The sequence below is a fragment of the Aquarana catesbeiana genome, linkage group LG05 (assembly GCF_042186555.1).
Source record: "Aquarana catesbeiana isolate 2022-GZ linkage group LG05, ASM4218655v1, whole genome shotgun sequence".
In the NCBI taxonomy this organism is placed as follows: Eukaryota; Metazoa; Chordata; class Amphibia; order Anura; family Ranidae; genus Aquarana; species Aquarana catesbeiana.
The window spans coordinates 118853899-118925987 of NC_133328.1; the positions used below are offsets into that span (position 1 = coordinate 118853899).

The 72089-nt window shown below is 42.7% G+C and overlaps 1 protein-coding gene across 1 annotated transcript; it reads left to right on the top strand.

Annotated features, from left to right (window-relative positions):
- The first annotated feature begins 41325 nt into the window (after positions 1 to 41325).
- On the top strand, positions 41326 to 42066 carry LOC141145953 (paraneoplastic antigen Ma1 homolog). The gene has a single exon (XM_073632745.1). It carries the CDS (start codon positions 41326 to 41328, stop codon positions 42064 to 42066), a length of 741 nt encoding a protein of 246 aa, XP_073488846.1.
- The last annotated feature ends 30023 nt before the right edge of the window (positions 42067 to 72089 follow it).

Genomic DNA, 72089 nt, shown 5'->3' on the forward strand with positions numbered 1-72089 from the left:
AGATGCTGCACAGGGGATCACTTCAAGATGGAGAGGGGGGGGGCCAGTAAATTTTTCTAAATGAACATCTCTACCAAGCACTCACTGTGTTGAATCATAATTGAAGCATTGTAAACTGTGTTTACAAGGCTTCAGTTTATAAATAAACAGGAGCAGCGGCAGTGTCAGAAGTTCAGAGAGAGCATGGGAGGAAGGGGATGAGGACATGAGGATGTGATGTTCTCTTGTTGGGGCGGGGCCTGACCATGGGACCATGAGAGGGCGATCCGAGAAGACCCGCGGTGTGAAAGGCTTCGTTATCCCACCTTATGACAGCCCTGACCCCCGTTGATCCCTGCTGACCCCTCATGCTGGATACTGGTTCACAGTGAAGCCGATACGCTTCACCAGCAGGAAACTGAGTGAGCTGGGCAACCATAAAACCCCCTGCCACCCCTCCTGCCTGTGCAAGGCGGCACTGACTGGCCGGGAGTGAGGGAGCTGAGCTGGGGAATTAAGTGAAAGGGTGACCCAGCAGACGGTTCTTCAGAGCTCTCAGAAGGCACCACAGGAACGGAGAGAGTGAAGGAGAGCGGAGCAGTGCCAGGAGATGCTGAGGCTCATGTCAGCTGATGAGGTGGCGAAGGAGAAGTAGTCAGGGAGAGAGAAAGTGAGGAGCCGTGGGAACGGAGTGCAAGGTAACATCTGAGCCTGCCTGCCAGTGAACAAGAGAGAGGGAGAGAGTGGTAATTGTGGTGACAGACATGGAGCCGAAGCAGAGATGGGGGAACCCCTGAGTCCCGGATGACAAGGCAATCAAATTCACACGAGCACAAACAGACCCGCTCCCTTGGAGTTTATCTACTGGTGCCAATGCTTTTTGCTTTCTGCCTTCTTTTTCCTCCCTTTATTTGTCCCTTAACTTCTCTATCCCTCTCCCTGAATATTTTGGAGGGTGGAGAGGACAGGCAGAAGTACTCACAAGGGTGCTTAGATTTTGGCAAGCCGGAAATAAAGAAACGAGCTGAGAAGAAGGGGTGAGTGTCAACGTGCACCTAAAGCGATAAATTTAACGCTTAGTCTATAATGAACTGCCGATGAAACAATTATTGCCATGAAACTGCTTATGAACTGCCTATGAAACAGCATTAGAACTGCCTGTGAAACTGCATATGAATTGCTTATTAAACAATTTATGAATTGCCAAAGAAACTGCTAGATCTGCCTATGAAACTGTCTCTGAACTACCCATGAAACTGTTTGAGAACTGTCTATGAAACTGTTCTTGAAATGTCTATGATTGGTTGGGGGAAAGGTATTCCATGAATAGTGCTACACACTCCCTATTGAATTGTGTCATCAGCGGCTATATGTCCAATTGACGCAATATATGAACTGCTTATGACACGGCGTATGAATCGCCTAAGGAACAGTTTATAAAATACCCATAAGACTGCCTATGACTTGCCTATGAAACAGCTTATGAACTTCCTATGAAACTGCTAATGAAACCTTCTAAAAACTGAACTGCCTATGATTGGTCTGGTGAAAGGTATTTTCTGAATAGTTCTATACACTCCTTATTGAACTGTGTTATCAGCGGCTACTGGTCAGATCGGAAAAAAATTAAATTAATAAATAACTAGTAAAAAGTTAGGAGAGCCCCCTGAGAATTACCGAAGGACCTATTAAATCTCACTGAGTTGTTGCAGGATTGGGGTTTAGAATTAGAAGGGAACTGTTTGAGAAAGGGTAAAGAAACTGATATAGGAATCAGGCCTTTCTGAAAAACGGCTTTCTGGAAATGGTCTAACGAATTTTTAAAGGAACAGCGTCTGTAGGCCTTATAAAAAAAAAAAAAAAAGTATTGGCGTAAAGAAGGGCTCCATGATCGGTTATATGTATGGTTTTGAGTTGTCTAGAAATATTCAAGATCATATAATCACACAGTTCTAAGGACATTGAAGAAGGTACACCAAGTCGAATATCAACCTGGGGAAACGGAAAATCTACTATGAGAGGTAGAACTATAAAAGGCAATGAACCAAAAACCCCAAAAGAAAATGCAAATACAAGTACAATTAAGAAATATCTGACAAAGGACGGAAGTCCAAAGAGTCCAGGACCAGATAAACAGCAACAAGGGAATAAAGACAAGAAAAAAGACCCTGAAAAAAAGAAAGGCGAGACCTCAGACCAATCCAGAGAAGATATAATTACAGAAAGTGAACTGGAGATAAGCAACATGGAGGAACAAGGAACTGGTGCCCAAATACTAACAGAACTGGAAATCACAGACATGTTCACAAGACTGGATAATTCTATCAAAACAGAAATCTCAAAATTATGGGCCGACTTAGGACAGTTGCTGACTCGAGTAGAAGAGATAGAAGGAGAACCAAAATAGAAGACAGGATTTAAGGATCTGTGCTGTACCAGAAGAAAGAGGAGAAGATCTAAGAAAAATAATGAATAAAATATTTAAGCCTCTGTTGGATAAAGCGGTAGAGGACTGCCTCAAGATTGAGAGTTCACCGGATCAGAAAACCCCAAAACATAGCAGCTGATCTACCCCGAGATGTCATAGTGAGATTCCAACTATACGAAGAAAAAGCACAAATTTGGGGGAAAATGAGAGGACGACCATTTGGAGGTCCACCACCAAGGGGTGGACCTCCAAATCTTCACAGACGTGGTGCCAGAGACGTTGGCTAGGCGAAGACTCCTCAAACCTCTACTTGAGCAAATGCGAATAAAGAACATTAAGTACAGCTGGGGTTTCCTGGCATGTCTAATAGGCCAGAAGGACAGAAGATCAATGAGATTAAGGTCTCCAGAAGACCTACAAGAATTCTATAACAAATTGGATTTACAAGCTCCCATTATCCCAGGGTGGACAGAAGAAGAAATATTAACACAGAAGGAAGATGGACAATGGCAAAAGCCGCATAGAGTTGCAAGGAAGACTTAAAAATAAAAACAAAAATTAAGAATACCCCAGAGACTGAAAAGAAATAGGTTGTCCTGGAGAATGTGATAAGATAGACAGAGTTTAAGCTGAATAGAGCAGAAATGGAAGAGAATAAGTGGAAAAACTTTTAGCAGAACAGGCTTAGGGGAGTGAGAAGTGGATGGGGGTAAATTAGTGGCAGCGGGGTGAAAAGGGGATGGAGAGTTGGGACACTTGGATCATTGAAGCGCTCCTGGCACACACCCCTTTTTTTGTGCTGGGCGAGCGGAGGGGATTCATGGTCAGAGTCTCACCCCAGGATAAGAGAATCACTGGTGGAAACAGAATACGGATCCACATGTGGTTCTGGGGCCGGAAAGGGGCCAAGGAGGGTGGGGTGAGGGGGAAGGGGGGTTGGGGGGAGGGTGGGAGAGGGTCCTGGAGATCCCTATCTATGTGATCTACACCAACCGGATCATTTTGCTCCCAGACAGGTTAGAAATAGTGTGAAGTTTCAAGCAAATGGAGAGGATAGAGAGAAGGGAAAGGAGCTTGGTAATAAAAGATGACATCAATAAAATTTATATCATATAATGTTTGTGGGCTCAATACGCCAGCAAAGAGACATAAAGTTTAAAAGGAGGTTAAACAGTATAAAGCTCAGGTAGTGTTCCTTCAGGAGACGCATATTTCCCATGATACCAATGTAAAGCTGTTTTCAAATGATTATCCAATAAGGTATTATGGGGATTCTACAACACGAAGAGCAAAGGGGATGGCCAGAGGAGTGTGGTTCATATTGGAGGAAAGGATGACAGATCCAGAAGGTTGAAATCTCTTCCTAAAAGGAAAATTATGTGAAATGGAATGTACTCCAGCAAACATCTATTGCCCCAATAAGAACCCAACAAATTATTTGAAGCAGGTCATGGGGAAGTTAATGGACTTTAAAAAGGGAAGTGTGATTATGACAGGAGATTTAAACTTCTGCTTGGAACCAAGAATTGATAGTACGTCACGTGTACAGGGGACTAGGAATGCACAGCTGAAAATAATAAAAAATAAATTATACCAGTTTCAAATGCTGGACGTATGGAGAGTGCAGCATCCTAAGACACAGAACTATACATTCTACTCCCCTGTGCATGGGACATACTCAAGGATCGACTATATAATGGTTTAACATAGGTGACTGGGATGAATATTGAAATAACAACATTGTCAGATCACTCCCCGGTGAGTATGGAAGATATCAGGAGCCCAAAAAAATAAAATTCATGGAGATTAAATGAAGAACTAATACAGGGTAAAGAAGAGAAAATAAAAGTGGAACTACAACAATATTTTAAAATAAATGACACAAAGGAGATAACAGAGTCTACCCTCTGGGAGGCCCACAAGGCCCATTTTAGGGGCATCCTGATAGAGATAGGATCAAGGAAAAAAAAGGAAAGGAAAAAAATATGAAAGTATTAATAAAAGAGATCCATGAATTAGAACGAGGGAATAAAAAAAGGGACAAGAGGAGTGGTACCAGGCACTAGTGATAAAAAGGAATGAACTACAAGACCTAATGGATCAGGAGACAAGAAGGGCCTTTAATAGGATTGCTAAAGAAAGATATTTATGGGGAAATAAAACAGTAAAACACCTGGCAAGAATACTGAAGAAAAATTCAATAAATTATATCGAAAAAATACAGAATAGCATCGGGGAGATGGTATTTTCCACAACAGAAATAGCAAAAGTGTTCCTCAATTATTATGGGTCACTATATTCAATAAAACAAAAAGGGTCAACAGATAATAGAAAGACTGGAAAAGATAAAGGAGTTCCTAAAAGGCGCCAGGTTGCCCCAAGTAATAGAGAACAAGCTATCTGATTTAGAAAAACCAATAACAGAAGAAGAGATCAGGAAAAAGTCCAGGTCCTGATGGGTTCACAACTTATTATTTCAAAAAATTCAAAGAAATGTTATTACTTAAACTATGTTCATATATGAATGGACTGGGAACAAAGTACGAGATGGGAAGAGAAGCCCTGTTGGCCTCAATTACAATTACCGGTATTCCAAAGGAGGGAAAAGATAGTACTTTATGCTCAAGTTGCAGACCAATATCCCTGTTGAACGCAGACACAAAACTATTTGCAAAAGTATTAGCCTTAAGGATGAAAGATCTGATGACCAACTTGGTGCATGCAGACCAAGTGGGGTTCATCCACGGAAGAGAAGGAAGAGATAATGAGGTGAGAACATTGCTCTTGCTTCAGAAAATCAGAGAGGGAAATACTCCAGGTCTACTCCTGTCGATTGATGCAGAAAAAGCATTCGGCAGGGTGGACTGGGGATTTATGTTGAACACCCTGGAAGCCATGGGAATAGGTCCAAGGATGGTCCAATGGATCAAAGTATTATATAAACAGCATACTGCAGCTGTGAAGGTCAACAGGGCTTCATCTTCCCCCTTCGAAATGTTCAACAGAACAAGACAGGGGTGTCCCCTATCACCGTTATTATTTGTACTTTCACTAGAACCCCTTCTGGCAATGATTAGGAACAACCTAGAAATAGGAGGGATTAAGATAGGAGAGGAGGAGCATAAAATAGCAGCTTACGCTGATGATGTAGCATTCTACATTTCTAATCCAAGGATTACAATGCCCAATTTAATGAAAATATTGAAATATTATGGGGAACTTTCAAACTTAAAAAAAAATCTTTCTAATTCAGAGATCTTAAACATAAACAAGAACAGCAAGAATTTACATTTATATGGAAGACAGAATTAAAATATTTAGGAATAAGATTAACATCATCTCCAGGGAAAATATACCAGGTAAACTATATCCCACTACTAAATGAAATAAAAGCAGAAATAAGAAAAATAGCAACAAGGTCCCTCTCATTGATAGGACGAATAAATACCATAAATATGGTATTAGTACCGAAAGTTATGTACAAGTTCCAAATGTTGCCCATTTCGCTACCTCAGACATACTTTAAAACATTAAATATAATAACCAAGTTCATTTGGCAGAATAGGAAACTGAGAATTTCATTCTCGGTAATAAGGAAAGATAAAACGCAAGGCGGGTTAAAGGTAACAGACTTTAAAAAATATTATAACGCTGTGTTAATCTCACAAGTAATGGAGTGGGTAAGGGAGAACAATAAAAAAAGATGGGTACAAATTGAGAATATAATGAACGATACACGGTTGGGGAGAATTATTTGGATTCCACCTCCATATAGAGCACTGGGTGAGAACACACATGTAATGACACAAAATTTACTTAGAATACGGGACCTAAAATATAAACAAAGCAAATGGAATTATAACTCTCCATTAATATAACTAAAAGAAACAAATTACTTCACACCAGGAAAAGGGAAATTATTTGGAGCATGGATAAAAAATTAAAATGCACAATTAAAGAACATAATAGAAAAGGGAAAAATATGCACATTTCAAGAATTAAAACACAAAACAGATTTGATGGTGAGTAATGAATGGCGGTACCACCAGTTGAAGCATTTTGTTACAACTTTGCCACAACCAATAAGATCAATAGAAGACCTCTAGAGCGCCTGTGTATAGCACCAAACACAAGAAATGGTATATCCCTGATTTATAAAATCTTAATGGCAATGGAGAGGCTGGAGGTCCCGCCATACATAAAGAAATGTGAAAAAGAATTGGGAACACGAGGGAATAAACAAAAATTAGGGAAATATTGAGACTGGTACATAGCTCCGCAGTAGATACTAATACAGCAGAGATGAACTACAAATGCCTTCAAAGGTGGTATATAACCCCAGTCAAAATTTGCAAATAGGGAAATTACCATACTCTTGGCGAGGATGTAAAGTAGTGGGAACGATGGCCCACATATGGTGGGATTGCCCAAAAATAAAAAGCTACTGGAAAGAGATCTTGCAGTTGATAAAATAGATTACTAACAGAGAAATACTAGAAGAACCCAGGACATGCTTATTCCACGGGATAGAAAGTTCAATAAAACAATATAAAGATTCCGTGATACCTAACCTGATGAAGCTAAAAGTCAGATACCAAGACACTGGCAAGAAATAGAAAGTAGGTATATAAGGTACATTTTTTCACAAAATTTTTATTATTTGTTTTATTGAGCGCATTCACTTTGCTTATCTATTATTTTGTAGTATTTTTGTATTGGAATTTAGTTGCTATTAGCGGTCGGAGTCTAATGCAAACTAATACTAATACTTTTATACAGTATTATGCTATGGGAGGTTTTCTTTCTTATGTTTTTTGAGAACCATCGGCACCAGCTACAGTTCCAGGCAACCTTCAATGGTCTTGGGGAGACATTATTACTCCCTGAGTTTGGTGAGATCACTGATTAGTGATCATGGCGTTTTGGTAAGCAGATTATTTTCTCACCTGGGTGTGGAGCTAGAAGCACTCATATGAAAGATTTCCTCACTGCATATCATCATTCCTATTTGGAAGGGCGTTCATTGTTCATTATATGGACTTTAATCCCATTGGGACTTTGCTTTAGTTCAGTTTTCTTTTTTCACTCAGTTTTTTTTTTCAATGAAATTTTGGGACTTTGTCTTAGTTTTCCTTTTTCACCAATTTTTATATAACTTACTTTACTGATAACAGAGTGTATCAGCACTGCATTTACCTTGTATACCTACCTAGTTGAAGTTTTTTGTGTTTAGACTTTTAGTGCTAGCAGCTGTTTATGATTCATTTCACGAAAATAGAAAGTGCCACAATAAAGGATTGGAAGGGTAGAAGAGACATACAATTTGGAATATCTGAGATACTGTGGAGAGGAGGGAATGGAGGGAATGGAAATCAGATGGAAAGAGTGGAAGAGGTTTAAGAAGACGATGAGATTTGCAGAGGTTGTAAGAGGATAAGATAGGGTGTACTAGGGAGAACGGGGAGAAATGGAGAAAACTAGATAAGGGATTAGAACAATTGGTAAAAGACAAGCGGGACTTTAAAAAGGTACCAAAGAAAATATAAGTGAATTTATAGAAATATACATTTTATTTAAAAAATAAAATTTCTTTAAAATGACAGTAAATGTTCAAAAGCATGATATTCATACAGCATGTGCAACCACTTCTTACATGTTTCACTCATAAGAGCTTCCTCAGGAGATTTTGAAAGTGGTGCATGAAGTTAAAAACTACAAAAGAAATGAACAATAATACAAAATTAAACGTAGAAATTATTGTGACAATTGTGTCAAAAAGAATTGCATAAATATATCATGAACAATGAATACATACACGATTACAAAAAAATATATATATTGATAATGAGCCGAAAATTAATGCCTATCAGATGCTTTCATTCACGTTATTGATTTAATTGAAAAATCCTGATTCCTGGACTGAAGCCTGAGGGAGAGAATAGAGTCTGAAAAGTAAATCCACATGTAAATTGATTATCTTAGTGGCCCTAATCGGTTATACAAAGATCATAAAAAAGGTTTAATTAATAATCTAAAAACAAGACACTATTTACCTTGTTCGAAGTTTTAATAATGTGGAACCAACCAATAGGATCTTTATTTTGTCCCCAAAACCAGGGGAAAGTGTTAATCCTGGGATGTCCAGTAAAGCCGCAGCAGATGGTATTGGCTGTGTCTTAACAAAACTGGATACAGACCAGCAGCACCCCTGCTATCAAGTTTCCCTGGGGAATCAGCCAGTAGACTCCTTAGAGAGAGAGAAAAAACACACAGATTGTTTCCAATTCAGTGGAAATTTGTACATAAATGTTTAAGGTGTCCTGCAAATGCACATAGACTCTTCCTGTCCTGCATTGGGGCTGGGGCCCTACGGCCAACATGAGGGGGCATCAGCACCTAGGAGAGATAGATGGAAAAATCATCTCTTGCTGATCATGGCATGGCCTCCTTTTCTGCCAATGCAGGCATGTATTGACCTAAAGTGATCCCATTTCCTTCCCCAAATGGAAATTGAGCCAATGTGAACATTACAGCAACAGAGTACTTACATGTGCCAAGGATTAAAAGGATGCTTGCTATGAAAAGGGGAAAGAAGAGGAGAGACAAACTCCCTCTCTCTCTCTCTCTCTCTCACAGCTTCCCTGTCAGTTTGCATGGTGGCAATCCACCACATTTTAAGCTCTCCCCATCCCGCCGGCATCTGATGTCATCGGCGGGATGCGGACGTAGTTACAGCGCCATTGTGCATGTCTGGAACTCCACAGGAGGATGTGACCTCACACGCTAACGTGCGTGGTCACAATCCACCATATTGGAAAGTCCAAGTTTGCCAGACACTCAGAGGGGAACGGACGGAAAGATATCCACTCCTTCCCTCAGCATATCGGGCACAGGGCTCTCCATAGATGACGCGAAGAGCATAGAGTGGCTCCTGATCATCAGGCTGGAAATGAGGAATTGAGCATATCACTAATATTGGGCATTCACACCGCAGGTCACTAATGAAATCAAACTAAATGGAAAGTAACCTCCCATTCCAACATATCCCTTGACCAACAGGAAGCTATTCGTTCCCTGCAACAAAATTCCAACTTAGTTAATAAACCCTCAGACAAAGGGGGGTAACCTAGTTGTGATGGACTGTGCCCAGTATGAAAGTATGGTTATGGACCTCCTCAACAATCGGGACTGGTACAAAAAAGTATCTGTAGGCTTTGTTAAAAACATTGATATCCAATTCAGGAAACTAATAGGCTCTGCATACCACAATAATCTCATTATGAAAAAAATGTGGGAATTTCTGAACACTCAATCACCGAAAACCCAACACTGTTCGCATTGCCCAAAATCCACAAGAGCCTAACCCATCGCCCGGGCCAACCTATTCTCTCGGGAAATGGTTGCCTTACGGAGACAACTAGCCAGATGGTGGAAGAATGTCTCCGTCCTTATGTGGGGTTATTAATTTCCTACATTAAGGATACTATGGACCTCTTGGGGGCTCTTGATGGGATTTATATCCCTGAGGGAGCTCTATTGGTGGCCATTGATGTGGAGGCTCTCTACAACTCCATCCCCCATGAATTGGGGGTTGGAGTTGTGGGGAGCTTCATTCAGGAGCTGGATCAAATGGCAGGACCCTATAACAAGTTTATTCTTAAATTATTATGATTTGTATTGCCGAACAATGTGTTTCTATTTGGATGTTCCCACTACCTCCAGGTGCAGGGGGTAGCGATGGGGACGAGATGTGCCCCATCGTATGCCAACCTGTACCTGGGGGGGTGGGAGCGTGATCTATTTTACAGGGGGGACATGCAGGAATTTTTTGCAAAGGTGCTCATATGGCATATTTTTATCAACGACATATTTTTGATATAGTCTGATACCCAAAGTCAGTTGCTTACCTTTTTTGACACTTAGTAAATTTTAGATTGAATTTATTAATTTTCAATCAACTATCATGAACAAATGTTGAGCTGCTTGGATGTCCAGCTGTTCATCAATCCTGATGGCAGCCTGGGATCCACACTATTCTGAAAATCCTCAGCAGGGAACTTTATTCTACATGCTGATAGCTCACACCCATCAGCACTGTTTATGAGTATCCCTTATAGCCAGTACTTACGATTAAAACGTAATTGCAGCAAAAATGCTGATTTTGAAAAAGAGGCCAAGGCCTTACACTTCCGTCTCAAAGAAAGAGGCTATAGTAACAACTGCCTCAAAAAGACCTATAATCGAGCCAAGAATCAAGACAGGATGCAGCTCATTCATGGCCAAAAAGTCACCAAACCCGAATGCGGGGTGAGATTAACCCGTTATTCGGGACAACAAAAACAAGTCAGGAGCATGATGCAAAAATATTGGTACTTACTATTTGCTGATACTACTGTATCTAAATATGTAAAAACTACCCGGAAATAACCTTTAGGAGATCTAAGTCCAAGAGACTAAGAGACAGTTTGGTCCACAGTCACCACCAACTTAAAAAAACAGGCCAAAACACACGAACGTGAACTTTTCCCTGAGGTAAGTGCAACTTCTGTAGATATGTTTGTGAAGCTCAGGAGATTATATTGCCTGATGGACATATCTTTAGACCACGATTCCTCGCAAATTGTCAATCGGTGGGGGTGGTCTACGTTATGACATGTGATTTTGGTGCCTACTATGTAGGCAAAACTAAAAGACCGTTCTTTCATCGTACTTGTGACCACGTCAAGTTGGTCTACAAGTCCCAAATGACAACACCCATTAGTCGACATATGGGTCTTTTTCATGCATTTGACCTTTCCAACATGCATTTTTTTTTGCTTTGGAACACCTACCATTGAATGAGAGAGGGGGTGATAACGACAAGCTACTTTTACAGCCGGAAGCTAGGTGGATTCATAATCTGTCAGCTCTTAAACTTCCTGGATTGAATGATGCATTTATCTTTAAGACATTTTTATAAATCATGGCTACCTTCATGATTAAAAATTCCCCCCTCTCTCATTCTGTGGTTTAAACAAAATATATGGGTTTGTTGATGAAAACATCATTGTATCCCTATTTCTTTCCCCCACCTCTCACTTGGCTATACATTCTCATTTTTGTGATTTACAGGTTAAATAAATTCTCATTTACTATATTTTTTTAAAATTTATGTTACGATTTTTATCTAGGAAATGCTGTGTTGCTTGTTCACATATCTATGTAGATGATGAGCTGTTAGAATATGCAGCACCATTGGATGGAACTTAAAGTAACTTAGATTTTCAGTTAATTCAACTATATTTTCATATATGACTGGATCAACTGAGTTGGGGGGTAAGTAACCATATGGATGCCCTTGGCACTTGCTACATTGGTGTCAAACCAATCACCTAAGGTAAGCTCGGGCCCTAAAGCGTCAATATTAGTGACATGCCCAATTCCTCATTTCCAGCCTGATGACCAGAAGCCATTGTATGATCTTCGCGTCATCTATGGAGAGCCCTGTGCCCGATATGCTGAGGGAAGCAGTGGATATGTTTCCGTCCATTCCCCTCATCCTGTCTGGCAAACTTGGGCTTTCCAAAATGGCAGATTGTGTCCACGCACGTTAGCATGTGAGGTCACATCCGCCTGTGAGTTCCGGACATGCACCTGTGAGTTCCGGTCACTACATCTGCAGCCCGCCGATGATGTCAGGCACCGACGGGACGTGGAGAGCTGAAAATGTGGCGGTTCGCCACCATGCAAACTGACAGGAAAGCTGTGAGAGAGAGAGATTATTTGTCTCTCCTCTCCTTTCCCCTTTTCATAGCAAGCATCCTTCGAATCCTTGGCACATGTAAGTACTCTGTTGCTGTAATGTTCACATTGGCTCAATTGGGGAAGGGAAATGGGGTCCCTTTAGGTCAATACATGCCTGCATTGGCAGGAAAGGAGGCCATGCCATGATCAGCGAGAGATGATTTTTCCATCTATCTCTCCCACGTGCTGATGCCCCCTCATATTGGTCGTAGGGCTCCAGCCCCAATCCAGGGAGGGAAGAGTCTGTGCATTTGCAGGACACCTTAGACATTTCATGTACTAAATTGGAAACAATCTGTGTGTTTTTTTCTCTCTCTCAGGAGTCTACTGGCTGATTCCCCAGGGAAACTTTATAGCAGGGGTGCTGCTGGTCTGTATCCGATTTTGTTAAGACACAGCCAATACCATCTGCTGCGGCTTTACCGGACATCCCAGCATTAACCCTTCCCCCTGGTTTTGGAGACAAAATAAAGATCCTATTGATTCCACTTTAAAACTCTGAACAAGGTAAATAGTGCCTTGTTTTTAGATTGTTAATTAAACATTTTTTTATGATCTTGGTATAACCAATTAGGGCCACTAAGATAATCAACCTACATGTGGATTTACTTTTCAGACTCTTTATTCTCTCCCTATGGTTGCATATATGCCCTCTAAACTCAGGCTTCAGTCCAGGAATCAGATTTTTCAATTAATTCAATCAATAACGTGAATGAAAACATCTGGTGGGCATGCATTTTAAGCTCATTATCAATATATATATTTTTTGTAAACGTGTGTGTGTGTGTGTATATATATATCTATATATATAGATATATATATATCTATATATATAGATATATATATCTATATATATATATCTGTATTGTTCATGATATATTTATGCAATTCTTTTTGTCACAATTGTCACAATAATTTCTACATTTAATTTTGTATTATTGTTCATTTCTTTTGTAGTATTTAACTTCATGCAACACTTTCAAAAGCTCCTGAGGAAGCTCTTATGGGCCAAACATGTAGAGTAAGAAGTGGTTGCACATGCTGTATGAATATCATGCTTTTGAACATTTAGGCCTCATGCACACAGGATGTTAAAATAACGTTATGAAAACGCCAGTATCTTTGCAGTGATTTTTTTAAACTTTTTTCAGCTTTTTTCAAAGTTTTTGCAATAGCGTTTTTTAGCGTTTTTTAGCGTTTATTAGCATTTTTAGCGTTTTTCCACATTAGCATTTTTTAGCGTTTTTTTTTTTTTTCAAAATTTTTTTTTTCAATGGATCAAAAACGTTAAAAACCGTTGGTGAGTGACGTTTTTGAGCATTTTTGAGCGTTTATCAGCGTTAGAGCATTTTTACAGCTGAAAAACGTCTCTCAGAACCCACTGGTCCTGGGTTTTTTTTACAGCTTAAAAACGCCTATGCCATTTGCAGCTCAAAAACGCCTAGGTGGGCATGAAGCCATAGACTAACATAGACAGGCCTTTTTAAGCTGCAAAAAACGCTCAAAAAAGCAGCTGTAAAAACGTCCATGTGCATGAGGCCTTACTGTCATTTTAAAGAAACATATGTCTAAATAAAATTTATATCTTTGGTACCTTTAAAGTCCAGCTTATCTTTTACCAATTGTTCTCATCTAATGGGATGTGGTACCTAGTTCTGATCCCTCATTGCCCAGTTCCAAATTAAATAAATAAGGGATTAGGTGGGAGGGGAAGGGGATGGGAGGAGGGGGGGGATTTAAATGTACTTATTAATGGGATTCATGTCTGAATTTTGGATTTTTTTTATGTACATGGATATAATGAAAATAAATAATATTAATTAAATAAAAAATAAATAGGACTTCTTGGTATTTTACCAGACACAATTGATAAATATACAAAAACATTTCTTCATGAGAAGCTGTTTGCAGCAAGGAAAATTATAGCTAAAAAAATGGATGAGACAAACACCTCCCAAGATAGTAGAATGGAAAATAGAAGTGAATAATACCCTGCCGTATAAGAAATGCATATATATTAACAGAGGTTGACCAAACAAATATAACAAGATATGGGGCCGCTGGCTCCAGGAGTCTGATACCTGTGTAGAATAAAACCAAATCAGCTTGGAATAAATACTCAGACACATGTCTCAATATGTAGTTTTTATGTACTAAATGTATACTCATAGAATATACCCACAGGGCAAAAACAATGTACCTATTATCTTAATTACGAAATGTATAACACTCAATGTATCAGTTACCAAGTTTATATGCAAAAGCAAACATAACATGTATGCACCAGTTGATTAATGAAAACCCTTGTTCAACGTAAAAAAATAAAAATAAACTGGAGCCTCTTCACAAAGCACATTCTGTTCATCCATCTACAGTGCAACCCCTTCTTTTTCTGAATGAACACAGTGAGTGATCTGTAGCGATCACTCACTGTGTTCAATCATAACTGAAGCATTGTAAACTGTGTTTACAATGCTTTGGTTTATAAATAAACAGGAGCCTCTTCACAGAGCATATCCTGTTGATCCATCTACAGTGCAGCGGAAGCTGCAGAGAAAGGATTGAGGATCTATGTCCTCAATTCCTTTCTCTGTCTCAAAAGTGAAACATCAATATTTTACCAAAGCCTCTCCCAACAGCATTGTAAGAAAAAATTTAAAATAATAAAAACATTTGTAAAAAAAAAAAAATTCAAAATGGTAAAAAAAAAAAATTTAAATAAATTGTAAAAATATTATTACCGCCCCCTCCATCCTGGCGCCCTAAGTGGCTGCCTGTCCCACCTAATGGTGACGCTGGCCCCTGGCCCCTTCAGGACGGGTCCAGAGGCACAGATGTGGGGCTGCGGGCCACGGCTGCAGAAATAGAGGAGAGGCGCTGCAAAAATCTCCACCCCCCGCCACCTTCACCGTATACATGGGCAGGGCAAAGGGGAAGGCAAAATGAGGTTTCGCCTAGGGTGTCAAAAATCCTTGCACCAGCCCTGGCGGTGAGATCCCCCGCTGAGTAAGCGGATTCTGCCTAGCTGAGGTGCCCGTGTGAAAGGGGGCCTAACTCTTCCAAAGAAATCATTTGGAATTACCCAAAGCAACATTTATTAGCTTACAGAATATTTAAATCCAAGCACATACAGTGGGGACAGAAAGTATTCAGACCCCCTTAAATTTTTCACTTTTTGTTATATTGCAGCCATTTGCTAAAATCATTGCTGTGATTGTACACATCTTACTAAATACCTTGGAATTTCTACTTTCAAAAAAGGGTTAATTTGTGGGGTATTTGTACTTTCCTGACTTGTTCGGGCCGCAAGAGCTGCTGTTGGCGGCGGCAGTGGCATTCTGAGCTGGGAGCGGAGGTTTGACCGACGGTGGAGCAGGCGTCCACATTCTGCTCTTACCTGATCATCAGCAAGTCTCAGCAAGGGTTGGAAGATTCTGGTGACAAGATGGAAAGAGGAGAGGCCCTCAGTGGCCGCAGCATTAGAGGAGACCACAGGGGGTAAGTCGACCTAGCTGGCAGGGGTAATGATGGGGGAGGGGGACCCCGACTCTTACTCCTGCGGGACATAGCAAGGGGGGCATTACTTTCTAACTTGCATATGTGTCTCTTATAGGGGAGGACGGTACTGCCCAGGTGGTCGCCAGCTGTCCTAAAGCCCCTTCCCGCTCTAAGAGATGTGGATATTGTAATGATAAATTACCACAGGATCATTCTAAACCTTTTTGTTACAAGTGTATCCACAAGCTAGCGGGGAAGGAGACCTCTCAGGTTATGAAAGACTTTCTCTCCATTCAGTTGGAGATGCTGTCAACCTTTAAAGCCTTCAAAGCAACCCTCAAAGCTAGGGACCCTGAACCCCACACTAGCAGAGAAGGTTCTTCTTCCTAGGAGGGTCCCTCCTCTAACCGAGCAGAGGGTAGCAGATATAGACGTCTGGAAACCCTGAGACCTCTCCCCTCTCAGGATTCTGAGGAGGAGGCTAAATCCCATAAACAGAGTTGTTCTGATGAGGGCACTGAGGACAGTCAGGAGGAGGAGGAGGACTCCAGACCAGGCAGACATATCTTTGCCACCGATGATATGGAGGGCCTTCTTAGGGCAGTGTATATGTCAGAAGAAATTCAGGAACCTGCAGAACAGGTGTCCGCACAAGATAGGATGTATAGAAGCTTGGTTAAGCCCCAATCCAAGGTCCTCCCGATCCACCAGGCCCTTAAGGATATCATCCTGAGGGAGTGAAAGGAGCCTGAAAGAAAACTTTTGAAGTTTAAAACGTGGAAATGTAGCTGTCCCTTTAAGGAGGAAGAGGAAGAGATACTCTTTAAAACACCTAGATTAGTGTCAGAAACCATGAAATCAGACAGAGACAGAAGTACAGTTAAATCACACCTGTTTAATAAAAGTAAATAGAACAAACATAGTCAAAACGTAGACAAAGTTCGGTAATCCGAACGGATAGTTAGCCAAGCCAGAAAGTCAGGGATCAATGTAGTGGAACAGCAAGCAGGATCTGGAGCCAGCAGGGATGTCAGCCAAGCAAGTCTTTAAACAGGAACACAGGAGATAGTCTCTGTGATGTTGACTAAGGTGAAGGCAGAGATCCTCTGGGCTGGGCAGCTTAAGTAGGCAGGACTGACGGGCAGGATATCACCAACAGGTGAGTAACTGTGGAGAGATAGGAGCTGGCAATTAGCCGACAGCTGAGCGCCCAGCTCAGAGAAGGAAGGGCTGAGCCAATCCCTGACAATTACATGCTTCCCTGGCCCAGGTGTCCAAACAATCTGACCTCTCATTTGAGGATGCGAGCAACATTAGGGACCAGATGGATCAACGAGCTGAGACCCTCTTGCGCAGGGCCTGGGAAGCCAATGCAGCAGCTATGAGTCCTGTCTTGGCTTCGGCTTGTGTGGCGAGGAACACAGACATGTGGGTCACCAAACTAATGGATCATGTGTCGCGAACCTCTAAGTCCAAACAGGTCTTGGACTCTTTAGAGGTGATTGGTAGGGCAGTAGCCTACCCGGCAGATGCAGCAGTCGACAACCGCTAAGACTGGTGCCCTTTTGAATTCCGCAAGGAGAGCCTTGTGGGTCAAGACCTGGGATGGGGACAACACTTCTAATACTCAGCTGTGTGGTCTTCCATTTGAGGTTTCCCTGCTCTTCGGCATTGGGTTGGATCAGGCCTTTTCTAGGTCTACAGAGAAAGGCAAGAAATTTCCCATTAAACCTTAGAAGGACAGGTGAAATTTTTTTCAAGGCCCGAGGCTAAAAACCGTTTAGAGACAAAAAGGAAGGTACCGTTACCAGGCTTGGGGGTCGGCAAAGGCAAGCAGAAGGGAGGTTTTCTTTTCCCCAGCCAGAAGTCTGCCCACAAGGATACCAAGTGACGTAAGGGTAGGGGGAAGACTTTCCCACTTTCTCTTTCAGTGTGAAAGGATTAATTAGAGTCCCCACATCCTTCAGATTGTAAGAGAGGGTTACAGATTGGAGTTTCTCTCTTCACCTCCCCCAATTTCCTTCTAACCCACTTACCCAGGGACCCTCAGAAAGCATTCGGCCTCTTACACAGTGTCGGGCAGGGATTTTATTCCCACATCTTCGTAGTCCCAAAGCCCTCTGGAAAGTACCGCCTCATAATAAATCTAAGAAGGTTAAACAGGTTCCTGTGGTACAAAAGGTTCCGTATGGAAAGCTTCTTTACTCTCAGAAATCACCTTCTGAAGGACGCATTTATAGTAACGATAGACTTGAAGGATGCCTATCTTCACATCCCTATTTCTTCAGAGCACCGGGCCTTTCTAAGGTTCGCGATCCCCTTGGAGCAGGAAGTGCAACACTGGCAGTTCTCTGCCTTACCCTTTGGACTGGGAGCCAGTCTGAGAGTGTTTACAATTATCCTGGCAGAGGTGGTTGCATTCCTTCATCTCCAAGGGGTAATGCTCATCCTCTATCTTGACGACATACTGGTTTACAACCAGAGTCAAGATCTCCTTTTTTCTGACCTGGCCAAAATAGTGAGAACCTTGGAGTCCCTGGGGTGGATTATCAGCCAGGAAAAACCCTCGCTGGTTCCTGCCCAGACCAAGATCTATCTATGATTCCTGGTGGATTCAACAGCACAGAAGCTTGTTTTGCCCCAGGGGAAGGTAGAGGGCCTCATTGCAGCAGTGGCATCCCTGCTAGATTTGGAAGAGGTCTCTTACAAAAGGGTCATGAGAGTTCTTGGGCTGATGACATCCTGCATCCCCACGGTCCCATGGGCTCGGCTCCATTCCAGGACCCTCCAGCAATTCCTCCTATCCTCCTGGGATGGGAAGAGAGGAACGCTGGACAACAGGATTCCCATTCCAGAAAGGGTGAAGAAGTCTCTGCAGTGGTGGCTCAATCCTCAGAGGTTGTGAGAGGGCCACCTTTGGGCCCAACTCCAACCCCTCAGGGTAACAACAGATGCAAGCGCTTGGGGTTGGGGGGCCAAATTAGAGGAACTTCAAGCCCAGGGCACCTGGAAACAGAGTCAGAGGAACGCTTCCTCCGTTTTCCGGGAACCTTCGAGGAAAGAATCAAGGGCAGGGAGATACAGATTCTTTCCGACAACTCAACCACGGTGGCCTTCCTGAATCATCAGGGAGGCACCAGATCTCACGCTCTTCTGACTCTGGCTCTGGAACTCCTGGAGTGGGCAGAGCAGAGATTCCCCTCTATCTCAGCAGTACATATAAAGGGGGCATACAATGTCGAAGCAGACTATCTCAGTCGGCAACCAATTCACCAGGGGGAGTGGGTATTGAACCCCGAAGTCTTCTCCCTCTTATGCTGACACTTTGGCAACACAGAGATCGATCTATTTGCCCGCAGAGGGAACTGAAGAGTGAATAGATTCTTCTCACTCTGTCGAGAGAGGGGGGTTCAGAGGGGCTAGATGCGCTGACCCAAGTCTGGGACTTCCACTTGGCATATGCCTTTCCCCCCTTAGTTCTGATCCCGTGGAGACTGCAGACTGATTCTGATCTCTCCTTGATGGCCCAAGAGGACCTGGTTCCCTTCCCTGGGAAATTGGTCCATAGCTCCCCCTCAGCACCTTCCGGAACGGCGGGACCTTCTCCTTCAGGGCCCAGTCTGCCACCCAGATTATGGCTTCTTCAGGCTGACGGCTTGGCTCTTGAAAGGGAGAGCCTGCAAAAAAGGGGATGTTCTGAGAGAGTAATCGACACCCTTCTTTTGAGCAGGAAGCCAGTTACCAGGCGTATTTACGCCAATGTCTGGGGAGTCTTCTCACGCAGGTGCCAGGTGAAGGGGACTTCCCAACAAGACATCCCTGCCATCCTGGAGAAAGTCCTATTATGGAACAACCTAAAATGGTTCGAGAGACCATGATGTTTATATCCTTTTTTTATTCTATTGACATGTTTTCTAAGTCTCAACCCTAGCTGTCTAGTAGTCCTCCCCACATACTGTAGGTTACACGGACAGGACAGTAGGTAAGTGACATGTGTTGTACTACATGTGATAATTTTTTTTATTTCAAAGGATCTTCCTTCAGACACAGACCTAAAATGAGTGATTTTCTTCTTGCGATATTTAGAAGTCCTACATATCTTACATCTTCCACGGCTGTAAAACCCAGTTCTATCCAAAAAAGTACACACCTTCCTGAGTGGATTCACAACATTGTGTGCTAATTGTAGTCTAAGCGTAGGTGGCTTTGTGTAGATAAATTTGGGCTGAGTGGGTAGGATCTTCTTCAAATCACCATCTTCCAATAATAAAGGCCAATTCTTTAATAATTTTTTAAAAATCCCGATATTGTCTCTTAAAACCAGTCATGAATGCTACACCATAGTCATGTTCTTTTTTTGCTTTAGGTTTGAATAAATCCTTCCTATCCATCTCACCAACAATCTTTTTGGTTCATTATAAATCTTCCAATTTATATCCCTTGGCTTGAAAACATTCCAAAATAACATTTGCTTGGGAATTATAGTCATCTTCTTTGCTGCAGTTTCTTCTGACCCTAAGCATTTGGCTTTTGGGAATACCCCTCAACCACCTCGGATGATGACAGCTGGTCAACGGAATGTAACCATTCCTGTCAACGTTCTTAAAAAAAGTGCGCGTGCATAGTTTGTCACCTTCTCTGAATACAGTGAGATCTAAAAAATTAATCTCCGTGTAGCTAAAACTCTCAGAGAAGGAAATGCCAAAAGAATTTTCACTAATTTTCTTTATAAATTCACAAAAAGATTCTGGTGATCCTGCCCAAATTATTAAAATGTCGTCAATGTATCTTTTGTAAAGTCTAAGCTCCGGTATATTAGTTTGATATATAGCTTGACTTTCCCAGAAACTCATGAAAATGTTGGCTACTGATGGGGCATATTTGGCCCCCATCGCCACACCTTTAGTTTGTCTATAATAATCTTTTTCATGCCAAAAAAAATTATGACTCATCGCCATACCAAGTGCTTTCAGAAGGAATTCTTTCTGCTTGGATTTGATGTTGGTACTTCCCAAGGCCCATTCAAAAGCTTGAAGAGCATGCTTCTGCTGGATGTTTGTATATAGCGAGTTGACATCAATAATCGCCAACAAACAATCCCCGTCTACTATCATTGGGCTGATTAATTCAATTAGATCCTTGCTATCTTTAAGATAGGAGGGATATTTCTTGGTGAGTGGCTGCAAAAAATAATCAAAATATTCCCCAAGCCTGGAAAACAATGATCCAATTCCACAGACTATAGGTCGGCCCGGGGGTTTCAATGAGTTTTTATGTATTTTCGGTAACTGATAGATCACGGTTATTCGTGGAGCATCCGGGATCAAATATCTGGCCTCCTTCTTCTTCAGAATTTCTTCTTCCTTAGCTGTTTTTATTAGATCCTTTAATTGGGCTTTGTATTTCTCGTAGGATTACCTTTTAATTTTTTATATGTTTCTTGATCACTAACCAGTCTATTCAGTTCTTCCAAGTAGTCTGTTTTATTGAGTATCACTACCCCCCATCAGCTGACCTAATTACTATATTATCATTCTTCTCTAGTGTCTTCAAACCCTTCTCTAAATCCCTCTTATATCTTTTTGGTTGTACAGCAAGTCTATCCAAATCTCGCTCAACCAAGGATTTGAAGACACCCACAAAATGGTTATTGGTAATTCTGGGGTTGAAGATAGAATTATTCTTAAGGGAAGTATGTAAATACTCCTCTACATGGGGATTTGTTGGAGAGTTGTTGTTAGAAAAAAACTTTTTAATATTAATTTTTCTAATAAACTTTTGAAAATCGATAAAAACATCAAACTACCTATCCAAGGCAAATTTGAGACCTAAATCTAAAACCTTTAATTCATCCTGCGAGAAGGTACCATCGCTGAGATAGAAAACTCCTTCCATTAAGTTTCTCTTTTGCATTTTCCTTTGCCCTTCTCTGCAACCTCTTGTTCTTCTTTTCTTTCTTCATTTCCCGGCCATTGGGATGTTGTGGGATACCATGATCGCCATTCCTCTGGTGGATTCTGGTCCTTCCCATGTCCCCGGGGAGTCATAGTTCCTCTCCTCCTCATGGGGGGTCCTCCTGACCCTCTCCGCTGAAAATCCCCTCTTTGGTTATTGGGGTACCAGCCCCGACCCCTATAAGGTGGGGGGTGGTAATTGGAATGGTTGGGAGGCCAGGATTGTCCACCATAGCTACCTCCTCTATGATTATAACCTCTTTGGTTATGGGGTCCCCTATGGGATGGATGGGGATGTCCATAATTCAGAGATTCAAACCGATTGTTGGTAGCCACATTGTATACAGGTGTTGGTGAATCATAATATCCACTATTCTGTTGGTTGCCTCTTGCAAAATCTTGATATGAACCATCATATCGGCGAATTGGAGTTTTTATGGTATCTAAAACTCATTCTGGTTCCAAATGAGAGGAACCGGATACAATACTGGGTTCTTCTACAACCTCCTGCCATTTAAAAACTTTATTGGATTTATAATCATTGGTATCTCTAATGAATTTTTTGATTTTTTTCTTTTGGGTGTCTTTATCCAGTTTATCCACAAACTCTTGAAGTTGTTTTAATTTATCCTTGTATTCGCCTGAGGCAATCAAAGGACCTAATTTGGATTTGATACCATTGATGTTGGCTTCAATTAGTTTAATTTTCTTCTCCTTCCTAGCTACCAACATTTCCAAGAGTTTCCTTTCAGTAAGATTATAAAACGAAAACCATTCGTCCTCAAGATCTTTATCTGTAAGCCCGTCATTGGGAGCAATGTCCCATCTCAAATGTCTGGGGGTGATTTTATCCTTAATATATTTTTTAAGGGAAAAAATATCCCACCACGTTCTAACTTGTTTGTCTAAGGCACCTTTTAGCTGTTTGAAATCTTGATTGACATCAGTATGTTCACTATTGGATGAAAAAAAAGTTGTCTGCATTCAGACTCCTATCCTTAATAAAAGTAAAAATCTCCATCTAAATACAATAAATTCCCAGAGGGAATGTGAATAGCCTAACTGATCAATCAAATAGTATCTAGAAACAAAATTAGTGGTCACAGCTGCTACATATAGGTGCTAAAACCTAGTATATAGAGAAAAAATATAATATAAATGCAGCGCTCGTGACTAACCAAAATAGAGTGAAAGTGTTGCCGCTGCTATAAGGAAAAGTACTAATACTTAAATAATAAAACCAAATACATACAGCGCTGGTGAATAAAGCAAGTACTACAACCGTATATGTAACACTAAGTGAAAAGTGAACTGTGCAGTGATCCTATGATCATAAATACATACACTTATAAAATACGTGCTGAACATATAAAATTGATATATAAAAATATGTGCTGACAAAAAATATATACAATTACTAATAAAGTGACAGTGATTGGTCCCGGATTTTTTTATTTTTATTTTCAATTTTTATTGTTATTTATTTTTATTTTTTATTTTTTATTTTTTTATTTATTTTTTTTTACTTTATTTTTTCATTTTTATTTTTATTTCATTTAATTTTTATCTTCATTAATTTTCTCATATGCTTTTTTCATATTGGATTCATATTAGGCAAATCATGTTGATGAATTGAGACCTATTTATTAATTTGTATATCTATTTTAAGTGTTTTATTTATATACAACTTGACTGTTGTGTTCATATTTTTAACAATAAAGTTTTTTGGTGTTGCAACAGGATATGATGAATCAGGACAAAGTGGGTGACATACACCCATTAGCCTTAATTGGCTGTCACTTCTTTCATTCCCCTTTTTGGGAGGAGTTTTATACACTATATATATCTCAACATCCGTGGGCTGGATGTTATGTCTTTGATGACGCCCTGGAGGAGGTGCGAAACGCGTCAACGCAATATCCGACTCACGGTCAACCAGTGACGCTTCTTCCTGCTCCCGTGGAACGCACACTTACAGTGGCGATCGCGGAAGTTTTTCTGATATGCCTGATTGCAACCCTGAATCTTGCGAGTAGCGCTGTGATGCGCAAGTGATCTCTTTCTCCACAGTACTTCACCATATTGTTTCTCCTTGTCTTTTGGGTTTGAATTGATGGTCTACATCTCCAAGCTTTTATCCCACCTACCACGATTTAGAGTCATCCTTTCTGCCTTCTGAACTGCATTACATCAGAGCCATCTAACCGCAGTATTTCAGGTGACTGATTGTCAGCATAGGCTGAAGAGATGCTATTATCCAGTGGGGTTGCTATTAAGAATTTTGCACAGTAGTCCAGCTTATGGCACTTATCCGGGACCAATCACTGTCACTTTATTAGTAATTGTATATATTTTTTGTCAGCACATATTTTTATATATCAATTTTATATGTTCAGCACGTATTTTATAAGTGTATGTATTTATGATCATAGGATCATCGCACAGTTCACTTTTCATTTAGTGTTACATATACGGTTGTAGTACTTGCTTTATTCGCCAGTGCTGTATGTATTTGGTTTTAATACTTTTTCACAACTGAGGAGCACAGGGAGGGGAGGGAGTTTTAACCTGTTTGTTGATTGTGTTTCCTGTCAGGGGGGACCAGTCATCTCTCAGGGTGCTGTCCTGAAAGACTTCCCTGAAACACTGTTATGTGCAACTGGTCATTTTTCTCCATATATTTTGTGCAAATATGAGCTTGCCACACCTGTTAGTAGCACAGAAGATTAGCAAAGGTAGGAGGGGGCAACATGGGACATGGTTTTTAAGAGAGTGCTCAAAGAAATTATGCAAATTAAGGTGTTTTGCATTATTTTAATAGCAGAAACCCTGAACGCAAAAGCTCCAAAAAACATAAGACCCGCCAATGATCATTTTAGCCTGACCAGGACGATGACACCTAACAGGTTGTCACATTCATTAAGCATGTGGTCAATACACTCTAAAGGAGTCATTAAATTTATTAGGCGTATCAGCGCATAGTGGTCATGCGGATACGAATTGAGTTACAGGTGCCACGTCTTATCTAAGTAGGTTGGAGAACATGGAGAAAATGTGGGCTCAAGACTTTTTAGGCACAGTGATTACTAAGTATATGTTTAAAATTCTAGTTTATTTAGAAAATATTAAAAAAGAGCATAAAACAAGGAGACAAATAGGATTCAATTCATAATTATACAGTTTACAAATTATGCACTCCATACATAGCTAACTGAATGGTTAAATCCAGTAATTAGAGCAGTGTTTAGAATCAAAAATCTTGATCAGTATAGTTACGTTGCGTGGAACCAGAAGCTATGCAGTGGTGATAATCAAATTCTGTATGAGCTCGACATGTTGCGCGCCAATTGCGCTTCTTCAGGAGCACAGAATTGAATACCTTATAGGCAAAGTAGCTATGTATATTAGAAGCAACCTCATTAGCATATATTGGTAGCTCTCAGTGGGCATCAGTTTTAGTTCGATGGAGGGGGATCTGGTGTCAAGGATAAATGATGGCATACACCGGGATTCGTGTGAAATTTATTACTTAGGAAATTACTGTTCCTGATCCCCAATTCTGCTGAGGCTGAATTGGCAGTTAGGTATAGTAGATAATAGGGGGGAGGGTTATAAGCCTCATGGATTCACACAGCCGTCTCGTAGGGAGCGGCTGGTAATATGGATTATCCCCAATTCTGCTAAGGCTGGATTAGCAGTTAGGTTAGTAGATAAAAAAGGAGAGGGTTTAGACCTCATAGATTCATACAGCCGCCTCCAATCCACTTTACCAGCCGCTCTCTACGAGGCGGCTGTATGAATCTATGTTCATGAATTCTGTGCTCCTGAAGAAGCGCAATTGGCGCGCAACATGTCGAGCTCATACAGAATTTGATTATCACCACTGCATAGCTTCTGGTTCCACGCAACATAACTATACTGATCAAGATTTTTGATTCTAAACACTGCTCTAATTACCGGATTTAACCATTCAGTTAGCTATGTATGGAGTGCATAATTTGTAAACTGTATAATTATGAATTGAATCCTATTTGTCTCCTTGTTTTATGCTCTTTTTTAATATTTTCTAAATAAACTAGAATTTTAAACATATACTTAGTAATCACTGTGCCTAAAAAGTCTTGAGCCCACATTTTCTCCATGTTCTCCACTCTAAAGGAGTCATTTCCACTTACCCTGTTAAAGGACAGGATCCAGGAAATTGGCACATGCATCTATGCCAGCATGATAGAAAATGCCTCACCAAGCTCAGGGTGCATTTTGGGCCTGCATGCAGTCTGCAGTGGCAGAGAAATGAAATTGCACAGGTTGCCTCACAAGGATGTGGTTTGTGCAAAATTCTAAGCTCTGTTAAGGCGGCTATAGCAGAAAGTATGCTGCAAATATCCACACAACAAGCAACACCCATAATGATAGAGCATAAATTGCTCATTGACGGAGGATAGTCTTTTCCCACAATGATAGAGTGGAAAAGCTTGTTGAAGAATGACAGAGACCTCGTCAGAAGACCAATTTACAGTAACAGCTTTTCTAAGCTTTATCCATATAAGATGGCTGATGTATGTTTATGCACTGCACTTCCAGGGGTGGGTTCTGCCTTCTAGTGTCTAGTGCAGGAAGTGTCTTTGCCTCTTTATAACTCGTTGCCTTCAGAGATCCTATGGATGAGAAAGTGGACTTGTTCACACCAGATGCAGTCCGGTGCGTTTTTATTCTGCATCAAGAACGCATGGACAGTGTTCAACTTTGATTCCAATTACCTAGTTCACACCAGTACAGCGCATTCTAGTGCAGTCAACAAAAGTAGAATGTTGCATTGTTTCTGTAGGGAACACATCTGGAAAGTGGCAAAACGCATTGAAAATGCATCAAAAACACTCAAGAAAAAACACATCTGGAACACAGAAATTGTGGTGATCTGGTCTTCAGGCTTGCACAGAATCTATACAGTGACAGATTTTGCCTGCCAACCAGCAATAGAGTTAACTTCACTATATAAACTTTGGAAATGGCATTACGTTTAACACTGGAAACTGCAAGAATTGGCACAGTTTCTGGAAAGAGTAGGACCTGGCAACTGACTTTTGGTTTATGCTTTAGATAGACCTAGTACAAGCACTGGTGCACTCAGTCCTTGCTAGGAGAGCATTGTGGTTACGCTACTGTAGGGCAGGCGGAACTTCTACACAAGCCTTCGACATTTCCTATAATGGGAGGTTATTGTTTGGCCAAATGCTGAACAACGCAATTAAGCGAATAACAGGAGGAAAAGTCTGGACTGTGGCCACAGACTAGTAAGAGGAAGCTGCCATCCTTCACTCAAGCCCACTGAACTTCAGAGGGTGCAAGAGGTCAAATATTATAGGACAGGCTGCAGATTTAATAGATCACAGTGGGGGTGTCTCAAAGTTTGACATTAAATCAAGTCCAGAGCAAGCTACTAACATGGTTGGAAAGTCTTTTTTGAAGGTGCGTCCAACCAGTCTCTTCCGGTTGGGGCCAGGGGGCCTGAGTAAGGTTGATGATTGTAGCCTCCTTCTGGAGGGTTTGGACTACAATCATCAAAGACCAGTGGGTCCAGAAGACAGGTGGGAGTACAATGGAGAATTCCAAAGCTGACCACTGAATCCATTTAATTTATGTCCAACAGATCTCAGAAGAGAAAATGTTTGCAAGATTTTTATACTGCTAGAAAGCCATCATGCCAGTGATGCCGAAAACATAGAATTATCTGGGGGCCTTTCTCCCCAGTTTTTCTAGTATCTAAGGCAGGAGCCTTCTGGCCTGTTTCAGTTTGAAGGAATCGAATGTGTTCATATACACCAAGAAGTTCAAGATGGAGTCCGTGCAGACAGTTACAGGGACAGTTCAGCGGGAGGACCAGTTGGTATCAATCGACCTGCCGACTCATATTTCCACACCGATCAATGCCGAGCACCAGAGGCGTGTGAGATTTGCAGTGGCCAGATGTCACTTCCAGTTCAGGTGTCTGCCTTTTACAGAATTGGCCCAGGAATATTAAGATCTTGTTGGCAGTGGCGGTACCTTGGGCCAAGTGGCACATGAGGGCGTTTCAATTTGTCTTCTTTAGCCTACGAGCTGGGCTGTCGATGAATCAGAACATCTTTGTGCCTATACAAATTCAACAAGAACTTGAATTTTGGGCATCGCCACTGTGCTTCTTTTGGAGGCATGCCTCTTAGCCCAGGAGATAGGATGATTCTGAAGCCAGATGCCAGTCTCTGGGGCTGGGGAGTCCAAAATCTGAAGAAACAAGTGCAAGGCCATTGGAGCGTGAGGCTCATACTCCCCAAGTATTTTGAATTGAAGGAAGCCTTTTTCTAGCATTGCAAGCCTTTCAGGATCTTCAAGGGGACCTGAGTAAGACTGACAACAAGACAGTAGTAGCCTACATTGCCTGAAAAGGGGACACCAAAAGTCTTTTCTTGTTACAAAGAAACCTTTCGTGGGGCAGAGAACCACTTACAGGTCAGTTAAGTTTGGTCTTCTTGCCAATCCAGTTATTGGTTCGGTTAGGCAGAATATTTTTTCAGCAAGTGCCTCATACCAATATTGGCCCTATGGGGCGTTCCAGCAGTACTTCTCAGGGAGACTTCACTGAACATGCAGCTTCTGATATTTGCAACAGGATACTAATGCAAAGAGTCCGTCATACAAGATAGGTTCACAGTGCCATGGAATTTTCTGTTTGATCTCTGTCTCTGGTCAAATGAAATCTTTTATGGCAAGGTCAGTAACAGCACCTCAATCCAATGAGACTACTCTTAATAGCCTGGCTATGGAATAGGCTACACTAGAGGTGCAGGGATTCTCATTTGAGTTTGTTCAGACCTTGGTGACAAGAAGATCATCCATGAACGCTACAAAGGAGAGGATATGAAAGAAGTCTGTTTTTTCTGCTCAGCAAAAGCTTTTTCTCCTGTGTTCCCTGCTCTAGCCAATATCCTTGACATTTTACAGTCAGTGCTAGTGGTTGGGCTGGCATACAACTCCATTTAAGGTACAGATCTCTACTTTAAACCTGCGTTTCGTTTAAAAGCATTTTTCATTTTTGGCTATTTTTCATTTTTTTTTTTTTCAAACGCTTCTAAACGCAAACGCAGCTAAACGCAACATGTAAACGCGGCAAAGCGGACATTTTAAACGTGGGTTACTATCTGTCAAGTTAAATTGTTCAGGAGCGGTTGTAAAAATGTCCCGTGTGCATTAAGCCTAAAACTAGTTCTCCTGACCGCAACTACTTCAGACAGAATGATGTTGAAGATTGCAACACTTTCCTGCAAGGACCCTTTGGTGTTTTTTTTTTTCTTTTCTTTTTTACCAGAGCTAGGGATACCACGTCTATCTCTAAAGTTCAATTTTAAAGTAGTATCCAGTTTCCAGAAAAACTGGGAAGTAGTCCCTCTGAGTTTTCACACGAGAGGCACTGAGTGCACAACAAGAAGACTTCAGTTTTCTTACACATGGTCGAGTTACTAAAAGTGTACTTGGTCAAAGGAGGAAAGTGTACAGTCTTTTCATTTAGCCATCCGGCTCTCAAGAGTCATCCAATCTTGGGTTACCAGGATGATTAGATTGGCATAGAGGATGTAGGCCTTTCTGCTCTGAAACAATTGCAAGCCTATTTGACTAGAGGGGTGGCAGCCTTTGGGGCAATTATGCCAGGATTGCTTGGAAAATATAGGTAAGAACTAGCTTGAAGGTCTGTGCGGCCTTCATTCAACCTTGCAAACTAAATATGCAGCCAGCAAGTTTGGAACAAGAGAGATCAATTCTTTCTGGCTTTAGCAGCTTTTCTTTGATTGTCAGTGTCTCTTTTCATTCGTTCTCTCCTGCCTTATATTAGCTTTGGTATATCCCGTGCTGACATGAGGTGGGCCAGGAAAATGGAAAATTGTTATCACTTACCGTAATTTTCCTTTCCTGGCCCATCCACATGTCAGCACAGGACTCCCTCCCTAGTGGCCTGTCGCAGGCTAGGTTATCAAACATTTTAGTTGGGGGAGGGGCTGTCTTTTATTCAGCTTGGAACATGTGGTCATGTGGGGCTCCAAAGGAGGTGTTAAACCGTTATATGCTGACATGAGGATGGGCCAGGAAAGAAAAATTACGGTAAGGCCAGGTACACACGAGCGGACTTTTCGACCGGACTGGTCCGACGGACTATCCGACGGACTTTCGGCTGACTTCCAACAGACTTTCCCAAGGAACGGACTTGCCTACACACGATCACACCAAAGTCCGACGGATTCGTACATGATGACGTACGACCGCACTAAAATAAGGAAGTTGATAGCCAATAGCTGCCCTAGCGTCGGTTTTCATCCGTCGGACTAGCATACAGATGAGCGGGCTTTTCGATAGGAACTGGGTCCGGCGCAAAGATTTGACACATGTTCCAAATCTAAAGTCTAAGGTCCGATGAAGCCCACACACAGCCGAATTGTCCGCCGGACCAGTCCGGTCGGAAAGTCCGCTTGTGTGTACGCGGCATAAGTGATAATTTTCCGTTGTCAAGAGAAATGCTGGCCAGGAAAGGGGCCGGGCCCTGGGATTACTTTTGGTCTGCTAAATGCACGCATACCTGGGGGTCAGCGCTCAAAAACTTCAACTTTTATTGCTGTTTTCACCTTCTTTGTCCTGATGACCATTATTCTTGAAAGAAAATCCCAAATTTTGAGTGGTCACCAGAAGAGGAATAGAGGAGATATCTTACACTATTACACACTGGTCCTGATGACGCTGGTAACTACCAGGTTTCTCTCACTTTGGAGGGATTTTCTGTCACTTCCTCTTTGGCTATGGGACAGGAACTAAAGAGAAATCTCCACAATGGGACACAGATGGCAGAAAAAAAAATATAACCCTCCCTCCCTCCCTTACTCAATCCAAAGTAAAAATTGCCTTCAGTTTACTACTTTAACTAAAGTTGAGATACCAAACAATCCGAACCTTTCTTTGCTATTGGTAAATACCTAGAAATCTGTGACGTTAAGTGTACTAGCTATTTCTAGATTCTGTAAACAATAAACTATATCTTCGGTAAGCAATTGGGTTTAAAAACTGAATGCAGTAAGAGAATGGGAATAACTCACAATTATTTTACCAAACAGAGGTGGCATTTAATAAAATGCGGTCTACCTGACTGGAATTTCAAACAATATAAGCAGTCTTTGAGAGCAGCTTAAAAAAAAAATAATGCAGATGCTTATTTCAAGATATGGGGGAGAGCTTGACCATAGGGGACAGGTCCATATTATTTTTTATTTGCCTCTTCTCTCTTCAATATTATTTTGTTTGTTTTTCTGTCACCCAGACCACTAGAGCTAAATATTGAGAATTATTATTTATATCCTTATATTAGCTATAGAATGTAAGTGGTACTACACTTTTTTCATTCAAGTAAATATTCACTGAACCAGGAATTTTCTTTTCTTTTCATTATTTGGAATGATGATAACATGGCATTAGGCATACCTTTATCAATAGTTTTGAATAACACTGGTATTTTACATTTTTGTTACATTTTGGTATTTGTTAAGTTTTTTTATTATTTGAAGAATGCAATCTCGAAAATTAATAATAAAGAAAACACAATTAAAAGCAGATAAAATATAGATAAAAATACCCCTATAATACACAAGCTTAGTGTATTCTAGTAAAGTTAGGCTGTAAACTAAGGTCCGTTTTGTATATTTGCAGGATTATTTTCTTACTTTATAAAATTCCAGCAGGCTGTGGCCATCTCATGTGTGGGCATCTGAAGCCAGACTGTATTTCTTCCTGGATCTCTTCCTTGCAGATCTCGCACATGCTCAGTGCAGTACAAGCAGTGTAATAGCTTGCAGGTGGGGTTTCCATAGCAACGGCAGTGTCAGAGGAAGTTGCCGCCCCGTAGTTTTGCAAACCTCTCCTCCCCTCCTCCCACTCCAGGAACCAGTGATGCCTATTGTCTCCTGGGATTGATGACACACATCTCCCAGGAGGCAATGCAAACAGGAATTGACGCACGTGGTCGCGGCCAGGGAGGAGGAAGTGAAAAATGCATACAAAAAAAAAAAACAGTAAGTGAAGCAGAAAAAATAAAGCCAAATCGTCTAGGATGCATAGATTAGTGAGGGATGCTGAGGTGGTTGGAACTCCGCTTTAAAGTGTTGGTCTCTCAGAGTACAGGACATGGAAATGCAATTATTTTAGTAAATATAAACTGCTGAATACCTTTTCTCTTCAACAGTATATAACAGTCTTATGACTTTTATCAGTGTCTGGTTAAAGCTTGTAGGAGGAGTTTTCATTTCTACTCTGACTGTCCTATGAGGCTGCATAACTTCCGACCCTCTGTCTTGACAGTACTGATTGGCCCTGTGCTGATCACATGCACCCTCCCCCCCCCCCAAAAAAAAAACTCTCTAGCAATACAATACCAAACTAAGCATGTGCAGAATGCCCCCAAGGCTCTGTTCTATCAGGAGATGGTTTGGGGACTATGGAAAAAAGGGGGGATCAGAGAAGACAGGATCAAACAGCCTTTTTACACAATGCGCAGGATTAACCCCTTAGGTTCCATAGTAAGCATAACAAGCATGCTTTACTGCATATACAGACTGATTTTAATGTTGTGGATTTAGTAACACTTTAATGTATAATTAGTATAACTTTACTGCGTGACACAGTACCATCAGTCTCCCTTCCTGAAAATGCTTACAAGAACTTACAAGAAGGGACAGTAGATGGATGAATTTACTAGTATGCTGCTACTCCTCATTGTCCAGTCAGCCTGCTGGGATGGGCTGGTGACCAAACTGTTTTGCTTAACTGCGGTTGATAAAACTGTGGTCACTCACTCAGTTATACTGCGAGATAGGAATGCTTTCAGCAGAATAGTGACCTTAGAAAAATACAAATACTTTGCTAAGCAAGACAGGCTACATACTGTATATAAAGAAAAACCACAGGGGAGGGGGGTGGGGGCTGGGTGCTACCCCAATTAGTATTAAAAGGTATGCTACACAATCAATAAATACATAAACAGCAGTGATGCCCACCAGCTGCCCCTTTAAGGTGTGATGAAACCACTAGAATGTACAATAACAACAAAAAAGGAGGTGCTTGGTACTTATTAAAGGATATGCAGTGTTGGTGTAATGGATTATACAAATGCAATATGCCAAGTATACACAACAATATAAATATACTGTATATCATTAGCTCTAGAATCTAAAATAACAGTTCATGTACAGTAAAACACAGGGGCGTAACTAGAAATAGCAGGGCCCCATAGCAAAATGTTGTATGGGCCCCCCCTGCAAACAGCCAACCCCTCCCCCCACAGCTGCCCTAGTGTCAATGCAGCGTGACCTGTGCCACATACAGCGTGACCTGTGCCCAATGCAGCGTGACCTGTGCTCAATACAGCCTGGTCTGCCTGTGCCCCATACAGCCCCACCTATGCAGAGGAAGAGGCAAGCCACCCGGATCAGCAGAGAGCAGGATTGCCCGTTGTAATAGCTTTCATTTGAATTTCCTGTTTTCCCGGGGCTCATCGTCACATAGCCCCACCTCTTGGCCCGACGCCTTTGATGACGTCACATGTCTTGCATTGGATCGGCGTTCTGTCTATCAAAGGCACCGGGCTAAAAGGTGGAGCTATGTGACGTGAGCCCCGGGAACACTGGAAGTTCTAATGAAAGCTCTTACATCGGGCAATTCAGCTCTCTGCTGATACGGACAGCTCGCCTCTTCCTTTCCTCTCTCTTCCCCTGGCTGGGAGACTGTGCCGGTGGTGCTCTTATCCTCACTGGGCCCCACTCGGCTGCGGGCCTCATAGCGCCTGCATGGGTTGCTATGGTGGTAGTTATGCCCCTGGTAAAACAGATAAATACAGTGAGTTGCTAGGAGGAAGTTCCAATAACCACTAAATCTACCATAGGTAACTAGTTGCAATGACAGTCCCTTAAAATCAATGATAAATGCTCTCTCCACACCCCAAGTGAAGTCTGTGCTTACTAGGCAAACGTAGCTGACAGAGCAGCCCACACGCAACCCAACCTGAACGCACGCCTCCCCGCTAGCCACAGGGACACGTGTCTTTACATCTGAGTGAGTAGAGCTGTATGTGTTGGTGTCTCACAGACACCCATACCATGTGAGTATATTTTTTATCTCGTATTTTATCTGTTATAAATAAACATAATGCACTATGATCTATTCTTGGGATTGTCTTGATTTATGAACTGTGGCTTAAAGGGTTTGTAAAGGCGGAATGTTTTTTATTTTAATGCATTCTATGCATTAAGATAAAAAACCTTCTGTGTGTAGCAGCCCCCCTAATACTTACCTGAGCCCCATCACTGTCCAGTGATGTCCACGAGTGCCTTGGCCATCCGAGATGCTCCTCCTGATTGGCTAAGACACAGCAGTGGCGCATTGGCTCCCGCTGCTGTCAGTCAGTCAGCCAGCCAATCAGGAGAGAGAGGGGATGGGGCCTGGGCTCCGTGTCTTAATGGACAAAGGGAGCTGTGTCTCGGCTTGGGTGCCCCCATAGCAAGTTGCTTGCTGTGGGGCCACTCGACAGGAGGCAGGGGCCAGGAGAGCCGAAGAGGGACCCCAGAAAAGGAGGATCTGGGCTGCTCTGTGCAAAATCACTGCAACAGAGGAGGTAAGTATGACATGTTTGTTACTTTTAGAGAAAAAAAAAACGAGACTGCAATCATTTTAAGAGGTGATCCCACAGAAGATCCATAGTGGGGCACACCAGAGGAACATGGAGAGTGGAGAGGAGCGGATCACAAGGGAGGAATTTGGTCTTATAGCGCGTGGGCTGTTCTGTCAGCTACATTTGTCTGGTAAGCACAGACTACATTTGGGGGTGTGGAGAGAGTACTTATCATTGATTTTAAGAGATTGTCATTGCATCTAGTCACCTATGTGGATTTAGTGATGATCAGAACTTCTTCCTAGCAACTATTTATTATTATACTATTTTTATCTGTCTGTTTTACTGTACACGTGTTGTTATTTCAGATTCTAGAGCTAATGATATATGTTTATATTGTTGTGTATACTTAGCAAGTTGCAATTGTATAACCCATTACTTCAACACTGCATATCCTTTAATAAGTACCATGCACCTCCTTTTTTGTTGTTATTGTATGTACTCTGTTTTTCAACTGTGTATTTTACTCTTCATCTGGAGTTCCACTTTAAGTGGAACACTAGACTTTTAGATGGAAAGATCTGGCAAACAAAGTGCATATTTCGTATTGTTGGCAAAACACACGGCTTTATAAATGTAGGGAATGGCAACACACATGTGGGTGTGCTTGAGACATTTATTCCTACACAGTACATTTCTACAAAAGGTCACTGTGGCCTAAACTCATCTGAGATGCATCGACAATACTATTGAATTGCAGCTGTAGACAATAGTAATCCCAGCTGGGTAAAAGGTAATATATGGCAGTTTGTTTTACAACATGAGGTACAGAAATGGTAAAAGGTAAATAATTTCTCTTTCCCATTGTGCCACTGCCATTGGAATTCTGCTCTGCAACTGTGTATGTCTGCAGAATAACAATAGTTCACTATACTGATATGTCAACCCTGCTTGCTAAAGAATGTATTACAAATGCAATGAATTCAATTTCAATGAAAGGTATCAGTGTAAAATATCCTGGGAACAACCAGATGTAGGCGAATGTGCATATTATTTTTTAATTGAAAAACTTTTAACTGAAATGTGAACTGCGGAGGAATTAGCATGAACTTTCTCTTGTGTTTGGAAAATGTAAAAAAAAGTCCCCTGCAGTGGGGCTTTCCACACACTGCGAGGATTTAAATGCTCATTTTTACCTAGAGTACTATTAAAAAGCAGTTTTACTTACCTTATCCCTTGTTTTTGCAGGGTCCTCCTCTCCATCCACACTGATTCCTTTTTGGCGGTCTGCCCATTGGTTGCACTCTGATATCATCAGAACAATGCAGATCCAGCAATCCTGCACTGTAATTGAGGATGCCGACAGCACACACACAGTTTGGAGCATCAGGGAAAAGAGGTGTGGACAGAAAGGCATAAAATAAGGCTAAAATAAGGCTGGGCATGGATGGTAAATTAAAAAATAAATAAATAAATGGATTTCCCCATCCACACAAGTGAGGTGGATGGAGAAGTCCTTCCTGCCGTGCTGTTGTATTCTGATAGCGGGGACTCCTCTACTATCAGAATACACTGATTGGGGTTGCAGCTTCTGACCAAATAAAATTTTCAAATTTTCCTGTTCAACGGAATTGGATCATTAGATCAGCTTCTGTCGAGCAGGAATGACCACAATTGACTCATAATTCAGCTGGATCCTGAATTTTGATACATCTATGGCCAGCTTATATAAAGCTGCTTTTTAATTGTGCCCTAGGGAAAAAATGAGCATTGAACCTAGGGCCAAATCTAGCCTTTCTCTGGGGGTGCAAACACTTTCCAGCTCAAGTATTGTAGTCACAGTCAATTTGAATTGCAGGTAACATTAACTCGGGTCACTGAACATAAGTCAGCAGTGCAGAACTCTTTCTCTCCTTCTCATGACTTCCCATACAGTAGTCTCTCTCAAATGCAGAACACTCCAACACATCAAAAAACTATTGCAGCCATTTTGCCCATGTTCTTTCACATAAAAGGGTGCTTCGAGGTCAATTTAAACGAAGCCACAGGACCCACTAGACATGGATCAGGGGTGGTAAGGTTTCTCTTTCTGTCCCCAGTAGGTACTCACTCGCCGCACTAGCAGTTCAGACTTGCAGAAGGCTCTTTTTTCTCTACCCCCAGCAAAGCTCTGCATCTGGCTGTTCAGGGGTGTCCTTCTCCCATACCCCAACTTCACTGGGCCCCATAAACAGGTGGCATATAAAGGGGCAGTATCTCCATCCACTACATCACTACAGGAGAGGGTTCCAATTAAAGGGTCACTAACACCTACCAAGAGGCAGTACCCCGAGGTCCTGCAGACTCCTGGGACATGTGATGTGTCCCAGAAGGATGTGGGAGAGGAGGGGAGAGCAAGGTGCGTCATGCTCACCTTGGTGAGGATTGCAGAAGTGGGGAGAGGGAGCGAATCAGTGGTACTTCACTTTTTGAGGAGGGGGCATCGACAGCCTCAAAATTTGAGTTGAGTTCTAACTTTCCCACTAACATTTTTTTTTATTCCTAGCTGTATGCACACTGGAAGATTTACCCTCTGTTCTGGTCTTGGTGACAATATAGTTGGGAAATCACCTGAACAGGGTCAATTTAGTGCTCTAAACTTATAAAAGATTTTGGCTTGAGTTCTGCTTGTTTTATATTTTGCCTCTTTTTTTGTTGTGTGGTTAATGATTCTCACTGTTACAACACAGGAGTAATACAAAGGCTGTATCTACCTCTGCCCTAGTTATGGGTATGTTCTGTAACTACAATGTTTAACAATTTACAGTATATGTAAATATGGTAGGATTTTGTGGCACATTAGTTCATATTTATGGTAATCCGTAATAGCCATTAAATCCTTTGGCAGACATTTTATCACAATATCTTCATCATTATGTAACATCCTTTAGACCTCTCTTTCCTGTATAGATCAATTTTCTTAACTAAAATAATACCCTCTCATCCTACAAATATCATTCAATGCCATTTTTACAATTATTTCTAGCATAATGACAAAGGTTGGAATTTGTAGATTTTTTTTCTCTTTTAATTTAATATGTGGACATTCTGCTATTAAAGTGCTTGTTCAGGAATTTTCTGTTACAGGGTGACAATGCTTTGTCCTTGCCTCGCTGGTGTGCATGCTTGTAGACAGGAAACAGCTATAAAAAGGCTAAAGGAGACCAACAGCAATGAGATACAACAAAGGCTAAAAAAAAGTGAAAATTATTTTTCTAACCGTTTGCCGACCAGCCGCCGCAGTTTTACTGCGGCAGAGTGGCACGGCTGGGCAAAACGACGTTATGTTACGTCGCTTTGCCTTTTGGCCGCTAGGGGCACGTGCCCGCAGCGTGTGCCCGACCCCAAATGCGAGTGCCGGCTGGCGCAATGACTACTGGACTCCTGCGATCGCTCATGACAGAGCGAGAACCGGGATCTGTGTGTGTAAACACACAGATCCCGGTTCTTTCAGGGGAGAGGAGACAAATTGTGTGTTCATACTATGTATGAACACCGATCTCTCTCTCTCCTCCTGGACAGTCCCAGCTCCCCACAATTAGAAACACATAGGGAACAGTTAACCCCTTGATCACCCCCTAGTGTTAACCCCTTCCCTGCCAATGGCATTTATACAGTAATCAGTGCATTTTTATAGCCCTGATCGCTGTATAATTGTCATTGGTTTAAAAACCATTCATATCGGCCTAAACTGAGGAAAAAAATAGTTTTTTTGATAAAAAATGTGGGACATTTATTATAGCAAAAAGTCAAATATATTGTGTTTTTTTTCAAAATTGTCGCTCTTCTTTTGTTTATAGCGCAAAAAATAAAAACTGCAGAGGCGATCAAATACAACCAAAAGAAAGCTCTATTTGTGGGGAAAAAAGGACGTCAATTTTGTTTGGCCACAGCGTCGCACGACCGTGCAATTGTCAGTTAAAGTGATGCAGTCCCGAATCGCAAAAAATGGCCTGGTCATTGAGCAGCCGAATCTTCTGGGGCTAAAGCGGTTAATATATGAAAAAAGCAATAGTACATTGTCCACACTGCTTCCACTGTAATACTGCTTTGTATATGTTGAATGTTCTAGGATGTTTTAAATATATTGTTTATACCTTGTAAACCACCTTGTCTACATATATTTGTCATGCATTTTTTTAAATAAGCTCATATATAACGATACATAACCAAAAAAAAAACAAAAAACGTCTGCAATGCCAAAAATGTATGTTCCTTAATTCATATCCCAGGTCAAAATATATCAAAGTGTAAAATTGTAATTCATACTCCAACACAATTTGTAAAGCGTCCATAGACCTTAGTCAAAGTTCACCATGTGGATTTCATTACTTTACTGTATTTTCAGTATATATTTGATATATATTTTCTATCAATTTATTCAATTTATTTTATACCTACCATATCCAACACCCTTATAGAAAAACACTTACCAAAAATATCGTCTCCTAAACAAACAGTTAGGGATATAAAAAACATTTCTGACCTTCTATCAATTATTGTATTATATGATAGAGAAAATATATATATACATATATATATTTTTTTTTTAATTTTATTTATTTCAGGTACTTATATAGCGCCGTCAATTTACGCAGCGCTTTACATATACATTTTACATTCACATCAGTCCCTACCCTCAAGGAGCTTACAATCTAAGGTCCCTAACTCACATTCATAAATACTAGGGACAATTTAGACAGGATCCAATTAACCTACCAGCATGTCTTTGGAGTGTGGGAGGAAACCGTAGTACCCGGAGGAAACCCACACAGGCACAGGGAGAACATGCAAACTCCAGGCAGGTAGTGTCGTGGTTGGGATTCGAAGCAGTGACCCTTCTTACTGCTAGGCGAGAGTGCTACCCACTACACCACTGTGCCACTATATATATATATATATATATATATATATATATATATATATATATATATGTGAAAGGAGCCAAGGGCTCTACTTCTTAGCTAAAAAAAAAAAATCAGTGTATTAATATACAATGCTTACCCGTGTAAAAATAGAGACAATTATTACAAAATTAGCTTTTATAAATATACAAATGAAAAAAAATGCATTCTCTATAAGGCAAACCCTGTTTCACACTTCTCTACCCAATGCAATGAAAAGGTCTTTTTGTAAGCAGAGTCGTCAGTCTGCTGTTTACATTTTAAATGGAATAAGGTTACACAGAAATATAAGAGAGCAGTCTGAACAAAAAGAGTGATTTTAAACTGAACGTTTGTGCACCTAATGAAGATCTACAGGCTGTGCAAAAATCTTTTGGACAGAAACATAAATCTGATCAGCTGTAATTTTTCTGCCATTCTCCATTAGACAGGTAGTCTTTTTGCATGTTCATTTTTCCATCTTAACTAAATGATCTACACATGCACATGCCCATTTCCAGCACCTGGAAGCATCATTTTAATATTATCTGCCACCTTTACTTATGTAGCGCCAGCATATCTGTCTGCTAATGTAATACAATGTTAATTTATGAACAATATTATAATTTAGTATGTGGCACCATCTAGTGGCCAAATTGTGGAAAGGACTGTATTTTATTTTACTCCTTCAAGCATGTGAGAAAATATGACAGGAAGTGACTGTTTATTTACTTTTCACATTAACCTACCTACCCATAATGCCGAGTGATTTTACCCAGCAACACTCAGTACTGAAATGCATGCTGGGTAGGTTATAAAAGGACTCCGCGCGTCCATCTTAGGTCTCTTCTGGATGCATGGCCTGCCTGTGAGGACCTGCACGGAGGTGTTCCAGAGAGCGCGGCCTACACCTACTGCGGAGCGGCACCATCAGCGACCCTGCTGTACACCAGTGAGCTGGAGAGACGCTGGGACAGAGCTGAGAAGGATCCAGATACGACTGTCAGAGTCAGCAGAGGGTCCCGGTTCATCTTGCTGAGCGGAGCGGTGTAACGGCACCGGCCGGCGGGAAGCAAGCCCAAGTGCACCGAAGCGGAGCTGTTCTACTACGCAGACCTGGTTGGGTGAGAGGGCCGCTGCCCATAGTTTTCTTAACGCACTTTTATACACCTGAATCTGTAAGACAGTGTGCTGGGACCTGTAGTCCTACACAGGAGGATTGAAGGAACTAGAGACTGAGTTCAAATAGGCCTCAAGCCTACCCTTCACTGCACTAATAGCACTGTGTTACACAAAGTTAATTGCATCGGTGACAGTTACAGGTTACTACACTCCAAGAATAATCTTCAGCATCTACTTTATCTAACCCCTGGTTTATTTAACCATTGGATTACAATTCATAAATAGCTAGCAGAAGACAGAAGACAAAGAAAAGACTGCCTCTTTCATTGCAAGGCCTTGCATCCCATTTTTGGTTAATAGAGAGTTTACACTCTAAAGCAGGGGGAGCTCCCTAGGGATTGCATTTTGTGCTGTGTTTAATAATGTTGTCTTCTTGTAGTCTCAAGGGCGCACTGAAAGTGGGAAGGTGCCCAGAATTAAGGTATTTCCCATTCTGGCATTAGTCTCCTTTGGAGACGCACTTCCAAAGACCAGGTAATATAAACTGATGTGTATACCAATTATTGTGTGTACTTATTGGGCTGTTGCACTATGTTTGTGTGACAGACCAAATACTGTAATATTGCTTTTATACCACTTTAAAGTAAAGTTACGGTTCTGGTTGAGTACAACTTGTGTGAAGTGTTGTTCCTTTTAAAGCAGGTGGAACATTGGATACCCAGGTAATAACAAAGGTATATTGTTATTATATTGTACATTGTGGGGTTATCCTTTATTATCAGCTTCACATTAACATTGCACCACAGCTGTGTCAAGGGGATTGAGACAAGTTATAGGGGGTGTAAAGCAGAGTACAGGCCCAATCAAAATATCAGCAGCTCCTTCGGGGGTCAGTGCTACACGTGGGGGCGTCATCCAGGATTACTGTTACTCTACAAGCAAGCCCACCCTCTTGACACCAGTATGGACCCCTCTACAGTGGTTCAGTGGTGCGAAGCAGAAGGCACCCGCTCAGAAGCGAGCGTGGCGATTGAGCTCCCTGGTGAGACCTGGGAAAGAGAACAGATCAGTCAAATTGTAAAGACACTATTGCCAGATAGAAAAGCATGGGTGATTGCCATTAAACCAGACGAAGAGACTTCTCGCACTTATGCACTGTTGGAGTGGAGAGAGGGAGTACCAGAGAGCTTCAAAGGCAGAAGTGTACAGCTGGGAAACAAAACGAAATTTTACATAGTACACCCAAAAATTTCAGATGAGGGTCCCATCAGTGCTTCCCACTGGGACACAGTTAGGGGAACAGTGCCTTCCCCGGCGTCTCTGGCTATGATCGGGCCAGAACTCCTTACAGCTTTGGGGGACTTTGTGTTGAAGTGCCAGAAGAACAACATGGTATGCATGGAAGCTGGGTACAGGAGGCTGAGAATTTTTTCAGGAGAACAGCTTGTGCCGGCTGAAGAAGAAGAATTTGACGTATGGATAGAGCAAGCCATGCAGGCTCTGGAAGAGTGGGAGCTGCCAGAGGCCCAAAAGAAGCAGCGCATCAGTGAGAGTCTGCGAGGAGCTGCTGCGGAGGCTGTCAGTAACCTGAGGTTCAGTAATGCCACCTGTACAGCCTACGATTACTTGGTTATGTTACAAGAGGAGTTTGGGCGGCTAGAAAAAGCAGCCAACCTAATCTACCAGTTTGAACATACCCTTTAACGCCAAGGAGAACGCCTCTCTGAATATATCAGATGATTAAATAAGATGTTATACCAGATTGTATTGAAGAAAGGGATGAGGCCCTCTGCCATAGACCAAGCCCGAATACAACAAATCCTGAAGGGGGCTCTACGCTCTGATCATGTCATGTCACTCAAATACCCTGATTTTATCAGAGTAGTAAGAGACGAAGAAGCCATGTTAGATGATCAGCAAGAACTGTTCGCCCGGCCTATACATCTTTAGTTGGAGTAAGACCTGCAAGGACAGTGGAACAAGACTCTGAAATCGCCAACTTGAAATCTCAAATGGCACAAGTGATGGAGATGATGGCCACATTAATGGCAAAATTCTCCGAGGCAACTACAGAAGGAGAGACCGCGACAAGGGCACCTCAGAGTAAATCCACGGGCTCGAACCAGAGGCCAGTGAGCGATGAGGTCTGCTTCAATTGTGGAGGAACTGGGCATTATCGGCGAGTGTGCCCAAGTCCAGTGAAGCCTGAGGCACCACGCCAAAAGCCGGCAGGAAACTCCAGAGGGCTCAACTGGGTGCCCTGTTGTGTCAGCTAACTCCAAAAAACACAATGATGTAAAGGGACCACGGGAGGCGTCAAAACACTCAGAGAAGACTCCCGTGACCGTCCCAAAGCAACCCAGCACCTCACTTTCTTCCACCCAGACCACTAAAGCAGAGGGAGTCAATGCACACCAGACCCATAGGGTCACACAGGAAGCCAAGCAGACCCCAAACCCCCACAAGAAAGGAGTGCAGGTCAGAGCCACTAAACAGGTCAAACCGGCTGCTCCCGTTAAATTACCACCCAGATTAGTGGGACCTTCTCCTGATGTCCCCATTCAGGTGGAAGGAATTTACACCAAAGGTCTCCTGGATACTGGGGCCCAAGTGACTCTCCTCTACAGAGACGTCTATGACAAGTACCTCAAACACTTGCCACTACAGAAGTTAGAAGAGCTGCAAATATGGGGCATTGGGACTCAGAGTTTCCCTTACGATGGCTATCTACCCATCAGGTTGACCTTCGACTCCTCGGTAGCCGGGAAAGCAGAGACTTTTGACACTCTAGCAGTAGTTTGCCCCCGCCCTCCAGGTACTGGAAGAAACTCCCTTATCATCGGGACTAATACCGACCTGGTCGGGAGACTGTTGACTGAAGAACAAGGTGCTTCAGCCATGAGTGTACACCACATGCTAACACAAGTGTACCAAGATCTAGTACAGGAACAGAAAGCCCCCTCAAAAGGAGTGGGAAAAATCTGGCGCCTAGACAAGAGTGAAAAGCTGGTGCAACCGGGTCAGGTAGTCTGTCTAAAAGCCTCTATCAAGCTGAGTTGGAGACAGCCCGGTCCCTTCATCGTCCTTGAGACGGACAGGCAGAAAGAAGATAAGGGCCTGGAAATTATCCCTGAAGTGTTGTCAACCAAGGTGCTGAAGAGAAGTAAAGGAAGAATCTCAGTCAGTGTTCGCAACACAACAGCCTTGCCTGTGAAGGTGCCTGCCAGAGTACTGCTGGGACAGGTCAGTCAAGCAACCCCAGTCTCACCGTGTGGTATCATGGGAGAACAAGACGGAGAGATTCCCCTGGAAGAGTTCTACCCAAAGAACACACCTCTTACACCTGCCTGGATGGAGAGAGCCAAGAACCAGCTCCTAAGATGGAAACCTGCTTTCTCAAAAAGTGAGTTCAATGTGGGACTTGCAAAGAGTGCCAAACATAAAATTCGGCTGGAAGAAGACAAACCCTTCCAAGAGAGGGTCAGATGGATTCCACTGGGAGATCTGGAAGACCTGAGAGAACAGCTGGCTGAGTTGGAGAGGACAGGGATTAGCAGAGAGTCCCGGAGTCCATATGCCTCCCCAATAGTGGTAGTGAGAAAGAAGAATGGGTCATTACGGTTGTGTATAGACTATAGGACATTGAATCGAAGGACCATTCCTGATCAATACACCACACCTCGGATAGAAGACACCTTACAGAGCTTGTCAGGGGCGAAGTGGTTCAGCGTACTGGATCTAAAAAGTGGATATTACCAGATCCTCATGTGCCCTGAACATAGGGAGAAGACCGCCTTTCATTACCCCTGTAGGATTCTTCGAGTTCAATCGCATGCCACAAGGCCTGTCTGGGGCTCTGGCAACTTTCCAGAAATTGATGGAGAAGACTGTGGGTGACATGAATTTGATTGAGGTGCTGGTGTACTTGGATGATATGATAGTGTTTGGCCGAACACTAGAGGAGCACGAAGAGCGCCTAGAGAAAGTCCTGAAGAGACTCCATGATGAAGGCCTGAAGCTCTCAATGGAAAAGTGCCAGTTCTACCAACCCTCAGTAAACTACCTAGGACACATAGTGTCTGCAGAAGGAGTGGCAACAGATCCTAAGAAGCTAGAAGCCGTCACTTCTTGGCCCAGACCCATAAATGTGACAAATGTGACCGAGCTTAGATCCTTCTTAGGCTTTTGTTCGTATTATCAGAGGTTTGTAGAAGGGTTTGCCAAGGTAGCTCACATACTTACTGATCTATTGAAGAATCAGGAGGAAGCTGGCCTAGATTCAGATAAACCTGGTAAACTGAAGGAGGGACCCAGGAAGAAGAAAGAGTCCATTCAAGACCAGTCGACCCCACAATGTGAAGAAACCTTCAGACAGCTGAAGTGTAGTCTTACCACTGCTCCGGTTCTAGCCTACGCAGACCCTTCCAAACCCTATGAACTGCATGTAGATGCCAGCCGAGATGGGTTAGGCGGAGTGCTTTACCAAGAACATGACTGGCATCTAAGGCCTATGGCCTATGTGAGCCAAAGTTTAATCCCTGCTGAAAGGAACTACCCCACTCACAAGCTTGAATTTCTGGCCTTGAAGTTGGCTGTGGTGGACAAGCTGAAAGACTATCTGTATGGGGCGGAGTTCCTGGTTAAGACTGACAACAACCCCCTCACGTACATGCTCACCACCGCAAAACTGTCTGCCACTGGCCACAGGTGGTTGGCTGCCCTCTCAGCATTTACCTTCAGCCTGAAGTACAGACCAGGAGCTCGTAACCAAGATGCGGATGCATTGTCAAGAAGACCTCACTGTTCCTAGGGCCACTCAGAAGACTGGACCCAACTCACCCCTGAAGGAGTGAGAACTCTCTGTGAAGGGGTGGAACAGCAAGGAAAAGGAGGAGCCAGAGCTGAAGAGGTCGGAGTGTCAGTGCCTAAATGCTATTGTAATGTAGCTCAACTTACAGAGGAGGGTTTACCCAAGTTAACCAGAAAAGACCTCCGAAGAGATCAACAGGAGGATCCACTCTGCAGTCTGGTATTGAAAGCTTTAGAGAGTCAATGTCCTGATTTACTTCTCAAGAGCAGTCAGAAAAAAGCTCGCCTACTACACAAAGAGTGGGATCGGTTGCAGTTGCAACAAGGGGTGGTCTACCAAAGGGGCCCCTCCGAAGATCCTGAGGAGAAGTGGCAATTGTTTCTGCTGAAGAAACACAGAGAAAAGGTATTGATCCCCTTGCATGATCACCATGGCCATCTGGGATGGGAAAGGACTCTACAGCTAGTAAGGGACAGGTTCTACTGGCCCTATCTAAGGACCGAAGTGGAGAGCTACTGTCATTCCTGCCTCAGGTGCATACAGAGGAAGACCTTACCCCAGCGAGCTGCCCCAATGGGCCACTTAGAGAGAGCCAAGGGCCAATGGATCTAGTCTGCATAGACTTCTTGTGTTTGGAGTCTGACCTGAGTGGATAAGGAAACATTTTAGTAGTCACCGATCACTTCACCAGTTATGCTCAGGCATTTCCCACCAAAGATCAACAAGCTGCCATGGTGGCAAAGATTCTGGTGGAAAAGTTCTTCGTCCATTATGGTTTACCTCAACGGATCCATTCAGACCAAGAGAGGGATTTTGAGAGTACTCTGATTAAAAAACTGTTGGATTTACTAGGTATCCAGAAATCCAGGACTACTCCCTATCACCCACAAGGAGACCCTCAACCAGAGAGGTTTAACAGAACGCTTCTCAACATGCTGGCGACCTTGACCTCTGAACAAAAACCGCATTGGAGCAAGCATATCACTGCCTTGGTGCATGCCTACAATAGTACCAAGAGTGATACTACAGGATATTCACCTTACCGGTTAATGTTTGGGCGAGGGGCCAGGCTGCCGATAGACTTAGCCTTTGGAACTTCCTTGGACCACACCTCAGAGACCTCTCATCGAGGGTATGTGGATAGGTTGAGGAGGAGTTTGAAGATAGCCTATGAGAAGGCCCAAGCTACATCAGACACCAGAGGAAGTAGGAACAAAAGGAACTTTGACTTAAAAGTACGGGTTCAGGACCTACAGCCCGGTGACCGAGTCCTACTAAGAAATCTGGGCATCCCAGGCAAGCACAAATTGGTTGATCGCTGGAGGTCACAGCCATATGTGGTATGCAGGCAACTTCCAGGACTTCCAGTGTATGAGATCAGGCCGGAAGGGAGTACTGGACCAGTAAAGACCTGGCATAGGAACCACCTCCTACCTCTCACAGAAGCAGTCAGGCTAAATTTAGAGGAAGACCTACCTTCTACATCTACTGCTGTACATCGACCAGTAACTAGATCTCAGCCTGAAGCCCCAGAAGCTGAAGCAGGAGAAGAGATGGAAATAAGTTGGCTATGGCCATCTGAAACACCAGAAGCTGAAGCGGGTGTTTCATCTCCAAGGAATGGAGATAGTGGGACTCTTAGACCTGACGTTCCAGAATTTGTACCACTGTCTGGACACTCAGAAGAATATTTGTCCTCCACTGGCATTGAGATGCAGTAGTCTGAAATGGAGGAAAATAATACTTGCCCAGAAGTGGTGACTATACCCCAAGAAAGATCAACAGAAGATCTAGCGGAGTCTCAAACTCCTCTGTTGAAAACAGACCCTGAGGACTTTTCTGCTAGTGTTGAATCCAAAGTACAGGAAAATGAAGGAGTCGAAGACAATGCCAGTTTGCCTGAAATGCCAGAAATGCAGAGAACAAAGAGAGTAATTCACACACCAAAAAGATTGACTTATGACACCTTGGGTGAATGCTCTGAAGGCACTCAACTCAGTACCAGAAGAAATTCTGAGGTGCCTGGTCCCTCTATTGCTGAGTCAGAAGAAAGTAACCCCATTTCACCCCTTGACACATCTGTACCAGACACGACGGTGTCAGTTATGGGTATACAGAACAATCTCCCATCATGCAATAATTGGTGAGAGGCTCCTCTGTCAAGTTTATGTTGTAAGATGAACCATTTGAGAATGCAACTTGTTTGTTATCTTACTAACCTGTTTTCTCGGCATGTAACAGGCAAAAATGTTTGCTAAAACCAAGATTCAAATATCTTTGGGGACCAAAGACTTAAAGCAGGGGGTATGTAGCGCCAGCATATCTGTCTGCTAATGTAATACAATGTTAATTTATGAAAAATATTATAAATTAGTATGTAGCACCATCTAGTGGCCAATTTGTGGAAAGGACTGTATTTTATTTTACTCTTTCAAGCATGTAAGAAAGTATGACAGGAAGTGACTGTTTATTTACTTTTCACATTAACCTACCTACCCAGGATGCCGAGTGATTTTATCCAGCAACACTCAGTACTAAAATGCATGCTGGGTAGGTTATAAAAGGATTCCACGTGGCCATCTTAGGTCTCTTCTGGAAGCATGGCCTGCCTGTGAGCACCTGTGCGGAGGTGTTCCAGAGAGCGCGGCCTACACCTACTGCGGAGCGGCACCATCAGCGACTCTGCTGTACACCAGTGAGCTGGAGAGATGCTGGGACAGAGCTGAGAAGGATCCAGATACGACTGTCAGAGTCAGCAGAGGGTCCCGGTTCATCTTGCTGACTGGAGCGGTGTAACGGCGCCGGCCGGCGGGAAGCAAGACCAAGTGCACCGGAGTGGAGCTGTTCTACTACACAGACCTGTTGGGTGAGAGGGCTGCTGCCCATAGTTTTCTTAACGCACTTTTATACACCTGAATCTGTAAGACAGTGTGCTGGGACCTGTAGTCCCACACAGGAGGATTGAAGGAACTAGAGACTGAGTTCAAATAGGCGTCAAGCCTACCCTTCACTGCACTAATAGCACTGTGTTACACAAAGTTAATTGCATCGGTGACAGTTACAGGTTACTACACTCCAAGAATAATCTTCAGCATCTACTTTATCTAACCCCTGGTTTATTTAACCATTGGATTACAATTCATAAATAGCTAGCAGAAGACAGAAGACAAAGAAAAGACTGCCTCTTTCATTGCAAGGCCTTGCATCCCATTTTTGATAATAGAGAGTTTACATTCTAAAGCAGGGGGAGCTCCCTAGGGATTGCATTTTGTGCTGTGTTTAATAATGTTGTCTTCTTGTAGTCTCAAGGGCGCACTGGAAGTGGGAAGGTGCCCAGAATTAAGGTATTTTCCATTCTGGCATTAGTCCCACTTGGAGACGCACTTCCAAAGACCATATAATATAAATTGATGTGTATACCAATTATTGTGTGTACTTATTGGGCTGTTGCACTATGTTTGTGTGACAGACCAAATACTGTAATATTGCTTTTATACCACTTCAAAGTAAAGTTATGGTTCTGGTTGAGTACAACTTGTGTGGAGTGTTGTTCCTTTTAAAGGAGGTGGAACATCGGATACCCAGGTAATAAAAATGTATATTGTTATTATATTGTACATTGTGGGGTTATCCTTTATTATCAGCTTCACATTAACATTGCACCACGGCTGTGTCAAGGGGATTGAGACAAGTTATAGGGGGTGTAAAGCAGAGTACAGGCCCAATCAAAATATCAGCAGCTCCTTCGGGGGTCAGTACTACACTTACTATATATAGATTGTGAATAAATGATCTTTCTGGTGGAAAAGATTGTTGCTGTTCATAAGTACTTTATTTGGGTTAAAGGAGAACTCTAGTCCATAAATGATTAGGTAAATAAAAGATAGGATAAAAAAAACAGAAAATTGTATCCTACTTACCGTAATTTTCTATTCCTGGTGCCTATCCATGGCAGTATACGTGCGATAGTAGCCCCGCCTACTTCCGCCCACAGGACCAGTGCATAGCTATAAAAGTTAACACCCACACAACAAGCCATTCCCTGTACAATGCTAGGAACGAACTGGGTGGATTCGGTATGCTACCATGGATAGGCACCAGGAAAAGAAAATTACGGTAAGTAGGATACAATTTCCTGTTTTCCTGGTGCCTCCATGGCAGCATACGTGTGATAGATCAATAACTAGCTATCAGGGTGGGAAGCTTCAGCAAATTATATCATAAGAAAGTGAGTAAGCTACTGGCTTCCTGCCAAAGGCAAGTGTAGTGAGGACTACTAAGCCCATCAGTAGTGCTGAAAGAATGCGCCATAGTGCCGGATTGGTATGTTGGCTGACATCTCACTATGGGATAGGCAAGCAAATGCCCACAGGCTCTTGATGCTATGACAACAGCAAGGCTGTGAACTTCCTGCAGCTCGAAAAGCTTCCCCAATAATTCTTATACGAGAAGCTGGCTTCAGACAAGGGTGAATGACTGCATGGTAGAAGAAAGCAAAAAACAAAATTAGCACCATCTGCGATACCCACCCCCATCTGCATGAACCTTCAAATCCCCAGGACAGGCCCCCGGAGTGCACCCCCCTCTCTAGGGGACATGCCCGCAAAGCCTGCCCAAAAATTACAGCACAGATGGAAATAGATCTACAGACAGCACCCAAATGCTCCTGCAACAAGTGCGTTTATCCGGCCACAATCACCCCAAGCCCCTGGTAGAACACAGAGAAAGTGAGAATAGAAGCCTAGGTGGCAGCATTGCCAATCTGTTAAACCATGGTCTGTAGCCAAAATCTCAGGATGCATTTATAGATTAGAGTGCATCTTGTCAGTACAGGATGAAACCTGAATCCTAGACCATGGAGTTGGTTGATGGTCTGCTGAGTTGAATTGACATGATGGAGCTAGAAATCAAAGCATCAGTACAGGATCCATCTTGAGATGCAAAAGAGGAAAGTAAAGGCTGAGAGATAAACTTTCCATCCTGACCATATCCAACCAAGAGATGGAAACTTCCTTTGGGTGAACTGGATGCAGATCAAGGAACTGAATAAGGATGTCCTGTTTGAGGAGACAGATAGAAACTAACTTGAGCAAACCACTTGCCGACCGCCGCATGTACATATACGTCCTAAGTTTTGCGGGGAATATCGTTGTTATGGCAGCAGCTAGCTGCCATAGCCCCGGTATCCCTGTTTTCGGGCGGCGGTCGGCTACAAGATAAAAGTGGTCTCTGCGGCGGATTTGCCGCAAGATCACTTTTTATCGGTGGCGGGAGAGGGTCCCCCCTCCCGCCACGATCCGGTGCCCCCCGTCGCTTACCAGAGCCGTCGGCAGCGGTGGAGGCGATCGCATCTGTTCCCTAGCTGTGCATGGAGATGAGTGAGGGGAAGATGGCGCCCACTCGTCTCCATGACACTGCAGGGCGGAAGCAATGTCAAAACGTCACTTCCGCCCATACGTCTCAAAGGCACATTTTTTTCAATGTCCTTTTTTTAAATGACTTTTTTTTTTTTTTTTATTGCATTTTAGTGTAAATATGAGATCTGGGGTCTTTTTGACCCCAGATCTCATATTTAAGAGGACCTCTCATGCTTTTTTCTATTAGGAATAAAAGTGACGCTTTTTTTTAAAAAAAACAGTGTAAAAATAAATAAAATCATGTAAAATAAATAAGAAAAATATATATATATTTTTTTTAAACGCCCCGTCCCGACGAGCTCATTGAGGCTGGTACTAGGTCCAGCATCCCGATACATGAGGTGCTGACTCATAGACAAGGAGCAGGATCCCAGAATGGTAGTGCATAGGTCCAAAAGCAAGGCAAAGAAATTGCTTAAGGGATGGGAACATTAATTATCTTTGATGCCTGCCAAGCTAGAAAGTGTCCCAGGCGACGGGAGGCAATGCAAAGTATGTATTTTTCTATAGAAAACTTGCATCTTAAGGCTACATCTCCACTAATGCGACCCCAATGTCATGTTATTCAGATTGCAGCCCAATCCAACTTACAGTCTCTGGATCAAAGTTGCATTAAAAGTCGCATCAAAGTAGTGCAGGAACTTTTTCCTTGTCAAAAGAAGTTTATTGAGTATACAATGTTATAAAGATGCATAAAGTAAATTTACAAGGATCTATAAAGTAAGCTCATTGTTTTACAGTAGGGTTTATATAGGTAAATATCATGAAATTTCAAATATTAAACATTGGGTTCACGTAAACCTAAATTAAAGATATATATCATTTCCTTAGTTACTTTTGTAGGTATTTAAATGATTTATACCTACTATACATATTGTTTACAAGTAGAGTGTATATAGGTCAAATAAATTCTGATAATGAGCTTTAATCGTAAGGTGGAGAAAAGGAAAGAGAAAGAAGAAAAAGGGTTGAAAGGTAGAGGTATGGTCCACAAGGTTGTCCCGCTCGTCAGTTTATTATTCTTTTTAGTTCTCTTTGAAGCCTTAGAATGGGTGTCTCTGTAAGTCATTTAATCTGTTACCATGGCAACAGGACAGAGTCATTGAAGTTTGACAGGAACTGTTGTTTTATCCAAGGATGCCAAAGTTTTTCAAATTTTGGAATTTGATTTTGATCGATGGCTACCATCTTAGCATGGGACATTGTATTATTCATTCTGTGAATTGTTTCTGCTAGTACCAATGTAGGAGAGTTCCATGCCTTGGCCACTGTTTGTTTTGCAGCCGTTATTAGTTGGATCATAAGTTTGAATTGAGAGAGTGTTAACCATTCCGGTTTTAGATTAAGTAAAGTTAAATATGGATCTGGCTGTATTATTTTTTAAAATATTTTAGATGCAATCACGAAGACTTCCTTCCAGAAGGTTTGGATTACTGGGCACGTCCACCATATGTGTAAATATGTGCCTATTTCTGGGCATCCTCGAAAACAAAGAGCTGAGGTATTAGGTGAATATTTTGCCACTCTAGCAGGTACAAGGTACCAGCGAGTTAGGACTTTATAATTTGTCTCCAGTGCTAAGATGTTGGGTGAAGATGACTTAGATGTGAGCCATATGTTAGACCAGTCCGTGTCTTCTAAAGTTCGTCCCAGGTCCTCCTCCCACCCCTGAACGTAAGAGGGTCTATTAAGATTTGCTACTCCATATAATTGATTATAAAGTGATGAAATTGTACCTTTAGCAAATGGATCTTTTGTACAGATTGATTCAAAAATGGATAATTGGGATAATGGTGTATCCCCCTTTAGGAATGGTGTATAGAAATTTTTGATTTGGAGATATCTAAATATCTCAGAGTTTGGTAGATCATATTTTTCTCTAAGCAATGGGAATGAAAGGAATGATTTAGATGCTATGAAGTCATTTAGTGTCTGAATGCCTGATGTTGTCCAAGCTTTAAAAGAATTTGGGTAGATCCATGCCGGATAAAAGGCCGGATTTCTGATAAAAGAAAGGAGAGGATTGTGTGGAGATTGTAACTGATATTTGGTTTTTAGTTTATCCCAGAGAGATAAGAAGTGTTTAGTTATGGGATTATGAATTTTAAAGCGGTCTTTAGGATCAAACCATAATAAATTTGATATTAATAGAGGGTCATTTTCTGAAGCCTCTATAAATACCCATAATGGGATTTCCTGTTTTGCATGGTATTTGGATAGACTGGCCAAATGTGCTGCTCTGTAGTAGTTAGTAAAATTAGGGTATCCCAAGCCTCCTTTATTTTTGGGAAGATGTAGTGTGTGTATAGGTATACATGGTTTAGAAGAGCCCCATATAAACGAAGTTGCTCTTTTTTGTACTATTCTCAAAAAATAGGAAGGAATTGGAATAGGGAGGACTCTGAATAGATAAAGCAATTTGGGTAGAATAGTCATTTTGATTGCATTAATCTTCCCTATCCAGGATAAAGGAAGTTGCGACCATTGTTTTATTAGATTTGTGATCTGTCTTAATACAGGAGGATAATTGGTTGAGAATAAGTCAGAATGAGATGCTGTTAAATGAATTCCAAGATATGGGATTGATTTTTCTGCCCATGTGAATGGGAGTGCAGCCCTAGCCGGGATCAATTCCATGTTTGTGAGTGAAATATTAAGCACTAGGCATTTCTTAGGATTAATCATAAGGCCGGATAGGGCTGCAAATCCATCAAGAGCTGGTATTAAGTTAGGACCAGAGACCTGTGGTGATGATAGAAAAAGTAATATATCGTCTGCAAATATACATAATTTGTGTGTAATACCTCCTACTTCAATGCCAGTTATAGTTTGGTTTGTTCTGATGTATTGGGCCATGGGTTCGAGTATAAGGGCAAATAATAAGGGAGATAATGGGCAACCCTGTCGGGTACCTCTTTCGATATTAAAGGCTTCAGATTTGTATCCAGCATATTTTATATAGGCTTTGGGTTTATTATATAATGCTTTGATCCATGTTAAAAAGTGGGGTCCAAAACCCCATTTTTGTAATGAATATTGCATATATTGCCAGGATACTGTGTCAAATGCCCTCTTAATATCGAGAGATAGAAAACATAAAGGGATTTTCGGTTTTTTAGCAATATGTGCCAATAACACTGCCCTGCGTATATTATCGCCTGCCTGTCTATTTGGCATGAAGCCTACTTGATCTCTATGTATTAATTTTCCTATAAAGCTATTGAGGTGTTTTGCTATTATTTTTGCTAATAATTTAATATCGAGGTTTAACAGAGAGATAGGCCGATAATTCACACAGGAAGTATCATCAGAAAGGGGTTTTGGGATCATACAAACAATTGCCATTAGTGTTTCTTGCCTAAAAGAATGTCCATCTAGAAGTTTGTTAAAAGTTTCAGTGAGAATGGGAGAGAGTATTTCTGAGAATGTTTTATAGTATAAAGCCGAGTAGCCATCTGGGCCTGGTCTTTTGTTAAGTTTTAGGTCTTTTATGGCGTTAGCAACTTCATCTATAGTTATAGGCTCATCCAAACTGCTTTTTTGATTCTGAGATAACTCAGGTAAGGTTATTTTTGAGAAGAAGGATTCAGCCTCTGTAGGATTAAATTCATTGTTTGTCTTGTATAAAGTTGCGAGATGTGAGTGAAATTTATGGACTATTTTAACTGGATTACAAGTGTAAACATTTTTTGATAATTTCAAACGTATTGGTTTGAAAGATTTGTTAGTTGAATTTAATGCCCGAGCCAAATATGTACCTGGTTTGTTTGTATTCATGTAGAAATTGTGTTTGGAGCGTTTGAGGGATTTATCAACTGACTCAGTGAGAAATAGATCGTATTCCAATCTAGATTTTTCCAGATGAGATTTTGTACTCTGAGATGGATTATCTTGAAATGATATGTAGAGTGCATTAAAATTGAGTTCTAGTTTTTTTGCTAGATTTTTGCGTTCCCGTTTAAATAGTGCCATTTGTCTTTGTATTGTACCACGCAAGACAGGCTTATGAGCTTCCCACAGTGTTATTGGGGAGATGTCTGTTGTATTATTAATTGATATGTATTCCTTTAAAGCTTGTTCAATGGCCATCTGATGTAGTGGGTGTTTGAGCATTATGTCCGGTAAGTACCACGTTGGGTCATGCGCTTTTGGTATGGCTGAGGCTATAGTAGTGTATACTGCATTATGGTCAGACCACGGAATCGGAATTATATCTGATGCAATAATTTCTGGTATCATTCCTATTGTTAGAAAAATATGATCTATTCTGGTGAAGGTTTGATGAGGGTGCGAGAAATAAGTGAATTTCTTTTTCATTGGGTTACTTTCTCTTCATGAATCTACCAGATTGTATTTGGAAAGAAGTTGAGAAAAAGGTAATCTAGAGGTTATTTTGGATGGTGTAAAAGGTGATTTATCTAGAAATGGGAGGAGGACCTGGTTCGAATCCCCACACATTATCACTGTTCCTATTTTGTGTGTATTAATCACTTGTAATATATGTGAGAGGAATGGTGTAGGTTGTTTGTTAGGAGCCTAGTAGGAAATCACCGTGATTGCTGTATCCATTATATAACCCATGAGTATCAGGTATCTACCTTCTGGGTCTTTAATTTCTGATGATAAGGTGAATGATGTGGATCGGTGAAATGCAATTAGAGTTCCCCTTTTCTTGGTACAGGCAGAAGCCGTGTAAATTTGTTGATAAAAAGGAGAAATATATTTTGGAGTAGAATCTTTGGTGAAGTGTGTTTCTTGGAGGCATACTATGTGAGCCTTCTTGTTATGGAAAGTACGGAAGGCTTTGGTCCTTTTTTGAGGGACATTTATTCCCTGAACATTCAGGGAAAGTATATTCAGTGGTGCCATGGCAATAGATCAAATAGTTTTGACTTACTTTTTGTTATGCAGAGCTGACTGCGCAGATCAACCTGTGTGGACTGAAGAGATGAATAGATAGGAAAGAAACCAGTGAATTCTGGAGTAAAGAGTAAACAAAAAACATATGAGATTAGATGATACATTGTATAAATTATTTTTTGCAAGTAATCACAATTTACCCGTGAAAGAGAATAAATATCTCTCTCAGGGGAATAAGTGCCTTCGTCACACTCCCACATAATATGGTTGGGAGAATGAGGAGGGCTAATGGGGGTACACGGATCTTCCGCTTACAGGAGAGAAGTGCTATGTCAAAAGACATCAAAATGATGTTTCATTAATTGGAGTGCAGAATATAGTTTTTGTTGAAATTATTTATTCCAGGGTGGTTGTATATGGTTAGTCTTGCCCTAGGCTAAATAATTCAGTTAGAAAGGTACTGTTAATAACTTTGGTATTGATGAAGATAGTTTGAATTATTTTGGGATTTAAACCCTTTTAGAGTAAACAATTACATATTTTATTCATATGTAACTGTTTAGATATGTTAACTCATAAAATTGAGGTTGTATTGCTTCAGATTAGAATAAACAAAAACATAATTCTAGGAACTAGTTAGGTAATAATATATTTGTTTTAAGAAAAGAAAGAAAAAGCTTCCATTACTTCTGGATTATTGAACATATTTGTCCTAAAAAGTAATAAATCTATTGTTATTACCTGAAAATATATAACTGAACAAGAATTTCCTTATTTCACTTATACATTCTAAGGCTATATGAATCAGAAGTAATAAGAAATATAACTGGAATGTAACATGATCCCACACAGTGTGTGACTATCAGAATGCAGTTACATTCAGTTATAAATACAGGTTTTTTATAGAGAATCATCTCTTAGTATAATAAATGAAGAGATATCAGGAATTAGGATGTCAGTCCATTGAATCTTCTTGGTCCATGGATGATGTGGCATAACGGCCTCTTTTGTGAGAATGATGATTCCCATTTTGTTCTGAAATTTTCTGGGTGCTGCCTGAAGGTGAAGATGATGCCATTCTTCTGCGTGTGGGAGTGTTGCTGCTTGTGGGTTCTGTCAGATTTAATTTTAAAAGGGTTTGTTGTAGTTCATCTGCTGATCTGCTTCTGTAAATTGTACCTTGGTAGTTAAATCTGACTGAAAAGGGGAAGCCCCATTGATACATAATGTTGTGGCGTTGCAGTTCCATTAGTTGGGGTTTCATGGATCGTCTTTTAGTAATAGTAAGTTGGGATAAGTCAGCAAAAATTTGATAATTGTGTCCTTGAAAATTAAGTTCCTTTTTTTCTCTTGCAGCAATTAGTATTTGTTCTTTCGTTCTGTAATAATGAAATTTTGTGATTATATCACGTGGGGGTCCATCTTTCTTTTTGGCTGTGAGGGCTCTGTGTACTCTGTCCAGTTCTAAACGTTCAATAGGGATATCTGGCTTTAGTTCTTGTAATAGAGCAGTAATAGTAGATTGCAGGTCTGTCACAGTTTCAGGTATTCCCCTTATGCGCAAGTTTGAACGTCTGGCTCTATTTTCGTAATCTTCGAGCTTAGTTTGAAGTATTAAATTCTCTTTTTTTAATTGTTCCAATTCTGTTATATTTTCTTGGGTTGTAATTTCAATTTCATCCATTTTTATTTCTAAGGCTGCGGTGCGGTTTCCCAGCTCTCTTATTTCTTTGGTTAGGCTTTTTGTTATTTGATCTGAGGTTTGTTTTAAAGCCTTATGAAGCATCTTTTCAAATTGTAATAATATTACTGGGGATACTGAGGAGGCTTGTGGAGAAGTTTGTGAGAGGATTTGTTCTGTATCTGACTCAAATGGAGAGTCTTGCTGTGACATTTTCTGTCTGTGAGAGCGCCCTGATGCTGTATCTTGTGAGGTGACTGGAGCTGCTTCAGCTGCAGTGAGTGCCTGTGAGCTCTTTGTGAGGTGATTTTTATTTCTGCCACGGTTTCCTCCCAGTACCATATTTCCTGCCCAAACTTTCACAGTTTGTTCCCTGGGGCAAAAAGGTTCAAATGGATACCTTTTGAGCCTGCAGGCTCCGCTTTGTCCTTGTCTTCTCTCCTCAGCGGTGTGAAGCTCTAACAATGCATGTCTGCTCCGCTAGGCTCCGCCTCCTGCCCCCCCGTGCAGGAACTTTTTCAAAGTCGCTCAAATCTAAATCGCATAGACTGGAACGGGTGCCATTGAAATCAATGGGCTCTGACTTGTTATGTGACTCTGTGTCCAAAGTTGCATGACAAGTCGCACTAGTGGAAATGGAGCCCAAGCTTTAAGATGCACACCAGATAATGCCACCATGGGCTTTTGGATAGTGAACAATTTGCCACCACAATGGGGGCAGAAACACCTTGACCCAGAAAACCTTCAGAGGATATACAGAGACCACAAGTGGAGAAAATACACTTATTATCAATTAGAAGGAGAAAAAGACCCTGCAACCTGTACTCTAGCATTCTTCCGCTACTAATGACAAGTGTTCAACTTCAGCCACATCTCTAATACTGTTGACCTGAACTGTCTCAAAGAGAACCCGATCCCTGGAAGGCCATGCAGGCTACTTCTTCCAACTGAGGAAATGCTGTAGCATGTTTCTTACCTAGAGCCTGCTTTGGTTTCTTACCTTGTCCCTCTGGTTCTCCTCCACTCATGGTAAACTTACCTACCTTAAAGAAAATGGCCAACAGAGGCAAAGCCGTCGGCTGAACATAAAGTATCAGCTTATCTTCTGTTCTTCCTTGCCAGCAGTTGGCCTGCTCTTCGCTGAGGGAGACTTTATGCAGTTGGTAGGAACAGTATTGGAATGCAGCTTGAGTTATTTGCAATAACTTGAATATGGTAACTTCACCTAGGCCAGTGATGGCAAACCTTGGCACCCCAGATGTTTTGGAACTACATTTCCCATGAGGGTCATGCACTCTGCAGTGTACTTAAGCATCATGGGAAATGTAGTTCCAAAACATCTGGGGTGCCAAGGTTCGCCATCACTGACCTAGGCGCATAGATATTCTTTGCAGCTCTGAACGGTGGGCAGGAGAGCTTCTGTGGACACACTATCTTGTAAAAGCAACTTCATCCAAGCTCACAGCAATCCTTTGCGGCTATGAATAGTGGGATGAAAGAGCTTCTGTCATCCTCTTTAAAGCAAGCTTGACACATTATTTGCTTTGTAAACGCAGCCAGCTTAACACATGATTCACAGCAATTCCTTGCGGCTAAGCATAATGGGCCGGAGAGCTTCAGTCTGCCTTTTTAAGGGGGTCCTGACACACTCTTCTGGCCATAGTGTTGGCGTTTGCAGTATGGAAGAGAATTTTCTCTACCTTGGACTGGATTTCTGGTGCTCCTCTCATGCATATTCCTGTCAGTGGGACAGGCTGGGCTCCTTAGCTAAGGGAGAGGTCAGTTAGCACCTGAATGCACTCTTTTATCAGCAAATACCTGTCTGGTATGATGACCCTTACCTATAGGAACCATGTGGATCTTTGTTATGCAGTGAGCTCATAGTGCAAGGCAGCTGGAACACTGACATTTAGTCAAGTATAATAAAAATGCCACACTGAGACATGAGTAAGGACATACATATCTATTTGCTATGCAGCAGGAAATGGCCCTTGATGCAGGGTTTGCTGCTATGGGCATGCTGGCATGTAGTCCCAGCATGTGAATGCCTTATCTGTAAGCTGCTGAGTCTTTAACCCCATGTTCCCCAACTCTTCTGCCTGCCTCCTAATCCTGGCAAACAACTTGCCCACTTCCAAGATGGCTTCCAGGTAGTCTTGCCCCACTCCAAGATTGCCACTGAGGGAGTTTTGCCCAAACCAAAGATGCCCCCCATGTGAGCTCTATCCACTTCTTCTGTTCAGCATAATGCATCATTCTCTTGAATGTAGACACTTGGCTTTCTCTTCCACAATTGCCACTAGAATGCATACTGGAACACGGTGCAGCTGCAGCCCATTCGAGAGGAGATGTAACACACAACTTATGGGTCCATTCCAAAAAATGAGAAAACTACTTATCTTGAAAACGCAGTGTCACAGTTCAATGGATCCACTCACTTCTGGGAGACAGACTCCAGACACGGACAGCTCTTCTGAGGAATATAGCCCTGGCTGCACTGCTGGATGTGGGGCTAGTTAGCACCCGGTTTTCACCCCAAAAGATTCACAGAAGGGGCTCCCTGCCTTATCAGAGCATTTAGCGTTCCAAAGTCAAGGACTGCACTTAAAGGAGAGGCTTAACCTGTGCGGAAAACCACCAAAGGTGGCAGGTAAGGGTTTCTTCTCTTCAAACTGGCTGTGAGTTCCATGAGGACAAAAAAAGGAATGGGCTGTTGTGTGGGTATTAACTTTTTATAGCTATGCACTGTTCCTGGGGGCAGAAGTGGGCGGGGCTAATATCACACGTATGCTGCCATGGAGGCACCAGGAAAGCAGCTTTTTTCTCTGAAATGTTCCCTTAGAGTTCTCCCTTTCAACCAGCAGATATCCTTGGTTTTCCAGGTTAAATATGGCCAGCATCATTCCATCCACTTCTTCTGATCCCTCACTGTTATGGGCCTAAAAAGGTATAAGGAACAGATGAGCGCTGATAGACTACACAGGTTGATGTGACAAGCTAGAAGAAAAGGTACTTGGGTCCAAACAGACTGCTCCTGAGACAGCTATATAATGGAGTCCATATAAGAAAAGTCCATGTAATGTTAGGAAGCCAGGTGAAATGGGACACTCATGGTATGTTTAATGTCATGGGCCTGCATGCTACCGTCTGTGACTGGGCAGTGAAAGGAGAAGCAGCGCAGTGCTGCGTTCATCTCTCTGTCACTCTGCTTTCACCTTCTATCCACACCTTGTCAGCACATCAACTGATTGGCTTCTTGTATTTCTCTTCCTCCCCCACTCTGAGCTCTGTTTTACTGGGGGCTGCAAGAAGCTGATACCAGGTCAATTTCAGATACTCACAATGCTTGCATTAAAAATAATAAATTTAGGGGGGGCGTGGCCTGGAAAGGAATGGAGTAGGACGCTTGCAGTGAGTGCTCCGCTCGTCCATACTCCTGCAACATCATCCTGCTTCCATCCTTATGATCCTGCATAACACCTATATCCCAACAGGCTTGCCATCTCCTTTGCCTGGCCCCTGGAGCTATTTGGCCGTTTTGGGCGCCATCCGCGGCCGCGATCGCTGGATTTCACCGCTCTGGGGCTGCTTCTAGGAAAGACCGCGGCTCCGGCCTACATCTCGGAGCGGCGGCCATTTTACTGCACCCGGCGGCGGCTCCCTCACATCTCCCTGCTACACCCCGCTCCTCTGAGACTGCTTTTTCCCAGCCTTGGCCACCGGACTATCTCTTGACACTGCCACAAAGATCTTACACCCTACAGCAATTGGTGGGATAGCCTGAGGCTCCGGCCTGGTCCCTGGAGCAGCGGCCATCTTGCTACACCCAGAGACTGCCTTACAAGTTTCCCTGGCCTGCTCAGCTCCCCAGAAACTGATGTCTGCCTGCCCTGACCACAAGAGCTTCTTCAGCAGCTAAGGTGGCACCCTCTCCTTCAGTGACAACCAGTGAGACGTGTGCAGCTTTGAGCCTGATCCCTGGATAGGCGACCATCTTGCTTCACCCACAGTAAGTCTATGCAAGTGCTGCAAGAATACTTGATTCCCCTGAGCCCGATTTTCTCCATACTACAATCACCTACTCTCACACTTATCTGCAACTTACAGTCCCTATTGCGCCATTCGTGAGCTGCGGCGGGAGGGGATAACCGAGAACTCGGCCCTGTGGGCAGCGGCCACATTGGTACACCCGGAACTCCTCTGACCACCTTTGGACCATGTCCCCAACAAAAAAGGCTTCCGAGACTACTGACAAACTTGCCAAGTACCGTCGCCTTGAGGAAGACCAACAGGCTAAGGGTTCCCCCGGTCCATCCCCAGACACGGAACAATCCACAGCAGACACAAAGTACTCGACGCCATTGCCCTATGCCAAACCACGCTCACCACCAAAATTGAAGAAGTCAAAATCGATGTGTCTCTTATCCGACAAGATCTCTCTGCCTTGCGGGACCGTGTGGCGGAGACAGAGACCCGTATTAGCAGAGCGGAAGATATATTGCACCCCCTCCAACATACTACTGACGAGGTCCGACGCCAACTTCAACAGATCAGTGCAAAACAGGACGACATGGAGAATCGCCTCCGGAGATGTAATCTCCGATTTATCGGCCTTCCTGAGAACGCCGAGGGCAACGACGCGGCAAGTTTCCTTGAAAACCTTCTAACATCCACCTTTGGCAGAGATGCATTCTCAGTAATGTTTGCAGTGGAAAGGGCTCATCGAATCCCTACCCGTCCTCCTCCTCCAGGGGCTCCACCGCGTACCCTGATAGCGAAGTTCCTTAACTTCAGGGACCGCGACAAGATCCTCCGCCTGACCAGAGAGAAGGGGAATATCCCCCATACCAATACACATGTGGCCGTGTTTCCGGACTTTTCCAATGAAGTACAACGACAAAGATCCAAATTTCAGGATGTTAAACGACGACTCCGAGTGCTGCACCTCAAATACGCTATGCTGTATCCTGCAAAGCTCCGCGTCGAGTGTGAGGGCCGAACCCATTTTTTTGAAGACCCTGAATTAGCATCCGCTTGGATTGACCAGAGGGATCATCGAGACTGAATATACCACCTTACTTATAAGCTGTGAGTACTTTGGCCCCCCCCTCCTATTCACTGACCCGTGATCCCCATTTTCCCCTTTACATGCGAGATGCCTGTAGTGATCAGTAGATTGAACGATACTAATGACTCTGTTAACTACTTATTCATCAACCTGATGGCAAGCGGAGCCTCTCCCCTGCACAGCTGTAATGACGCTGCACTTTTGCGGCCCCTACACCCCATGCACTTCTTAGAGAAGAAGTCGCCCTCCTAGTGTTTCTGTGAATCTTTTCATTCCATATTTGTTTGACGTTTTTTTTTTTTTCCCTTTTGTTTTCTTTTTTATCCTCATGGGTATCTATGCTCCTTCGAAATTAAGTCCCTTGCCTCCAACGGGTCCTAAACGTTGGATGTCCCCTGTTGATACCCGGTTACGGGATATTATGTCCATGCCAAGTTTGGGAGGCACTGGACTGGGAGGGAGGGAAAATGTTGTGGTTGTTATTTTTCTCACACCACCATTTTTGCAACTGCTAATTTATGCTAAAGGTACTATGTTATTATCATACATGCACTGTCATTATTGGTTATCGCTGTGTTTTATACTGTCTGATGTGGTTATATCTGCTCTGCTGGTCCTGGTCCAACTGTGGTCCATCATATACACCCTTTTTCCGCCATGACTTCTCTGAAGTTCCTAACATGGAATGTTAGAGGCCTGTGTAATAAGATTAAGCGCACAGCCGCCCTGACTTTCCTTAAATCCCAACAGGCCGACATTATTGCGCTAGTTGAGACCCACATTACGGGCCACCTACAATCCTCTCTTAAAAAACCTTGGATTGGGTGGGCATATCACGCCACCCATACCTCTTACTCTAGAGGTGTGTCAGTCCTGATCGCCAAAAGGGTTCCGTTTGACCTAATACTGCTCCAGACGGACCAGCAGGGCAGATATGTATTTATACACGCCGCTATTAACGGATCCCCTATTCTGATACTAGCCTGCTATATCCCCCCTCCATACAACTCACTTGTGATAAAGGAAGGCTTGGCCTTTATGGCACAGTACACCTCCGTACCGGCGGTGTGGATGGGGGACTTTAATATGACTCTCATTCCCACTCTAGACCGAATGGGCTCACCAGACCCCCCCCTAGACCCGCCGACCCATACCAGACTGTACCGAATACTGACTGATTTTGCTCTTGTAGACACGTGGCGCCACAAGCACCCACACTCTAAAGCCTTTTCCTGTTTCTCAGCCAGCCATAACACAATGTCACGAATTGACTTTATTATAATCTCACAGACCCTGACGCCTAAACTAGAAGACGCAGGCTTTGCTCCGAGAATACTATCGGATCACGCACCCTACTAGATTACGATCCAGCTCCTGAAGGCCCCCCCTGCCCCTGTTTGGCGGTTAAATCCGTTTTGGCTGACTGCCCTGCAGGACCAGGATGATATCCCCATGGAGCTGCAATACTATTTTGTGGCCAATGGGGAATCTGCCGCACATGATGTAGTGTGGGAGACGTTCAAACTCCACGTTCGCTCCTTGCTCTCCACACGTATTAACAGACTTAAGCGATCTTCGCAACTTATTGTCCAACAGGCCACAGAACATTTACAGGTGCTGGAGGGGGCGTTCCACCGGGACCCCTCACCTAGCACTGCCAACAATCTCAAGATTCAGACACGACAGGTCTCCCAATTGCATATTGAGAAGGCCAAGCAGCGCAACTTTTTCTGTAGGCAAAGGATATTTGAATATGGAGAAAGATCGGGCAAACTGCTTGCATATCTTGCTCACTTAGATTCGCGTCCCCCGGTGGTGGTGTCGTTGACCGACCCCGGGGGAAGCGACATCACTGATCCGCAACAAGTAGCGGAGGAATTCTCAAGATTTTATCGTGCACTTTACACCTCCCGGGTCACTCACACTCCCCAAGACACCAAGGACTACTTAGAGAGAATTAAATTCCCCAAGTTGACTGATGTACAACGTGAACTTTTAGAAGCTCCCATTACTAGGGAAGATATCTCTGAGGCTATCTCCTGTTTGGCTACATCTAAGGCTCCAGGGTCAGACGGCTTACCACTTGAATTTTACGCCACCTACTCTGAAATCTTAACCCCTAAACTTCATGATTTATATAAATCTATATTTGATACGGGAATCCTACCCCCCTCTATGAGAGAAGCCCAAATTGTAGTAATCCCTAAGCCTGGTAAGGACCCCAAATACCCGGAATCATATAGACCCATCTCCTTACTACAGGTCGACATTAAAATACTTGCCAAGATTCTAGCCTCCCGCCTTAATCAAGTCATTCTCTCCCTGATTCACCCTGATCAGACAGGCTTCATGCCAGGGAAGAATACTGCTATGAATATCCGCCGGCTATTTATGAACCTCCAGGGCTCCCACGATGAAGTTGGCTCGAGGGTCGTGGTGGCCCTAGATGCCGCCAAGGCTTTCGACTCAGTGGAGTGGAACTACCTATGGGAGTGCCTCTCGAGATTTGGACTTGGCCCCAATTTTATCCGCTGGGTTCAACTCCTGTATCAGTCCCCGAAGGCCAAGGTGCTCGTAAATGGCTGGCTCTCTGATCAATTCTCACTAGAGAGAGGGACCCGACAAGGCTGCCCCCTCTCCCCCCTGCTGTATGCATTGGCTGTGGAACCACTGGCCATCATGGTTCGTGCGGACACCAATATCAGAGGCCTCAAGATAGGGAATCTGGAGGAGAAGATTGGGATGTACGCAGACGATACGCTCCTCTATTTAGCCGACTCTGGTCCCTCCCTCATCGCAGCCCTCCACTCCATAGAGCAAATTGGCAGTCACTCGGGCCTAAGTATTAATTGGTCCAAATCCCAGATCCTCCCGATTGACCATTTTCCCCCTTCATTCACATCCCCTCCTCTGACGCTTTCAAGGGTCTCTGTAATTAAGTACCTCGGAGTGCAAGTTACTAGATCACTTACAGACTACACACTCTTGAATATTGAACCCCTGTACACTCTGATTAAGACTAAGACACAAAATTGGGCTCGACTACCCCTGGGTGTCATGGGACGCATCAGTCTAGTCAAGATGATACTTCTCCCAAAAATACTTTATCTGGTGTGGCACGCTCCCCTATATATACCACAAAAATTTTTTAAAACAATTGAGTCTATTCTTAATTCGTTTATATGGGGACACAGCAGACACAAATTATCCTGGAGAATACTTAAGAACCCAGTGACATTGGGAGGAGCTGCCCTTCCAGATTTTCAGGACTATTATCTTGCCTCCCAATTGTCCCATTTCTATCATTTTGACAAGAGCGAGCTACCAAGATACCAACTACTGCTCTGTGAACATCCTGATAACCCAGCTCACACCCCACTTCAGTCAGTCCTCAGGGCCCCATCGACAGGGCACACCCCCCAACACAAAGCGGGCATATTGACACATCATCGGAGGGTGTGGCGGTTGGCACTTCAGAAACTTGGGACCCCACAGATTCACTCCCACACCCCCCTATGGTTCAACGCACACCTGCCTGAGCTGTTGTCTATCCCAGACCCTACGGTTTGGATATGCAACGGGATCCTGTACATACACCAGATCATGACCACCACTGGACTTAAAACATTCCAAATGTTAAAAGACGAATTCTCACTTCCCGATCACCTCCTTTTCAGGTACTTACAACTCCGCCATGCTATACAAACTCAGTTTGCTGGTTCTAACCCATCCCTTACAGTCCCCTCCATAGTTGACACGATCACAGGTACTGAACCTGCCAAACTAATCTCCACTCTTTACTCCGCTATCCGTCTTCCAGACTCCACAGCCTTGGCCTATGGTGCTAAGACTAAATGGGAGGCGGATGTCGGATCGATTGAGGACGAGGACTGGGATGAGATCTTGGAAGACGCGAAAAAAGTCTCCCCCAAATTGTCAGACCGCCTAACACAATTGTATATTATACATAGGACATATTTGACCCCTCAGAGGTTAGCGCGTTTCAAACCCATGTATAATCCAGGTTGCTGTTTATGTGACCACACCCCAGGCTCTTTCTACCACCTTATATGGTCCTGCCCAACTATCCAAGCATACTGGATGCAAGTGATTCGCTTCCTACACGACCAGATGGGCTCTCCGGCTACTCTAGACCCTAAGATGTGTCTACTCGGTTTGCTACCTGAATTAGACACTGACAAACCCCTCCGTACCTTTCTACATGAAACACTATTCTTGGCGAGAAAAGCGATAGCCCGTAATTGGATGCAGGCCCTACCCCCTACAATACAATGCTGGAAAAAAGAAATTAACGACACTCTCCCATATAAGAAATTGATTTATATACATAGAGGATGCCCACATAAATACGAGCAGGTCTGGAATAGATGGATAGAAGACGGTGAAACATGTACTTGAAACGTTGTTATGTTCATCTCTTATTTTCCCCTCTCCTCTCCCCCATTCTTCTTCCTTTTTTGTTTTTTCTTCCCCTTTTCTTCTTCATGGTGTACTGGCTTCATGTCCGGTGGATATTTCACTCTATATTACGTGGATAATTTAATGTGTTCATGTATGTATCACTGATTTTGCCATGTTGGCATATATTATCTTTTTGTACCAAGCATATATTTTCTTAATAAAGTTGTTTTTTCCAATTAAAAAAAAAAAAATAATAAATTTAGACCCCCTTTTAAACAGGTGGTTCAACCAGGTCTGCCTGCTAATTCAGAAGCTCAGTGTTAGTCTATGGGCAGGCAGATGTAAACAGCCATTCGTCTGTTTACATCTGATTACCTCCTAGTGTGTCCAGGTCCAGAAAAAAATGTGTCTATTTTCTGTTTTTTCTAACCTAAACATGATGAAACAGAGAAAGTCTGATGTAAACAGGTGCAAGCTGGTTTACATCAAGTTGCCCATTGATCTGATATACAGTAGGTCCAAAAAGCCCCTGCGGCAAAAAAATGATGGACGCAAAAGTCACATCTGTTCTGCATCAGTTTAGCAGGGGTCTTTGCATGGGTACCCCATTGATCGGACTAGACACATGCATGTGAAAGGGGCCTTAATGATGTAATTAATATAGTGCTTCATTAACTTGTATCTTTTATATCTGCCTAGAGGTCAGCTTTAAATGTAAGGGCTCATTCAGAACATGTGCTGCATCACCGTACATGCAATAATGCAACGTGTTATTGTGTGTTATGTCACCCTGCTTAACCCCTTCTTGCCGGTGCCTCCCGGCCCTTTAAGGGGTTTAGGATGCCAGCGATCGGGAGCTTTCCGTTAGCCATTGGTAACTGTGTCGGGAGCGTGCAGGGCATGCGCTCCCAGCACAGCTGTTTATGCACTAATGCATGCAAATATGCGGCCGCTCAGTGCCAAGGCTGAGATGCTGCATATTTGCGTGCTCCCAGTGCCAAGAGTTTAAGGGCAGTTTTCTTTTTTTACCTGAACATACAAAAAAATGGACATTTAACTATCTTGTTGTGGTTTTTTTTTTTGGGGGGGGGGGGTTTGTATGTTTTTTCTCCAAACATGAGGTGCACTGTGGTGCACTGCAGTGTCTACTATTTTAACAGTTTTTTGGTGTGAAACTAAAAATGAACAGCACTGCAACACACTACACCATTGATACAGTAATATGTAGTTTAACGCACATTACTGTAAGACATAAATGTGAATGCCTGGTCTTTCCACCATGTTAGTTTCAACCTGCAGCAGTCCAAGTGCAATCTGAAGGCCTAAATAGTCCAGGGTTCTGCAGGAACCTTCCTCTATGGACTGGGTCTAATGCCCCGTACACGCGGTTGGTTTTTCTGACAAAAAATGTTAGATGGGAGCCTTTTGTTGGAAATTCCGACCGTGTGTAGGCTCCATCGGACAGTTTCCATCGGAATTTCCGTCACATAAAATTTGAGATATGGTTCTTAAATTTTCCAACAACAAAATCCATTGTCATAAATTCCAATCGTGTGTACACAATTCCAATACACAAAGTGCCACGCATGCTCGGAATCAACTAGAAGAGCAGCACTGGCTATTGAACTTAATTTTTCTCGGCTCGTCGTACATGTTGTACATCACCGCGTTCTTGTCGTTCGGAATTTCCAACCAACTTTGTGTGACCGTGTGTATGCAAGACAAGTTTGAGCCAACATCCGTCGGAAAAAAAACATGGATTTTGTTGTCGGAATGTGCGATCGTGTGTACGCGGCATAACAGAGTTCTACGTTAAAGGCATAAAAGTCATTTTCAATTTTGCTCCAACAAAATACAATATATGAATCACCACAACCATCTGCTTCTTTTATCTCTGATATTTATGCACATATGATTCCAAAATGCACACATTAGTAAGCAGTTCTTGTGCTTTGTACTAAATAATTCAGCATTCTATCACCCAAAAGCAGGTATCATTATACTGCAAAAAAAAAAAGAGCTTTATTACTCCCCACAAAATTAAATGTCACTGTACAGCTCCTAAAGCCCACAATTACCATTAAATATGAGCAAATTAATCAAATTTCAGCTGATTTGCACAACTCAAACCCAAAATTCTTTATTACAGTAAATATGCAACCCACAAATTGGTAAATCAGCAAAATGAGGTAATATGGTGTTTTAATGTTTTTTGAAAATGGAGAGATGAAATGTAAAAAGCAGTTCTGATCACCTGCATATGTGGATGCTGCAGACATACAGTATATCTGTGTTGGGGATTTTTCACACCATAGCCCACACAAAATGAGTGCTAACATGCACTAATGCACTAAACATGCTAATATGTGCTTTTTAACTTGCATTGTGTCCTAATGTATTTTTAAATACTTTACTGTGCACCATGGTACGTCAGAATGTGCTGCTCATAAATACCACATGTTCTTTTTATTTCAGAGCACACCAATGTTCCTTTTATTTCAATGCACACCATTACCTTGAGCTGAGAAAGACCCTTTGTCCCAGAATTCATCTCTGGATTTACTTAGTGTTTTTGCAGGTAAATTGAGGACAGTCAGGTAGGTAGTAAGTCCAGAAAATCACCTTTTGATTCCTCCAGAAATGCACTCAGAGCCATTTCCTGTATTGAGCCGTGGTGTTTTACTTGTCATCTACTGGTGGTAGCTGTTGTTCCTATTCATACTGCCTGGTGGACAAGTTTTACATGATGATTGATTGCTTACACTTGTGAGTAGTATTCATTTTTTATTTAAAGCGGAGCTCCACCCTAAAGTGGAACTTCCGCTCATCAGATTCCTCCCCCCCTCCAGTGCTACAATTGGCACCTTTCAGGGGGGAGGGGGGCATTTGCACCCTCTTCCGGGAATAGCTAGCCGCAGATGCTTATCCCCCCCCCCGTTGTGTTCTGGAAAACACACAGTTCCCACAACACAATGGGGACCAGTGAAGACGCGCCGCGCACCTCGCGCATGCACAGTAGGGAACCGGGCAGTGAAGCCGCTTTTTGTTTCTTATTTTACTGAAATGCACCCCACTTCTAACTCCTATAGTGGTCTGAAAACTTTGCTTCTACCACACCAAAATTCCAAGCAGTGTTATCAGCTCTGCCCAGTTCTCCCTTGTTGGATTATAAAATAGGAAAAGAAGGGGAGTTGTTCTATGGTAAAGCGATTGTGCCGGACTAATAGCACTGCTTGAGATTTCAGCTTAAACAGAAAATAAGGCGCTGAATGCATTTCTCACAGAATCAACTAGTATTTTTCTGCACCTTCAGCTCTTAAAGTGGATGTAAAACCGATTCATGAAATTTGACCTAAGTACATATATCTGTAGTATTTTCTTATCTCTCTCCAAAGCACTAGTCTAGTCTGTTTCTGCTGTTTAATTGCTGTGTTATCAGCATGATAACGTCTGACAAGTTCTCTGTCAGCCAAGATAAAACCAGCCTGAGATTTGTGCCCAGTGAGGTTGCTATAAATAGATTAGCAGAGAGCTGGTCTATTCACAGCACAGCTCTGCACATTACTTCCTTCCTTTACCTATGTGGAGTGGGGATGGGTGCCTTTCCTCCAATCAGCTGTCTTGGCTGTATGCCAAAAATCCACTCCCAGTGCTGAACAGGAAGAGAAAATCTCTAACACGATGTTCACTTACTAAAGAATATATAAAGCTGAAGACAGCAGATATACATGTAAAACTTATGTAGGGAGATTTCTTTCATCTCTGTGTATCATCTGAGGCTATTCACTTCACTCGGTATATGTGAGGGTTTACATCCACTTTAACCACTTAAAGTGGTGTTCCGGCCGAAATTATACTTTGTAAATAAAAATACCCCTATAATACACAAGCTTAATATATTCTAGTAAAGTTAGTCTGTAAACTAAGGTCTGTTTTGTTAGTTTATAGCAGTAGTTTGTTATTTTATAAACTTACAGCAGGCCGTGGCCATCTTAAGTGTGGGCATCTGAAGCCAGACTGTATTTCTTCCTGCATCTCATCCTTGCAGATCTCGCACATGCTCAGTGCAGCACAAGCAGTATAATAGGTTTCAGGTCAGGTTTCCATAGCAACGGCAGTTTCAGAGGAAGTTGCCGCCCCTTTCCAGAAGGCATTACAAACAGGAAATGATGCGATGGGCCGCGGGCAGGGAGGAGGAAGTGAAAAATGAATACAGCAGCTATACAGTAGGTGCTGAGAAAAAAATAAAAAAATATCCAATTTGTTTACAGTGCACAGTTTAGTGAGGGATGCTGAAGAGTTGTAAAAGTGGGTGGAACTCCACTTTAAGGACTGCCTACCGCATATATACTGCAGCAGGGCGGTCCTATTGCGTGAAACCCGCGATTGCTCCTCAGAGAGGCAGAATGGGGATCTGCCAATGTAAACAGAGCAGATCCCCATTCTGACAGGAGAGTATAATGAGATTGTCTGTTCCTAGTGATCAGGAACAGCAATTTCTCTGTACTCCCAGTCAGTCTACACCCCCCCCCCACAGTTAGAAACACCTCCCTAGGACACACTTAACTCCTTGATCACCCCTAGTGTTAACCCCTTCCCTGTCAGTGTCATGGATACAGTGATCAGTGGATATTTTTAGCTCTGATCACTGTAATAATGTCATGTGTCCCAAAAAAAAGCATTGAAAGTGTCCAATCTGTCTGCCGCAATGTCGCAGTCCCACCGGGTTCCAGGTGGTCTGAAACCCACATGTTTCAAAACCCAAACTGTCCGGGTGAATCATGGACAGGTGGCAACCGTATCTGGACCCCTGCACATTACACAGCCCCCACACAGCTCTGGACCCCTGCACATTACACAGCCCCCCAACTCTGGATCCCTGCACATTACATATTGCCCCCCATGTGCTCTGGACCCCTGCACAATGCACAGCCCCCCCCCCACAGTTCTGGACCCCTGCACATTACACAGCCCCCCCAGCATATTAAACATTGCCCCCAATCCCCCAGCTCTGGACCCGTGCACATTACACATTGCCCCCTCCACCCCCCAGCTCTGGATCTCTGCACATTATCCCCCCAGCTCTTGACCCCTGCACATTACCCCCCCCCCCCAGCTTTGGACCCCTGCATATTACACATTGCCCCCCACCCCCCCAGCTCTGGATCCCTGCACATTATCCCCCCAGCTCTGGACCCCTGCACATTACCCCCCCAGCTCTGGACCCCTGCATATTACACATTGCCCCCCACTCCCCCAGCTCTGGACCCCTGCATATTACACATTGCCCCCCAGCTTTGGACCCCTGCACATTACACACAGCCCCCTCACCTCTGAACCCCTGCACATTTCCCTCCCCAGAGCTCGGGACCCCTGCACATTTCCCTTAACCCCCAGCTTGGGACCCCTGCGCATTACACAGCCCCTTCCTACCTTACTGGGGCATGCATGCAGAGCTGGAGACACAGC

Excerpts from the sequence above, each read along its gene's own strand:
- LOC141145953 (XM_073632745.1), top strand. The coding sequence starts at position 41,326 with ATGGACCCCTCTACAGTGGTTCAGTGGTGCGAAGCAGAAGGCACCCGC.